This window comes from Quercus lobata, chromosome 5 (assembly GCF_001633185.2).
Source record: "Quercus lobata isolate SW786 chromosome 5, ValleyOak3.0 Primary Assembly, whole genome shotgun sequence".
Classification (NCBI taxonomy): Eukaryota; Viridiplantae; Streptophyta; class Magnoliopsida; order Fagales; family Fagaceae; genus Quercus; species Quercus lobata.
This window is the reverse complement of record NC_044908.1, coordinates 73,440,196-73,512,284: the sequence shown is the minus strand read 5'-3', so window position 1 is coordinate 73,512,284 and position 72,089 is coordinate 73,440,196. Positions and strand designations below refer to the sequence as shown.

Here is a 72,089-nt window from a genome sequence, read left to right as displayed (position 1 = left end):
GCAATAAAACCTACACACTCCAGGAATCTGCGCCTTAAGGGTGGCCTGGGTCTCGGCTACTCCCAGGTTGTAACCATCATCCTCGGTCGTATTCTTGGCAGCCTCTGCATCATTCCTGGCAAACTCAACCTCCTGTTTTACCCTCTGGGCTTCATCACGGGCATATTCTGCCACTCCCTTTTCATGCACAGCCGTGGCCAGCTGCTTGTTTAAATCCTCGATCAGGTCTTTGGCTATTCGTAACTGGTCCTCGGCTTCAAGTGCACGCTTTGTTTGGTCCTTGGCCTGTTTTTGGGCACTAGCAAGGCCCGCCGAGACGTTATCCCTCTCGCGGGTAGTTATTGTTAAGTCATCCTTGACTTTGGCAAGTTCCTTTTCAGAAGCTTCGAGAGTCTTTGACGCCGTTATGCGCTTCTTGCGTTCGTTCTCGGCCGCCTTACTCCTGTCATGCACTTCTTCCTCCATCTTATAGGTTGCTTGGAGAGCCTGTCAAGAAAGATGAGCGTGTAGTGAGTGACAAACCGGTGACAAGAGTTAATAAAGTGTTAGGTTTCAAGAAATTTTACCATGCCCAAGTATCTCTTAGTACTGAGAAAAACCTCCTGCATCCTCATTCTCCTCAGCTCATCCATGTCATTAAGGAGTAACATGGTTCTCCCTAATGCATCCGCCACGTAGCCACCCTCGCCGTCTCCAAGGTCCCTCAGAGAGGCCGTCTCCAGTAATGGACCCCCGTGAAGCATTGGGGCAGGAAGCCAGGCGCTCGGTAGGGACTGGGAATCAATTCCTTTTCCCTTGCCTTGAGAGGTTTGAACTGCGGTTCCTTTGCCCTTGCCTTGGGGTCCGATCTTCAGTTGTTTTGTGCGCGGGGTCTCATCCTTCTCCTTAGGAGGTTGGGATTTTCCCTCGTCCACAATGTCCTTGCCCTTAGGGCTCCTCTTTCTCTTGGAATCAGCACCTTCAGGTCGAGGAGACCGAGCTGGTTGGGAGGAGGTGGGAGGTTCGGGGCGGGTGGATTGTGGCTGGGACTTGGTGGAGGATGACCTGGTTTGGATTGTAAGGGGCCGAGGTGGTGGAGGAGGAGCATTGGGTTGTGGTGCCTCCTGGGTATCCTTCCCTGGTTGGTCCTCGAGGAGTTGGAGAAGGGGGGTTAAAGGTATTCTCTTGACTCCCATCTCGGCTTGAGAAGAGGTGCCTATTAACGACAATTCCGCCTCAGACAAGACTGGGTCACCTAGGTCACCAGGAGGGTCCTCGGATTGGTAGACTAAGTCAAATACCCTGAACCCTTCCTCCGGCTGATCTGGCTCACCTTCGTCCTCTGCTGCCTGATGAGACGAAGAGGGGCCCACCTGGGGGATGTTCTCGGGGACAGCTGGCTCCTGGGAGATTAAAAATCCCTTCTCTACTACGGTAATTTTTGGAAGCCAAGGACGGCGGGCACTGATCACGTGCTTTGCGTCCCCAAATGACTTCTGAACAGGTGGGTACCCTAGTATTTTGTGAGCTGCACGGACTTGGCCATCTCTGTCATTCACGAAAACCGCCGCTTGTAAAACGGTCTCCAAGTCCGCCCGATTGACCAAGTGAAAATGCCGTGTGTAGGCGTGTTCGTCTACAAAAAAAAACAAACACATATGCATGGTTAGTTATCGAACAACATTAGATTGGAATGGCGTAAAGGGTTATCCCCCTTCCATCTCCAGTACCCCACCTGGTTCTCATTCTACTACGGGGCATGGATCGCCATCGTGCCATTCCCCAGAGACAATAAGGAAATCCTTGTTCAGTCCCTTGTTGGAGTCAGGGAGACATTGGATCAATCGAACCATGTCGTCCCTCAACCTCATGTAGTAGGTTTTCCCTTTCAGTTTTTGGAGGTTATAGCACCAGTTCACGTCATGATGGGTCAGTCTTAACCCCATCTTCTCATTTAAAGCGTCCACGCACCCCAGAATCCTAAAAATGTTACCGGCACATTGGGTGGGGGCTAAACGGAAATGCCTGAGATAACCCCTTGTCACTGGCCCCATAGGGATTCTCATGCCTCCCTCAACAAAGGCAAGGACGGGAATTACCACCGCTCCCGTTCCCCTCCTATAGTGCCATTCCCCCATCTTACAGTGCTCCAGACTTACGTTGGGGGGAATCCTATAATCAACGATGAACTTATTCATCGCCTCTTCAGTATCGACCAACTTCCTCAATCTCAATTTAGTCGCCTTTGTCATTTACTAAAACAAACCTAACCCGCGACGGAAAAGAAAGGGAGCCAAAGAGAAATAAACTCAGAAAAAAAAAAAAAAAAAAAAAAAAAAAAAAAAAAAAAAAAGCGAGTTAATGAAGGTAGGAAACTTACATAAAAAGAGAATTACGCTTCGGATGGGCTATATGTGCTTGAGATAGACTTGAATTTGGGCGGAAGTTCAGATGAACCCAGGATACACGCACTAAAACTCTTAAGTGCATAACTGAAGAGACGGATCCATCTCCCAAAAAAATCTTTTATACTTTCTAGGGTAACTGCACGCCCTTTTCCCGCCCAAAGAGGCCAGGAGATCACCACCGTTTGATTTCCATCACACCGTTGAACTTGGGAAGCACAAAGCCGCCCGTATATAATGAGGCCACGTTTCGCCTTCCAACGGCTCTAGGAACGTGCCTTGGACAGGTGAAAAACCTCGGGAATCGATAGATGATAAGGATTGATAGGCATTGACAGATCTCTGATGTCATCAAAACCCTCCTATCCGTCCGAGGAGACGGATAGCAGGATTTTGAGGGGCTATTGTGGGTCCGAGAGGTCTGCAATCCGGCCCAAACTCTATCTGGGCCCAGGGCCCGTGCCGAGGAGGTATCTTGCCGAGGACGAATGATCAGTGGCCGGGGTAGTAAGGGGAACGGCTGAGAACTTACCCTGTCCTCGGCATTCCAAAGTTTCAATGGGAAGACCAACATCTTGGTGGAGACAATCCCCAAACAGCCCCCTCAAGGGGATGTGAACAGAATGGGGTCCATAGGGAATCAGGGTGTGAAATTGGACCAAGGAAAATGCGTCCCCTCTTCAGTAAATGCACCTGCCAATACCCAGAACTGATTAATGAGAAAAGACGTTTGGACGGTGTAAGCTTCGATCCATGCAACTAATAGAAAGTTAGACGGGACGGTTGATGGGATGGATATAGAAATAAGCTCCTGCCTGACCTACAAGTGGAGGGACATGATCAGCCAAGACGGACTATATAATAACAAGGAAGGTGCACCAACCAGGTGGCTGGGAAAAATGGCCAAAAACCAGAGCCTCCCAGCCCACCTCCAGGAGAAAGACTCCAGGGGTGAGGGGTGAAGGAAAACATAACCTTGTATGAACACCACGAAAAACCCATCGCTTGTCGATCAAGGCCTAGCCTTCCAAACCCACGCTCTACAAATGATATTGTTAGGGCCTTTTTACGTGCGAACCCGACACTGTTACGGTCCGCCACGAATCGTGTCCTTACAATATTATATATATATATGTGTGTGTGTGTGTGTGTGTGTGTGTGTGTGTATTTTTTTTTTTATGAATTGAAAATTGCATGATATAATGGTTAATATAGATAGGCATCTTTAATGTTTACTAAATATTGCAAATATCCTTCAATTATATTTTAACATTCTTGATTATGTTTTACTAATTTTTTTTCCCTTTTTTTAGACATTGTTTCAATATTTGTAAAAACAACTAAATTTTTGCAAGAATACCATATTTCAAATCAATTGTTTCTCACATAACAAAAAATTTAATTGTTTCTCATATAAATCTTAGAAAAAATGATATTAAAATTTCATTATGTTTAAAATAATTAATATAAAAAATAAACATATTTAATCTTTCTAATTACATAGAATAAATACTACAATGTTATTTCTAAACACGTGCGCGCGCGCACATACACACACACAAATATATTTATGTATGTATGGGCTAAAATTTGAAGAGCCCAATAAGTATTTGGGTTGGATCAATGTCCACAACAACTAATTTGTAGAAGCTTAAGCAAGAGTTTCTGGACCAACAGTTGAAGTTGAAACAGTAAATTCCCACAAAAGATTGATAATGGATGGTATAATGAAACAAATTCTGATAGTAACTCAAGTATTTTCTTTATTTCTTCATCCTCAAAATTACCGAGGAGCTTTTACACCTGGTCAGATGCAAGATTAAATTCTTACTCAATGTTCGCTCTCTCTCTCTCTCTCTCTCTCTCTATTTTCGATAAGATCCTTGTACATGGGGGATTTCTTCATTTTTATAGTCTTATTGCTTCAATCCTAGTCTTCCACCTAAATGGTAAATGTTATTTTCTTGGATAGTTGTCTCATCCTTCTCCTCCCCTCCTTTTGAGGTTGTGTTGAGCAGGTAATAGTTTGTGTAAGCACTGTTCAGATGTTATTCAGTCATTAATTAATACGGCATGCCTAGTTGGTATAGTGCATTTAATACGGAGGTGATGGTATCTTCGCCAGAAAGTTTCCTTCAAGACCTATCCAAGTTAACTACTGTTACCTTGGATGGATATGTTCAGCTTGGCCTGTGAGCCTTGTAGTTTTCTCAGCTCGGCCATATCCTAGCTCCTTCCATGGGCCTATTACTTCCTCAGATGGCCTTTTTCCTCGGTTCATATGGGCTTGCATAGCTCCTTCATACCTTTTCTTAGGCCGAATTTGAATCCATCTAAGGCCCAATCTACTGTTCATCCCTTTGGTCCTCACAATATGAATTTACAAATATTTAATTTTTTATGACTTTTGTGTCAATTGTTGTCAAAGTAACTAAACATGAGGAAGAATGTTATCTTCTAAATTTATTATTATTATTCCAACTAAAAATTATTTCTTATATAAAGTTTATTAAAATAATCATATAAATTCATTTAATATAAATAATTAGTGCACAATTATAGATAATTAATATAAAGCGTAATTATTATAGAACTTTATTAGTAATGAGTTTATCATAAAAAGTAACAATTATAAATTGCACACACATATATTCATTATAATTATTCAATTGAAGTAATGAGAAAAAAAAAAAAAACTTTGGAAGAATATTATAGAATAAAAGTTGATTCTAAATGTGTCTTTCTCTTTCTCCTTAATTATAAAACAAAATACGCATCTCAAACACCCATAGTCAATTACATTATTTACAAAACCCACAGATTCACAACGTCCGACCTTATCATCAAAATCATTATTTCCGTTGTCACTCAATATAAAATGCAAGCCCTCCTTCCTTGGTTGTAGCCAATTCATATGAGTTAGAATTAGATGAAACAACAACGTTAAAGCTAGGTAGGTGTTGTCGAAAGATTGAAGGTAAATCACATCATTTTTTGTCCATGTGTATTTGACATGGGATATCATGAAAGGCTATGGGTAGGTAAAGGGGTAGGAGTGCAAAAGGTGAAATTGATGAATTAAAATGTAAAGAGTTTTGTGTATATGTGTGAGGGATGAAAAATCTTGAATCATTGAACCAAAAGATACAAAGAATATTTATTTTTTAATTAGAAAATTCTTGAAACATTGAACCAAATGAAACAAAAAATCAATATTTAATTTGTTCTTATCTTTGATGTGGAACTTGAGAATATTTCAATTCTCTTTGCATAGAATGCATTATTTGGCAAAACCTTATACTTTTCTACATGAGCTCTCTACTTATATATGTAATGTTTTTTAAATCATATATTTCTAAAATATGTAATGTTTTCTCATTATATATATATATATATATATATGATTTAGAATTTAATTGGTTTTAGATTTTTCGATTTTCACACCCAATAATTCACTTGCCACAAAAATTAAAAACTTAAATAGACATATGGCGAATAATTGGCCTTCAATTGAAATCCAATTTAGAATCTAATTGGAATTAGACTCTTCGATTTTTATCCTCAACTAACTTTTAACCTCATGTATATGTATGGATATACTTAAAGATATATAATAAGATGCATAATATAATTTCTATATATGTAATTTAAATACTATTGATAGTCATTTTTATATTTTGTTAACTCTTTAAAAATTTTTGTAAGGATATTATTAGGTATAAAATGTAAATTGTCCATATTTTATTTATTTATTTATTATTATTGTGAAGCACTTTTTTTATTTTTTTATTTTTTACGATTCATTTATTCTAAACTCTTTGGTTTTTATACTTAATAACTTACTTGAATGAATATTTATGATGTGATCCCACATTTAATTATAAAATTAAGAAATAAAATTCTTTAAGTATAAATAATTTAGGATACATGACGCAAGATTGAAACTCTAATTTGAAATTCTAATTTGAGTTTCTTTCAGTTTCACCTATTATTATATATATAGATAATTCACTTGGCACAAAATAAAAATTAAATAAGACATATGGCACAAAATTGAAAATCTAATTAGATTTTCTCTGAGTTTTATATATATATATATATATATATATATAGATTGATTGATTGATTGATTACAAATCATCCAGAAATACTAATATAAGAATGATGTAGTCCAAACGAGTTTAACATTATAAACTTCTTTCTTTTCAATAAAAGTTCAAATTTCATTATAAACTTCTTTAACATTATAACAACTACAATCCATTTTGACATAATCAATTAATGCCAAAAGCAAGAAACTAAACACTATCAAAAAGTGTTATTGAATCTCTTCTTTGGAGTTAAGAGTATATTACTTATGTAGACCTCATTAGAAACCATGATTGCACAAGGTCCCACAAGAATTTAAATATACAAGTGCATTATTGTTGGTGATTTATTTATAAAGTTAGATAAAATAACACTAATATGTAGTAAGGATATAGAAAAAACCTACACCAATAACACTGGAAATATCATTGTTACTATCAAAAATCACCCTTATGAACTTAGCTAGGATTGCTTTGTTCATTAGCATGTTTTCAATTATATTTCCTTGAATATCCAAAAAGGGAATATATTCATCACTAAACTACAATAAGGGAGCTAAACCTCTTGTATGTTTTCATGAAAGAAGAATTTTCAAACTCAATCAGTGCTTATACATATTTATAAAATCACTAACCAGATGCTGTGAGTTGAAGCCAAATATATACACACAAACAATTTACATCCATTGATTATTATTTTTGTTTTTTGGATGGGAGTAGATCAAAACCAAATCAAGAATGTAAGCTATAAGCACCTCTAGAAAATTAAAATATTTTGTGTCAAAAAGGGAAATACCAATGGAAGGCATGATAGACAACACCTTAAGGGACCAATATTACAATCTTGTGGTCCTTGAAGGGCTTGTGATCTTGCAACACCTCCTCGACATGCAAAGGTTTCTGCACCATTCAAGGTGAAGATTGGTCCTTCCAACCACAAAATTAGGCAACATTGTGATTCGGAGCTCAACTTCAGACAAATGCTTTTTTGACCAATATATGTATATCTATCTATATATATATATATATATTTAAAAAGGTCCAAAATGCAATGTTCAACTAGAATTCTTGAACATAGTGATTTGGAAACCTGAAAACTCAGGAAAGTCTAAAAGTACAGAAACATGGAAAGCAATTAGACATTGATTGCCTGCGGTGGATTAATGGTATGAGATCTTATAGTTTATGTGGTATGCTTAGTCTGTTACAAAGTATTGTTATATATATAGCTTGGCTAGCTATTAGCCTATTTGGAACAGGCTCCTTAGTATAGAGAGAAAAATATACTAATAATGATGGAGAGTCACTTTGCACAAACCTTGAGGTCAATGAAGGGTGCACAGAGAAATTTAAAGCAGTCATATCAATTTTTTCACTAGTTCCTCGACTTTGAGGTAGGCTTAGGAGTGCTCGATGAACCACTTTCTTTCTCTAAATTTTAGCCAAATTAAAAAACCAACACTTATTTTATGAAGGTCAAATTGACGTTTGCACAATTTTCATCACAACAAGCAATTTCTATTGCAAAGAGGTCAAAGAACATTGGATAATTTATCCACACTCTTAAGGATTAGGAGATTTCACATTTACAATAATGACAAGGAAGGAACAAACGTCACTAGAAAACCATCCCAAATTCATTAAAAGAAAAAGAAAAAAAAAAACTAGCCCAAATATAGTGGGACCGACTATCTTGGTGGCATTGGACCCGAGAAGATATAAGTATGAAGGTGGGCATCAGAAAACTAATTAATAGTAATAACCAGTGATGTGGTTGATTGCTACATCATCTATCTATCTTTTTTTTTTTTTTTTTTAATTAAAATTTTATTTTATTTTTTAAATATATATGATATAATTTTAATTGATGATATCTACTCTATGATGAATTTCTTTATTATCAAACCAAATCATATATACTCTATGATGAATCTTATTTATTATCAAACCAATTTCATCTATGATGATTGCTCTTGCTCTATGATAATTGTTTTTTTATCATTAGATCAGGATATCAATTAATTTCTGATATAAGCGAAACTTGAATCCAAAATCTCTTTATTTGACAATAGGAAACTTTTTCAGTTAAGCTTGAAGAATTCTGTGATTTCTAGTATATATCAATGAATGGAGAAAAGCAAGGAAGGAAATTTATGAAGAACAAAATATGTGAGAAAAGATAGAAAGGAAGAGATATTTTTATATGAAAACTGAATAAAGCTTCTTGATTAAATACTTTCTGTGTACAACTCTGTTTATATAATACAACCCACTCATACCAAATTACAAACACATGGATTACACTTCCCGCATCTGTTAAACTCAGTTGTAACTAACTGTCTAAGACTCCAACTACTATTATAGAGACGACACCGTTTGAGTAATTAACACGCGTGTGAAATTTTCGTTTTTAAGTAGTGTCGCGTGTGACTTTTTTTTTTTTTTTGATAAGAATGCTGGTAAGCTTTCATTAAACTGGGCTGAAACCCAAATCAGTCACATCATTAAGGACTTGAGACATAATTATAGGGGGAGTATCTTCCACCCAAATAGTACATTCAGAAATCAGTTTGGCATGTTTAGCCATGAGGTGAGCTGCCTTGTTCCCTTCTTTGCGCGTGAAGGATGTCTTCCAAGCTCTAAACTTTGGCACCCAAGATTTTATACCAGTAACAAGTTGCTGGATCTGAATAGGGCCCGGATCATGTCTGGCAATGGCATTCATAACAATTTGGGAATCCCCTTCAAGAATAATCTCCTTAAGGCCCAACTCCCAAGAGAAAATTATGCCAATCTCAGCAGCTTTGGCTTTAGCGTCTAGAGCTCCTAATGGGTATGGGAGGGTTTTGCTAAGAGCTCCCATTATTTGGCCTTTATCATTCCGAACCACCACTCCAATCCCATACTGACCCCGTTCCTTGAAAACAGCCCCATCAACATTTGTCTTGTACCAACCTGGTAGAGGGGGTTTCCAAAGAGTGAGGACGTGGGACTGAGGGGCATTTGAAGAAAAGCAGTGGGTTTGGAACTCCGCCAAGTAGATTCTTGATGTCGAGGAAGTCTAGAGAAAGCACACACGATGCTCTTTTGATGGAACAGAAACTAAACTCTTAGTTCCTGGTAGTAAACCTCGAATCCACGAGGGGTTCCTTGAATCCACAAGGTGATAGGTCTGGAATCCACCAGAGAACACAATAGACACAAGTCTGAATTTTTATTGATAATAAACTATGAAAAACGTTTACAGACTTAGGGACCTATTTAAGGGCTCCTTAAAACTTGACAGACAAGAAAATATAATCTAAAATAACTCCTAATTGATACCTAACCATAATAGGAGCCAAATTTGACCTAAAAAAGCATTAAATACACCTAAAAACAAGGAAATAAATCACCTAAACCTAAAATAATGTTTTTTATATAAAAATACCAAAAATAATAAATTACAATAATTAAATAGTAAATTGTGTCCTACATCAGACCCCTCCACTTGAAACAAACTCGTTCTCGAGTTCATCTTTGAAATCTAAAATCTTCTGCTCCAAATAAACAAATACTTCGAATGCTTTAATAAATTGATTAGGCTCTGAAACTTGAATCCTTCATAAAGTGTAGCATAAAATTTCTTCTCATCTACTTTCAATTTATTTGCAACATCAATCAAAAATGGGTTGATAATAAAATTAAAATTTTCTACTCCAAGAAAATCAGCATATTGTGTAGTCGTCTTCAATAAATCAACCGGAACCTGGGGGTTGTGGGTGATGGACTCATCCTCACCTTTGACCTCAAGTGGATCTTCCATAATATTCTCAATAATTACTATCTCTTGATTTCTGTGATCTTCCACAATCAACTCAATCTTCTTTTCAAGTTTCAATTCAACAACTTGTTGCAAGTCTTGACATTTTTTAACCACTTCAAAAGTTTCTCTAGAAATAGGCTGCTTCTTCTCAACCCTCAAACTCTTTCCTTTACTTGATACATGAACCTGTCTCTGATACCAACTGATTTCGCGGAAGCCTAGAGAAAGCACACACGATGCTCTCTTGATGAAACAGAAACTAAACTGTTAGTTCCTGGTAGTAAACCTCGAATCCACGAGGGGTTCCTTGAATCCACAAGGTGATAGGTCTGGAATCCACTAGAGAACACAATAAACACAAGTCTGAATTTTTATTGATAATAAACTATGAAAAACGTTTATAGACTTAGGGGCCTATTTAAGGGCTCCTTAAAACTTGACAGACAAGAAAATATAATCTAAAATAACTCCTAATTGATACCTAACCATAATAGGAGCCAAATTTGACCTAAAAAGCATTAAATGCACCTAAAAACAAGGAAATAAATCACCTAACCTAAAATAACGTTTTTTACATAAAAATACCAAAAATAATAAATTACAATAATTAAATAGTAAATTGTGTCCTACATCAATTCTTGAAGCCTCAAAAATTTGCAAGGCCGTTCTACTAGTTTCCCCATGTTGCACTGCATTTCGATTATTCCAAAGGAACCAAGCCGTTGTTGCGAAAGCTTCAAGGTCTTGGGCTGGTTTTGCCTCCATTACGCACCAAAATAGGTCCATGAAGTTTGGTGGGCTGGCCATGAGGCCAAGGGCTTTGACATTTGCCATTTGCCAAACTGCTGCTGCAATATCACAACTCCAAAACGTATGACCTACTGTTTCCACGCCTTCACACAAGTCGCACTCCACTTCCACTGGAATCTTACAGTCTCTGAGCTTAGTTTTAGTTGGGAGGATGTGTTTACACGCTCGCCAAATAAAGTTTCTAATTTTGTTTGGGTAGTGGAGCTTCCAAATTGCTTTTCAAAGTGACTTCATCCTGGTGTTATTCAAGCATTCCCCACCATTGATCTTGGACAATTGCTTGTGGCTTACATGGTAGGCACTTTGGACCGAGAACACCCTATTGGCTGTACCAGACCATACTCTACGGTCCTCAGGGAGATTGGAGCTTAGAGGGATGGCCAAAATAGTTGAAACCTCGTGGGGGAGAAAAATGGAATTAACCAACTCAGATTTCCACACGCCTCGCGTGTGACTTGTTGAGCAGCGTCGTTGGTCTTGTCTCTGAAAAGGAGGACTTGTAGAAACGATACTGTTGTCTTCTTTATCTTCTTCTCCTTTGATAACAAAGCTAACTAAAACCTACTACATTTTTGCTTAATTAATTGTTAAGTTCCTTACAGGGTTTTGAACCTTTTCAATAACGTGCTAAGTAATGAGGTATCTAGATAATTATAAATGCTTTATATGACAGTCCTCTTTGCTAACTTTTTCTTCTCCTTTCTTTTCTTCCCGCCCTTTTCTTTTGGTTTTTTGTGAGAATGCAAGTGTTCACAGGTTCTAGTCAGTCCATACAATCAATAGCATCAACAAACATTTATAATAAAAAAAAAAAAAAAATTATACAGGACTTTCAATTAATCATAAATAATATTAGAAGTACAAAATATTTCACAACTTGTTATGGTTGTAAATTATAATTGGTATAATACCACTTTCATATGAACATACTATTAATGTTATTCTTATTATATATTAATCACAAACTACTAACTTGACAATTATGAAAAAATTTGTGATATTTTTTATAAGGGACTTTTTGATTTATCATGGGTAATACATACGGGAGTCCAACATACATAGGCTGGTAGAAATTTTAGACTCTGTGGAACATATAGCACATATATAACCTCACTAGATTCTCAAAAACAACGGGACTAACAACACCAAAGAGGTCCCTTTTTTTTTTTTTCTCAAAAAAGAAAAGAAAAAATAGAGGTCCCTTTTCGTCTTCCCAAATATCCAAAGAGTTTCTTTCCTTTTACAACCTGAAAAATATTGGAGGAAATTTCAATGAAGAAGATTGCCAAGTCTGCTAATCATGTTACAGATAGAACCAATAGCTCCATCTTTTGTTCATAATTTTGAGTTAAAATTTAGGGCAAGTTTGCTATGTTGTAATAAATCTTGTAATGGAATGTGTGGGGCCTAATAATTTGTGACCCTGGCCCATTTTTACATTGGGGCCCAAGGCCCGAGCCGAGGAGGGATATAGCCAAAGACGTATAATAAAAGTCCAAGTAATCTTGAGACATAGCCGAGGATGATTCTGTCCTCGACCTCCCCGAGACCCTCCTGAAAGAAAGGACAAGAATGGCATAGGAACAGTTTTGGGAAACACCTAAAATATCTATGTTGATAGAGAAAGGACCGCTGGACAGTATGGCGACCAAGGGCAAAGGGAAAGCTGCCATTACTGCCATTGAATACTCTGCACCTGACAGAACCATGCTTTTCAGCTTTTACAACCACCCCCAACCACTTTGGGTATGGACTGATGGGACAAGTATCAGTCCTGGAAAGTTGAACCTACACATGGACGTTGGATAAGGGATACAAGTTAATATAAAAGGGGAAGCAAGCAATTCGGGAGGGGGCGGGGGGAAAAAAGGCCAAGAACAAGAGCCTCCCAGACCGTCTCGAGGAGAAAGACTTCCCGAACGAGCATAGTTTAATTCTGTATGAACACCACGACTAACCACCGTTCGGTGACCAAGGCCTAGCCTCTCAAACCCACGCTCTACAAATTATATTGTTTGGGCCTTTTTACGTGCGAACCCAATATCATTTTGGGTCGTTACAAATCGAGTCCTTACAGAATGGTTTGATTATTCAAGTGTAATAATTATTTTGATAAAAAAAAGTGTAATATTTGCATTTTTATTACAGGAAATAGTTAATTATTTCCTAATAATAGGCATTTCTTAATATATAATATATAACAACGTTTAAAATTGATATATTTCCAAAAAAATAAAATTTTCATATACAATTATTTTAACAAACTTTCCATACCTAACAACCAAACTTATAAATAGAAATAATTAGTCAATGAGTAAAGCTAGGGACACAACATTTTCACAACAAATTTTAAGTTACAAATTATTAGTGGTAGATAAAAAAGTGATATTAATGGTGAGCCTAGATGAGAACCAGTAATAGATTATTACTATTTAAGATTTGATGTGGATGTAGCACTACTTTTATTCCATTAAAACATTTTTATTTTCAGTAATAAAGATTACTATTCCTAACGTATCTCCATTTAGTGTGCCAAACATGTCCTCTATATACCTACACAAAACTTTGAAGATAGCATCTGTTTGTGAGTGCACCTACTTGCATTTTATAAACTATTGTGGAGTTCCCCTCGTACCATTAGATATAGGGCTTACAGTGGACATTAATATAGGGCTTACAGTGGAGTTCCCCTCCTATTTATGCTTCCCAAGGTTCAAACACTTGCTAAGAGCAATGGGAAATATTATATCCAAAATATTTTACAATAAATCTTAGGTGACAAATTATGATTAGTTGTTATTGATAGTCAAAAAAGTAATTTTAATGGTGAACCCAGATTAAAATTAATAACAACTTGTCACATAGGATTTTTTGTGAAATTATTATAAAAGTGTTGTGAATGTAACATTTCTTGAAAGCAAATGATGCAAAAAAAGTAATATGGAATATATATCCTTCTTTGTATTCTTAAACATGCAGAGTGTTTTTTGCACACGGTGTGTGCAAATATACACACCGCCTAAATACACTAAGGCTACGTTTGGTTGGAATAAAAATATGAGAGATTTTTGGTGGGAGAAGTGTTTGGTTGGAGAGATTTTGAGGGAGACCCAACTCCCCCTCCCCCTCCCCCTCCTTTTTTTTTCTCCTTCATTTTGACCATTTGGGTTGTAAATATTTATAAAAAAAAGTTATATAACAAGGGTATGAGTTATATAAAAAGTTATACAATCTCTAATTTTTATCGCTCTACTTTTCTACTCCAACCAAATATAAATAAAGGAAACTAAAATATTTTCTATTCTCTCACTTTTTTTTAATCTCCACAACCAAACGACCCTAAAGATGTATCGTCAGTGTATTATTATAAGAGCATCCACATTAGTGGATGTATAAATGTGTATAAGTGTGTAAAATGGAAAAAAAAGTAACTAATTTTACACATTTTGAGCAAAAAAACACCCACATCAGTGGGTGTAAACTCGTGTATATTTGCAAGTTGCTACAGTACCCGTGCATATTTGCACGGGCACTGTAGCATGTGTATATAATTTTCTAATAATTTTTTTTCTCTCCTCTCAGTACTGACTCTTAGCTCCCTCTTTCTCTCTCTCAGGTAGACAGCTCTCTCTTTCTCTCATCCCATCAATCTTTCTTTCCCTAGCTTCCACAGATCGCCACCGCCGCCGATGAGAACGAGGTTGAGGAAGCCCAGTTGCCGGAAGAGTCCGTCGCTTATAACACGAACGGAGTTCTCCGACAGGTCCGTCGCCTAGAATCTCGTGGGTTTTGATCCATTTTTGGTTGATATCTTTCTTCCTCTAGCTTCTGCCGATCGCCACTGCCGCCGATAAGAACAAGGTCGAGCAAGCCGAGTCACCGGACGAGTCCGTCGCCTAGAATCTCGTGGGTTTTGATCCAATTTTTTTACTGGGCTTGTTTTCTCTCTCTTTTTTTTACTGGTTTTCTTTGGGATTCCGGTGTGATTGGCTTGTGTGGATTCCAGTGCTGATCTTGTTGCATAGTGGGAGGTCGGAGGCGTCGATCTTGAGAGAGATGGTGGCTGTGCAGGTTGGGTTAAGGAAATGAATATTTTATTTGAATAAACGTGTATAATAGACAAATTGATGTGAGTGTTTTGTAAAAATAAGTGTGTAAAATAAAAAGTAGGTTTTAGACGTGTAAAATGGAAAAATTTATGCACGAGCTGATGGGGATGCTTTAAGAGAAGTGCAACATTCACAACATTTTACAACACTTTCACAAAAAAATATTAGAGAAGTGCTACATCCACAACATTTTTACAATATCTTCATAACAAATCATAGGTGATTAGTTGTTATTGGTTTAAATTTGAATTTAGCATTGAGATTACTTTTTTAATCTAACAATAACAACCAGTAACAATTTGACACTTAGAATTTGTTGTAAAAATGTTATAAATATATAATTTCTCAAAATATTAGGTGATAAGTTATTTTTTTAGAAGATTAGGTGATAAGCTGAATTCACCATTGAAATTATTTTTCTATCCACTAGTAATGATTAGTAACGATTTACTACTTAGAATTTGTTGAAAAAATATTGTGAAAATATCATAGATAATATCTCTATTTTTTATAAGTGTAAAACACACTTTGTGCACTGGCCCCAAAACACACTGTCGTCTACTTGAGAACCGTCTAAAAGACTCTTAACAATAGGCCCAAATCTAGGACCGGGTGGTCTTTTTCACTCGCTAAATTTACTTGATTTACAATAATATCCCATCAACCGTCAGATTTCATTCCATCTTGTCAAATCCAACGGCCCATAATCCCTACAACTCTGTCCCCACCCCAACTTCAACTCTGACGTGGAAACCGAACTCGGAAACGAGAACACAACACGCACTGTTGAGTCTGTGAGATTAGTGTGTGTGTTTGTTAAGACTCTGTTTGTTTCACCTCACCTTATCAAAAGCCGCAAACAAGTCTTTCCCACTTTTTTTGTTTTTTTTTGCCTCACCAATTGGGAAAACCCATTTTTTCTGTTCTTTGTTTGGTTTCGTTTATTTTTTTGCAGAGATCTTCGATCGTGATCTTGCTGTTGAATTCGATTTTTTGATTTACAATCCAAACATACACGCTTTACATTCTCGGAGTCTTTTAGGTACATATTCGATTTTTCATTTTTCTCAAAACTCTGTTTGGTTGCCGAGAAAGCGTCGGAAGATAATAATAAATAAATAAATAAAGCTAATTGAACTTTTGAACTCTAAATTATGATTTCTTGTGGTTTTTCCTAGGATTTCTCAGCAACCAAACGGAAATGTTGCTTGCTGTTTGAAATTTATTGCTTGTTGTTTGAATATTGAGCTGCTTTTGAGTGTGATTTTTTTAGGCTTATATGAAATTCTCCGTAGCTGATTATTAGTTTATAATTGATAAATTTTACTGTTAGTTTTAGTTGATTGAGTTTAGTTTAATTATTCATGAATTTGAGCTTGGTGAATTTGATGATTTTGTGGTAGGTTTGACTGAATTTTGTTGAATTCAATTTGGATATGATGGATACAATGTGGTGCTGTTGAGGCCAATTCCTCAATTATAGTGATCAAAAGAAAGGTTTTGTGAGGTTTAGGGTTTTGTATTAGTTGAAAAAAATGAGTGTGGTGGGATTTGATATTGGAAATGAGAACTGTGTAATTGGGGTTGCGAAGCAACGCGGGATTGATGTTTTGCTGAATGATGAGTCGAAGAGGGAAACACCGGCTGTGGTGTCGTTTGGCGAGAAGCAGCGGTTCATGGGCTCCGTTGGGGCTGCTAGTGCGACAATGAATCCTAGGTCCACGATATCTCAAGTGAAGAGGTTGATTGGTAGGACATTTAGGGAGCTGGATATTGAGAATGACCTTAGGTTGTTCCCTTTTGAATGTTTGGAAGGTCAGGATGGCGGTGTTTTAATTCGTTTAGAATATTTGGGTGAGATGCGTACATTCTCTCCGGTTCAGATTCTGGGGATGCTGTTTTCTCATTTGAAGCAAATAGCTGAGAAGGATCTTGAATTGAATGTTTCGGATTGTGTGATTGGGATTCCTTCTTACTTCACGGATTTGCAGAGGCGTGCTTATTTGGATGCGGCAACAATTGCTGGACTGAGGCCGCTGAGATTGATGCATGACTGTACTGCTACAGCACTTGGCTATGGTATTTACAAGAATGATTTCTCTGTTGCAGGCCCAACTTATGTTGTGTTTGTCGACATTGGTCATTGCGACACACAAGTTTGTGTAGCATCGTTTGAGAGTGGACAAATGAAAATAATTTCCCATGCTTTTGACAGGAACCTGGGAGGGAGAGACTTTGATGAGGTTCTGTTCAGATATTTTGCGGCACAGTTCAAGGAGCAGTATGATATTGATGTCTATGCAAATCCCAAAGCGTCTATTAGGTTGAGGGCGTCTTGTGAGAAACTAAAGAAGGTTCTGAGTGCGAATGCAGAGGCGCCACTAAATATAGAGTGCTTGATGGATGAGAAGGATGTTAAAGGTTTTATTAAAAGGGACGAATTTGAGAAATTGTCATTAAACTTGTTGGAGAGAATCAGTGTTCCTTGTCATACGGCTTTGCTTGACTCTGGTTTGACTGTAGAGAAGATCCACTCAGTGGAGCTTGTAGGCTCAGGGTCTCGGATACCAGCTATTACTAGGATTTTAACTTCTCTATTTAACAGAGAACCAGGCCGGACAATCAATGCAAGTGAGTGTGTGGCTCGTGGTTGTGCTCTTCAGTGTGCAATGCTTAGCCCAATATACCGGGTCAGAGAATATGAGGTTTGTCTTTATCTATCCACAAATGCAAAGTTTCCAGTGTTTCTATGAAGATAAAATGATTTCTACTATTATTCATTACTTGATTTTTATATCAATTATGTTATCAGATGTTTGTCCCCTTGTATTCTTTGTTTATTTTCCAAGGGTGTCATTCCTAGTTAATATTGAAAAGATAGTACTTCAAAATTAGAACTGCTATGCAGTAGTTGTTGGCTATAATGTACTTGTAATGTCTATGAAGCACGGACATGTGACACGCCTGGGACACACCTCCATGCATGTCCCAGCCATGTCCTTTTTAAAAATAAAAATAAAAATAAAAATAAAAATAAAAATAAAAATGCGGGACATGAGAACAAGAGGAATCGAATACAATTTCACAAAACAAAGAGAGCATTCATGCTCTAGTAGTAACAGTGCATTTGAAAAGTAATAAATATTCTTATATTTGGTTTTTATTCTAATTTCTAAACATCCTTTATTAGTCATGAATCACTTTATTATCCATTTTGCTTTTAAATTGATATATGTTTAATATTATATGAAAAATAAATGCTTGAAAATATATAGAAAAAAAAAAATTTAACAATGATTTAATAGATGTGTCCCACCGTACCCATGACCTATTTTTTCAAAAAATGTTGTGTCGTTGTGTCGTACACGTACCCGTGTCCATATTGCTTAATAGTGTAATGTTTACCCTTTATTAATATGTTTTTCTTGGAAGATTGTCCTATAGCCCCTTAGGGACAATCTTTTTGTATTTTATATTTCTATTTTATTTATTTATTTATAACTTTAATGAGAGAGGGCATGAGCTTTTTTAAAGATCATTACCAAGTGTTGGCCTACCAAAGTGGGGTCCTGGGAGTGGAGATATGGATACAGAACTATGCAGTGGCATCCTCTGTATCTTCTTTTTTTGCTATTTGATTTCATTAATAACCATGGTAAAAATGAGTTATATTTGAAACAAACATGGATCATCATAAGTTTTAAGTTGTCTTCAATTTGCTTTTCTTTAGGCACAGATATGTGCACACGACCAGAATATATGTAGAGATACTTGCACTTTTACACCAGAATATAAGTAGAGATGCCTGCAATTTTTTTACACCAGAATATAAGTAGAGATGCCTGCACTTTTATGTTTATGTAAGTTTTGTTCCTATTTAAGATTATGATGTTAAAAATATTTACTATTTGCAGGTTCAAGATGCATTTCCTTTCTCCATAGGATTCTCAACAAAAGAAGGTCCAATATGCACTTTGTCGAATAGTGCTCTTTTGCAGAAACACCGGCCATTTCCAAGTGTTAAGATTTTTTGTTTGCATAGAACTGATACGTTCCCTATGGAAGCTTATTATGCTGATCTAAATGAATTGCCTTCTGGTGTATCACCTAAAATCAGCAGTTTTATGGTACAACTTCCTCTTGAACATGATTTTTTCATTGTGTATGTAAATTTTGAGACATGTCAAAATTATATTAAATCTAAATCATGCATGCAAGTGGTTTAGGCAATATATAAATTCACATAATTTCAACTTCTTTAGTGAGTGTGAATTTCAATGTTTGTGGTTGAAATTTAAAAATAGGACCACTAGACATAAGCACCTTTTGGGTGCTTGGCAATTGTAACACTATGTTTGGAAGTTGGGAGGGGGAGGAGGATAGGATAAGACGGGGGAGGTAGAAGAGAGGAGAGGAGTAGAAAGGGGAGTAGATGCCCCTCCCTTTGTATGGCTGTAGGGCTGGAAGGAGAGTAAATGATAATGTATAAAGAAATTGGCAATTATATCCTTGATTTATTAAGCTCTATACATAAAAAATATTATGGGAAAAATAGGAAGTACACAAAAATTCAATGAATTTGAATGCCTTCCCCTCCAAATTCCCCCAAATTGGAAGAAATTAAAGAAAAAAAAAAAAAATCCCTCCAAACCCTCTCAAATCCTTTCTCCTCCCCTTTTAAAAAACACCCAAGCAAGGGAGAATTAAATCCCCACTTCCATTCCTCTCTATACTCCTCTCCTCTTCCCTAATCCAAACATTGTGTAATGTAGAAGTAAAACACTTCTCAGGGTGATCTTTATCTATTTTTCCTTCTGTCTGTTTTCACCCTTTCCCTATAGTAAGCCTTGGTAAGAATGTTTCAACATTATAAACTTTGCATTAATCAGTGACAAAAACTTATTAGATATTTTGTTACTCGCATTTTACATAGTATTCCTAAGAATGGAAGAGCAGGATGCATTGGGTAGGTTATTAGCATGAATCCTGAAACTTACAATCTTATTTAATTTAATCCCTGTTAGAACTTAGCAATGGCCTATTTGGGGGTAGGAGTGGGTCTTAATGTAATCTATATTGCATGATTTTTTCCAAAATTGAGGATGGTGTGACAGATGGGTCAAATTTGTTTTTGTTTCTAAATATGTAATTATTCTTTCTTCCTTTCTTGCTTAAATTTTATTTTTTATTTTTTAAGCGAGGTACTTATATTTCAGTCTCTTTTGTCTATAACCAATGTCTTTTGGGCCCCTTTCTTCAGCATAGGGGATATTGAACCCTAGATTTCCCAATCTCCAAGCTGTTTGACTATTTAGTTTTGTTCATTGGTTTCTTTAGGCTTGATTTATGATTTTCCATTTCTCTAGATTGGCCCATTCGAAGTTTCTAACATGGAAGCAACAAAAGTTAAAGTTAGAGTGCAGCTAAACATTCATGGAATTGTTACTGTAGTATCAGCCTCAGTAAGTGTACAATTCTATCAATTGGTATGCTGAACATATTGAGCCTGAGACTTTTGTGTAAGATTTTTCTAATTTCTTTTAAGTGTTTTCTACTGAATCAGCTATTAGAAGATAATGTAGATGATGATTCCCTTGCAAAGAGTGATGATCATTTGACTTCAACAAAGATGGAGGCTGAAGCCGATCATGGGTCTTCTGCTGTCCCAAATAGTGCTGAAGATAGTAATCTTAAACGGATGAAACCTTCATCCGTATCTTCTGTAAGTAGTTCAGTTGGATAACCATTTATGTATGCATTTCTTAGTTCTAGATGCATTCGCATTATTAATTTACTGCATTCCAACATTCTCTGGAAAATTAAAAAGTATGCTTGCTTTCATTAGCAGTTCTCCTCACCTTCAAAAACCTTTATCTTATATAGCAGGCCAGATAGTCATGTATATGCTATATAGTATTGAACCAATGACATTCTTCTGTATTTATGTGTGATAAGTTGGAAGTTTAGAAATTGAATTTCCTTGTGAAGGGCGATGGACTAAGAAAAAGCAAGTTTGTCAAAAGGCTGGATATTCCTGTTAGTGAGAGTGTCTTTGGTGGAATAGCAAAAGCAGATCTCTCAGAAGCTGAAAAGATAGAACATCAGCTGGTGCAACAAGACTTAAAGATGGAGCATGCAAAAGAAATGAAAAATGCATTGGAGTCTTATGTCTACGAGATGCGTGATAAGGTATAACATCAAAATTCAGAATGAATGGTTGAGTTATAATCCCTAATCTAAAGCCCCCTTCTCAGGCTAGGGGAGCCTGCTGCTGGAAAAATTGAATCATACCTATTTCACCTTAGCACAGCCTTTGTAGAATATGCTATAAACTTGTTGTAGTTGTGTATAGGAACAGAACTGATGTTCTCATATGGCATACTTTATTCAATTCCTTGATGTAATGAGTTTATAAAAAAGTACTTGTATAAAAAAAAGAGCATATCAAAAGGTCAATGTGGTGTGCACCTTTAGACTTTCCTTGTAGGCAGTGTGTGTGTTTTTATTTTTTTTTAATTTTTTATTTTATATAATTTTATAATTTTTATAATTTTTTTTATAATTTTTTAATTTTTCTCTCTGGGCCTGTTCCTTTGAGCCTTACTTATGTCAAGTCTTAATCACATTTGAAGTATGAAACTTACAACTTTCCCCCTTGTAAAAATATGCCTTTTCTTTTTTCCCTTCTTCACCTGAAACATTTGTTAATGCTCTTTAATGGCTGCATTTGAAATTTCTTTTCCCCTATGATTTTGATGGAAACTAAGACCAAAAACTTGCAATCTTTGTTCATGAAAATTCTAGCTCAATGTTTATTTATGAATTTTTCAAAAATATGTATTTGACAGGATTTGAAATGAAAATTTACGTATGAATTTTCCTCGTATATTTGACTGATGATTGAATCTCTGAATTTGAATCATTGGTGACGTTAAGAAGTTTCAACTAAGTGGATGTGACTTGAACAGGGTCCCCATATCTGTATCCTGTCATTCTGTCATGATGTCCTGGTAAATTTTTTTCATGTCAAGTCCAGCATTGTCTTGGCCCATATCTAAATTTTCATATGTGAATCTTAAATTATAACTGAATTGAATTTAGGTATTTGGACTGTTTTATTAGACTTGATTGTTCCAGATGTTAGAATAACACAATTATGTGAATAGATATTACATACATACTGTGGCTTTTCCACCGAGTCGGAGAGGGAAGGGATATCCTATAATCTTCAACAGACAGAAGAGTGGCTTTATGAGGATGGATTTGATGAATCTGTAGATGCTTATACTGAAAAGCTGGAGTATCTTAAAAAGGTGATAAATAATTTATAATTTTTCTACAATTTTTTATGAATATTTTTCCCCTTAAATGATACTTATGGGTTGTAACAGCTGGTTGATCCCATTGAAAACCGATATAAAGAGGAAGGGGCACGAGCCCGAGCTAGTAAGGATTTATTAGATTGCATCACAAATTATCGGATGGTTGTAGTATCACATCCTGTCAGTGAGAGAGATGTGGTATGATCCTTGTCCATTACTTCGTTGGTGGTGAAACAGTCTTTGTGACTAGCTTCACAGTTCACTATTTGATTATTTTATTTTGCAGGTCATTGATGAATGCAATAAAGCAGAGCAATGGTTGCAAGAGAAACTCCAACATCAGAATTCTTTGCCTAAAACTGCTGATCCAATATTATGGTCAAATGAAATCAAGAGAAAGTCAGAGGCCTTTGACATGTACTGTTCTCATTCTTTAGTATCTTCACTTCACAAAGTACTGATTTAAAAAATCTGAGAGATGGGAGTCTACATATAGAGTTTAAATTGCTGACTGCTGTTCATACTGAATTTCAGTTATAATCCCACACCAAATCCTTGAAAGAAGTTTATTACTTAATATATTTTTAATTAGCTGCTAGTAGATTTGGTCACGTGAAGATCCTATCCTACAAACATCTGCCTTTATATAACGTTAATTTCAATGGAAATTTTTATGGAACTTGTTTATTCTTTTAATCTTTTCTCTTTTCATTGACATTTTGTGCTTGTTTGTTATCTTTCATCTTGTTGCTCTTTCCATTACATCTTTTTCTTTTGGCTTTCTCCACCTTTAAAATTAAACCTGATGCCTCCACGGATTTGTTGTTCAGGACATGCAAACACATAATGAGATCCAATGCTTCTCCCCCCAGTTTTGAGGATGAAGATGACTCAGACCAAAGAGACAAACCAGATGGCATTCGCATGCAAGTAGATTGATGCGGAATCTCTATGCATGTTTACAGATGTGAAATCTTGCACTTCTAGTAGCAGCTGAAACATTCTCAGAAGGTGAGCACTGGTTTTGTTTGTTCTCTTGGATATAACTTTTTGCTTCTTGTTTTTAGATTATTCGTTACGATTTACTAATTCAATGTGTAGGATAAAAAAGGAAATTGTGGAGTGCTTTAATTTGTAAATGTAAACAATATAGATTTTGTTGGCCAAGGCCCCTGTTTTGTAATAAAAGAATTCATGATTTACTGAATTTAGATCCAGATACTCGTCCCCACCTCATTCGACCTCTTTACTAATCCATTCTAAAAATCCATTGGCTAATAAACTGCATAATTGATTAATATTTGAATTCATGCATGTATGGTCCTACAACACTTTGTGCTGGGTACAATCTTTATTTATTTATTTTATTTTATTTTTTATGTGCATATATGGTCCAACAACAATGATCTCATCTCATATTAGTCTTTTTGGTTCACTTAGCTTCAATTCTGCCATCTTGGCTTGTTTCATGTTTTTTCATTGTGAGAAACTGTTATTATTGAATTTAAGAATCTACTAAGAAGAATCCATGGTACTCAGTAGCATTGTTTGGTATCTTCCACAAGGACAACCAATGTTCAAATTCCCTCTCCTCTACTTGTAACTTGAATAAAAAGAAAAGAAAAAAAAGAAAAAAGCATCAATGGTACAATTCAGAGGACAAATGCACTAGATATTTTTGTAATACGAGGTCCCGTCCTGTTTTATCGCCCACTAGAGAGTTTGCAATCGTTGGATGTTCATGTGCAAATTAACACTGTCAGGTATAATTATCGGATCAAATCAGCATGATAGAATTTGCTCATTTGCATTACAAGCGTGCATGTCAGTATGTCACCTAACAAATCTATAAAATCATCAATTTTATAGATTTGACTCATGGATTAATTATTAGGATATTTCGACTAGTCCAGCAGTAAAGGCTGGGAGAATATGTAGATCAATAAAGTTTAAAGCACACTGAGCAAATTAATGCCAAAAGAACGAAAGATGGGCCACATTATTGGCTGATTCCCGGTAAAGCACACCACAACTCAATTCCTTCTATGGTCCAAGTATGATGGGCAGGCTTGTTAACTAGCCAGAGATTTTTTGGTAGTTGGTGGGTCAAATCATGTCTATGATTGATTGTTGTAAGTCCATCTCCTACAACCCAGGCCCAAAATTTTGATACTTGTGAATCAATGTCAGCAAGCTCATTAGTTCTTCAGCAGAGGCTCCTTTGTGTCGTTCCATTTTTCCAATCGTTTCTTAGCAATCTCCACCTGAAAATTTCTACTTCTCAATGCCTGTTTTTACTAGTTACCACTAGTTATTTTAGATAGATGGTGGGAGAGGAGGTGTGCTTTTGAATTATAGACATAAAACATCACTAAAAGGACGCTAATATTAATGAGCTATCACCTGAACCTCAGATACTACTAGCTTGAAGTCACACGTGTCATGTGATACACATTATTAACAGTTTGTCTTTTTTTTTTTGGTTCCTTCCCGGATGAAGTAAATATATCAATATATATGTCATATTTTTGGGGAGTCTGAAGGGTCAATTTATGATATCATCTAATCAATTCAGTGAAGGTCAGATGGGTTCCAGCCCAAAAGAATTGGTTGTATCTTACTGCTGGTTCAAAAAGTACCAACTACCAAGTACCAAACCCTTGTTATTGGGCCAGCCATTGTGAGACAGGTCTTTGTTATACCATTATTGTCTTTGATCTTTGGGTTGAAGGCTTTACAGTGATGGGTTGATGGAACATCTAAAAATTTAAGACGGTCAATTTTTATTTTGAAAATAAGAGTTTGTGGTTGTAAGCCTCAGGACAACGTCTGGGGTAATAAAATCATCAATTCTATAGATTTAACTCATGATGAATTATTAGGATCAATTTCAACTACACCAGCAGTAAAGGTTGGGAGAGTATGTAGTTCAATAAATTTTAAAGCACATTGAGCATATTAATACCTAAGGATAAAAGGGCATAAAATATAAATATTTGCCTGCTCACTGAGAAAGAACGAAAGATGGGCCAAATATACACTCATTTCCGGTAGAGCACACCACAACCCAAGAATGGTAACTAGCAGAGATCTTTGGTAGATGATGGGTCAAATCCAGTTTATGATTGATTGTTGCGAGTCCATGATTATAAAATGAGAATCTAAATCTTTATTATTCCTCCACCACACTTTCACGGATTCAGATCTTCTAGATTTTTTAGAATACTTTATTAATAATTTGTTCAATAAAAATTATAGATTTGTTGCTTTTTCTTATAAGTTTGTCAATTGCTGTTTTGTTTATTTAATTGTTGGGCCTGAATCTTTTAATGAAATCTTCAAATTTTTTTAACCTTTTAAAAGTTTTAATATTTTGAATCTTAACATTTAAAGGTAACTCATATTTCTCTAATATTTCTATGTTGTGTAGACATTTTTTTTGTTTATTATATTTCTCCACTGTGTAGTCACATAATTTTTGTTTTGTTTATTATATTTCTCCATTGTGTAGTCACATAATTTTTGTTTTGTTTTAATAAATTCTTGGCTCAAAATCTTCTAATTGTTTGGTTTACATATGAATTTTTAAGTTCATTTTTTGCAATACATTTAATTGTCTGGCCAATTTCAATAGTAGAAAAGCTATAATCATGGATTCCCTTCTTTCTATTGTATTTCTTTATTGCGTAATTTTATTTATATATATATATATATATTGTTTTATTTCAATACTTTTGAAGCTTTGAATCTTCTAATTTTTTTTTTAAATTTATTTTTTTGGCCTTTTGGAAGTTTTAACATCATAACTTTTGGGTTTTATTTTTTCTATTATCAGAAATTATCTAGAAGATTTCAATGAATATCCATGGATTATTCTTTTTGAGGGTAACCCATCTTTATCTTATATTTCTATTCCTAACTTTTTTTTCCTATATTTTTTCTTTAATTGTCCGTGTTTACGTCTCTTTTGTTTTTCTTATTTTTACTTTCATAGCGTATGTACATGTTGGACATTTTCTTGAAGCATGTTGGTATCATATATTAAAATACTGTTAAGTTGATAATAATAATAATAATAATAATAATAATAATATAGTTTAATAAATGTTTGAAACGTATAGCTGTTAACAAATGTTTTAGCTATATGATTTTATTTTACAAATTCAATTTTGGTGTTGTAGTAAAATAAACAAATATTAAATTATATATTGTACTCAATACATTTCCCGTGCATCGCACGGGTTAGCGACTAGTTTTCCTTAAATTCTAACCATACTTTAATGATTTAATGCTCTAAATTCTGCCATGTCAGCATTTTACTAACAATATTCTTAAAATAATAAAATAATATTGCAAACAAAACAATTAAGATTATTGTTAGTAGAATGCTGGCATGACAAAATTAAGACCATTCAATCATTAGAAATGGTTAAGATTTAAGGAAATCTATTTGGTAAAATACCCTAAGAAATCTAGAAGATCTGAATCCCATCTCCACCCCTCCCTTCACCCCTCTCCATTTCATCAACTAAAATAACCCATTAAGCTTCAAATCACAAGATATACCAATCTGGTTAAAGATAAAAGGGAAAACATTCTCATAATTTGGTTAAGAATCTATAGTTTTTAACATGCCAAATATAGCGTGGGTCTTATATTCTTATAAATGGTTTATATATATTTATTAGTATATACCAAAAAAGAAGAAGTTATAGTTCGCTTTCGCTACGTCTACTAATAAAAACAAATGTATGGAATTCTTTTGGTCTTAAATAAAGGTGGGCTTGACCATCGAGTTCCTAGTACATTTTTGTTCTTAAATTTTATTTTATTTTTTAAAAAAAGAAAGAGTTCATATTTTATGCTTTGGCCCCTCTAAAGCTAAAATCCTGTCTCCGACGTTGTTTTTAGCCGTTTCTTATACACTTCTTACTTTTGAAAATGCAGATCATAAATGTCTATAACCAAGACTATGAGAGTGCTGCAGCATTTTGGCCTGATGTCCATGGGCGTGTTATTACTTCGCTGGTAATTTCACAAGTGCTTCTAATGGGACTCTTGAGCACAAAACAAGCTGCCCAGTCAACCCCAATTCTCATTGCAGTTCCAGCTCTAACCATATGGTTCCATTGGTACTTCTGCAAAGGCCGACTTGAATCAGCATTTGTTAAGTATCCACTACAGGTTTGTTGAACCTACAAGTTGCAAAGTTGATGCTGTCTTATTATTTTAAATAATTGCATGCATTCTGACAGAAACTCTTGGGCTTGTCTGCCTTCATTATGGTGATTTACATATGTCTTTCCACAAAATATCATAGTTACGTCTATGTAATCCTTGTAACTATATAATAAGACTCTGGATTACGTTTTGTAATTTACTTGGATAGATAAGGACAGGTGAGTGTCATGTTTTGGTTTTTGTAAAAAGTATGATTGGACTTAAATGATTGAAATGTACTTTGCAACTTAAATGGTTGAAAGCTGAATATGTTTTCAGCAATGGAGCTAGCAATAATTTAATTCCCAAATAGATGTGTCAGAGTATCAACTCTGTGGACCCTCATAGAGGGAGACTTATTTACTTTTAGGATCCGTTTAGATTGAGCTTATTTTTACTGAAATTGAAAACTGAAACTGAAAACACTGTAGCAAAATAATTTTTAAATATGTGAATAGTATCGTGGGACCCATTTTTAATGAAAAAGTTGATAAAAAGTGGAATTTGTGGGTCCGTGAACAGTGCACGAATGCACTGTTCACAGTTGATTTAGTCAAAATGTGCGGCTAAAGTAAAAAAATAAAAAAATAAATAAAAATTTCAGAAAACGCAGCTTGGATTCAGCGGAAAACGCTGAATCCAAACGGCCTCTTAATCTGGAAAAATTCTAGTACTACAAACTAGTGCATAATTTTGTCTACAACTCGCTCATGTGGCGAGTTAAGGTTGGTGGAAAGGTGACCCACCATCACCCCTCCACCAACCATAACTTGCCACATGGATGAGTTGTGAAAAAAGTTGTGCATTAGTATGTGCTACCAGAACTTCTCTTTAATCTGATTCCACAATGTGATGTCTTGATTTTTTCTAAGGAGGTTTTATACATCTTCCCATCAATGACGTAATGTTCAAATTAAGTGTAGATTAGATATATTATGACCTAGATTTGTAGATCTCTGATTTTTTGTGTAGCATTGACCAGGAGTGTGCTTAATCATGAAGAAAATTATTATAAACATGGCTCTCATCTTGATCTAGTGCGAAGCTTTAAATGCATAAAACTGTTTTGTGGGAGCATTGAGGCATAAACATACTTTCTTGAAGCTTTGAGTCTGATATTCAATCTGTATTAGTATTGATTAATTCATGTTTCATGTTAGGAGTTTATTGTTTATAACCATGTTCTCTAGGCTTATAACATCACAACCTCAAAAGAATATTATCATACCCTGGTTCTAGCTTTAGATGACTCTGAGATTTAGTAGCTGTTTCTATATTAGCTAGGGGAAGTATGCGTCAAAGCTGAAATTGAACTTTGTATCAGTCCACACTCCACATTATCTAGAATACTAACGTGGCAATGGGCTTGAGTCTGTTTGGGTGATATCTTATATTATCTACTCTATGAAATTACATTGTTCCAACCCGGGCTTCTTCTCTTCTTCTTCTTCTTTTTTTCTTTTTTCTTATATATACACACACACATACATATATAATCATCTATTTGTAATATTGGCCATTATTGTTCCTTGATTCTCTATACTCGTTTCAGGTTTTCTTTAATCCTATCATTTACTCTCAACAAAAAAGAAAAAGTGATATTGGTCATTATTGTCAAGAAAATTTTCAGCACTTTCAGTTCTATTTATTGCTTCTAACACTTGATTTCAGCCTCATTAATCTCTCTCTCACATTTAGGGATTTCACTTCATTGTAATTATTATTTAATGTTGTGTGTTTAGGAAGCAATGATGAAAAAGATACTTTAGAACGGGCAAAGGAACCAAACCTGAACTTGAAAGGCTATCTTCAAAATGCATATGTACATCCAGTTTTTAAAGCTAGTGAAGACGATGAAATTATTGATGACAGATGGGAGAATGAGAGTGTGATTGTGCCCAAAAAACGCCAGTCTCGAAGGAATACACCAGTTCCCAGCAAAATTAGTGGTGCATCTTCCCCCCCATCTCTGCCTGAGGCTGTTCAAGAGCTTCCACAGCCCAAACTTAGGCAGGAAAACTTGGCTTCTTACTGCTCGTTCCTTTCTTCTAATGGAGCAGGTTGGCACTGTATGGTAAAGAATAAGAATAGTGTATACAGACACAGAGAGACAGAAGAGGTCACGACAACCTTTAAGAACTCCAGCTAGAAAGCAAGGTTGTGCATGAAATGACTAGAGTGTAGGCTGGTAAAAAGTAGAAATTTAGAGCATATTATTTCTGTACCGGTCTGTTAATTGTCAGTTCCTCTTGACATCACTATCCAAGAAGACTTATTTGATAATTCTAGTGTGAATCCATGTATTGTTGTCTGCGGATGTTCATAGGCCTAAGTTATACTTCACGTGGGAACTTTGTGTAAATCAGTGTGAATTATCCAAATGTGAGATATTCAAGGTGCATTAATTGTCAATGCTTCTTATCCAACAAATCTTGCATTCATCTTGCTCGCCTCTCTTTCCTTTTTTAAGGGCCGGGGTAGATGTGATACCGTAGCCTAGGTATTGCTCTTTCCCACTTAAATCCAACCACTTGTCTATTTTAATCATTCTAACAAATGACATTAAACATTGAGTGGTTCTAATATCACACATTAAGGGTGTATTTGGATACTGCTTATTTTGTTAAAACTGAAAAATTATTGCTAAAAGTATTGTAAATAAAGGTAAAAGTTAGTTGAAATAATATAGCGAGACCCATGAATAGTACCAAAAAGTGTAGTGGAATCCATAAATAGTAGCAAAAATAAGCTGAATAATGAAATAATATTAATTTTTCATTCTTACCCAAACGCACACTAATTCATAACTTTGTTACAATTCTAACGTGACAGACCATGAGAAGTTGTTTATTATTTACACATAGACCTATTATTTTTTTCAGTCACTCACATTCTGCAATATAACACTAATGTTGTGGCAAAAAAATTGTGAGATAAGTTGTGATTTTCCCTTAAACATAAAATACCATCTTCCTTTTCTCTCTTTTTTCTATCCCTATCCCCTGAGAGAGAACCCATTGCATCAAATCTCTCCTATTTATCACCCTTAAACTGAATCAATCTGGTTTCAAGTAAAGTCCACAAAGGGTAAGAAAGGCTAGTAGGTGGAATGTAAGAAGAAGAAGGTAATGGATAAGAAGGAGAATATGCAGATGAAGAAGTGAGAGTTGGGAAAGATAGAGAAAGGAATTTAAATGATTGGGCGTGGGTTTGAAGAGAATTTGCAAATTGTGGTCTTTGATTTTGGAGAATTGGACTTTCAGGGAAGCCAAGAGAGAGAGAAGATGAGACTTTTTTGTTGCTTTTTTTTTTTTTTTTTTTCCTCAGGCTTTTTTGTTAGCTTTTGATCATGATACATAACAAATAGATTTGCTCATTAAGAATCTAAGATCTCTATAGTTCTTCAATCGAAGTAAAAGATCACGTCCTGAAGTCAAGGAGATCTCTTGTCAAAAAAAGAAGTCAAGGAGATCTAAAGCCTCGCGGTTCTCTTGCGGTACCAAAAAAAAAAAAAAAAAAAAAATAAGAAGAAGAAAAGAGAGAGGGTATTTTAATTTTAATGCCATTTGTTAGAGTTGTTAAACTAGACAAATAAAATTTAAGAAAGTGACTTAAGGAACAGTAAATTTTATTTATTTTAATTTTTAAATTTTTTTATATTGATTTACGATCATTTGCACTACAAGCTTGCATGTTAGTAATCAGTATATCACCTATCAAGTAAACTGTAAACCTGATTATCAAAAAAAAAAAAGTAAACTGTAAACCTCAGGACAACATCTGTGTAAATGTGCAATGTGACCATCGAATCTATAGATTTGATTCATGATGAATTTTTAGGATGAACTTCAACTCGTCCATCAGTAGTTTGGGGTGAACACAAAGTTGAATAAAAAGTTTAAAGCACAGTGAGCATATTAATTGAAAGTTCAATTAGTGTGACAAATACTAATGAATGTTTAGATCCCCAATTTCAAACATAACCAATACAAGATTATACCCAAATAATAGATGTGCGGAATAATAGGTACAAGTAAAAACCCAAATAGATAAACAACTCTACACCATTAATCACAACACATCAGCAATTAAAAGGCAAAAGTAAGGGTTAGAGAGATGCAAACACAAAGATAACACCGACACTTGTTATTGAAGAGAAAACTGAAGAACTCGGCGAAAAACCTTTCCGCCGCCCTCCAAACGGTAAAATGATCCACTAAAAATAAAGTTGGGATACACAAATAGTAATAAACCCTCCAAGCCTAATCTACCCAAAGCACCTAAACCCTCCAAACTTCTTGCTCTAACATAATTAAGCCTAACTGTGTCTTCTTTAGCTTCTTGGATCTCGTAACAAACCCATTGCATCAACCAAGTGAATTGGTCATCTCCGAATTGCTTCCTAAGCACCAAAATACCTCCTCACTAATATGGGTGTGGTGAAATAAGGATTTGGCAAACATACCTCTCAAGGATATGTCAATGGAGAGGCTGAGAGTAAAGGAAATTGGAGAATCAAATGTCTAAGATTGTGGATGAGTCAATCTTGGTTTTCTCTCTCAAAATTCTTTCTAGAAGCTTTCTATATTTCGTGGGTATAAGGGCATTTATAGTAGTGAGGAATGTGAAATATCATTTTTCTGCATAACAGGGCATTCTGGTGACTTAGTCTCGCAAGTGGGATGAGTCGAGAGTTTAAGTTGCAAGAGAACTGCCAGACTGTACTTTTTGACCTGTAGTGCTCTAGCTGTCGTGATCCTTCAACTTCCTGCATGCTTCACACGTGTGGTATTTTGACGAGTTGTCAGTTGCGAGTCACTTGCAAGATCTAGTTGCGAGAAACCTCCAAATGCACACATTTTTGAATTTCTTCACATTCTCTCACACACAACCCTTACATAATTCCCACTTAAATACAAGGTATCTAATTGCTAAATTATAAGCAAATTTGACACGGAATAAAACTAATACATGATTAAATAAATTCAACCTTACCTTCAAATTCTCAGCTCGAATAAATGACTAATAATGAGTCAAATTGAAATTCAAGAACAAAAAAATTAGAAATTGAAATTCAATGCAGTGTTAATAATCTGACTAAGCCAGTGGCACCAAATTTGGTGAGGATCCTCATGAAGCATCATGTTAGGCTTATTGAAAATTGAAAATTGAACACTTGATGGTTATTGGTTGGAAAAGATCCCATTTTCCATGCACACAAAGGCTTGTAACTTGATGCGAAAAGAGTGTGTTAATCCGTCAAAAGAGGTTCCTTCTTGTCTTCCCACTTATCCAAACGCTTCTTTGCTTTTTCAACCTAAAATTTTTTAGTGTTCAATATACAAATGATCACCAATTTGGAAAATTGAATCACCTACTTGTCAAAAATACATCTAATTAATTCGCATCGCAATAAATGTTTTCTTGCTAATTTAAATAATTCAATAACTTCAACAGTAGAGAGGGAATTTGCAAATATTTATATTAGAATATTAAAAAGTGTCAACTGAATTACAAAGTCTTGAATTTTCGACCGAGATTTGAGCAACTAACAAACTAGTCAAAATAAGAATGTTAGTTGAGTCTTTATCTTTCATTATATATTTATTTGAAGTCATCATAATAATTATTCCACTAAGCAAATAATTTTTTCCCCCTTTGATTGATAAGTAAATCATTGTTAGTCCTTGTCATTATGAGTCCGCCGAAATTTGGACTGGTATTAGAATTACTTGTCATTATCACTTGTAGACTTGTGGTAAAACCCAAGTTGTTTTAATTATTATAAAAAAAAGAGAGTTAAAAGTTAATATTGTATATGTTAATGTGATTATTACTAAATTTGGTTGTTGAATTTACCTCTTTAGTCCAATCTGTCCGAAATGTGAACCAAATTAAAATGAGAGTCTGTATAAAAGTGCCTGCTATCATCCCAGACCAAATGCCCTACACCAAAAACATAATTGAGAAAATAAAGGAACTGTTAACTCAAAAATAAAGGTAACAGTAAGAGTAAATAATTGGTCATACCTTAGCTCCAAGGTCGAATTTAAAGCCAAGTACTGCACCCAATGGGATACCAATAATGTAGTAACACCCCACGTTAACGTACGCAACAAATGCTTGCCATCCACAGCCGACAGCCACTCCTTGAAAAATATGAAAAATGCTATTTACGTTTCTATTTTCTACATTTTTTTTTAGTTTATCAAATAATTGCTAACATACCCAATTTGTATGGATATATAACAATATAAATTAATTATATAACATTTTAAGGGTAAGTGGTAAGATTATTTAAATATTAGGGATATTACAAATTCTACTATATAAGTCTTACAAGTTAATGTGTCACTAATCACAAAAAAAAAAAAAAAAAAAAAAAAATTCATATAGTTATTTAATATGTTAGAATGGCACTAATGACCTCCATTATATCATATACATCTTTAAAAAATTCTTGACATCTATATGTTATGCACATTTGACGTGCAAAATATGTAGCAAAATACATTTTAAATGCATGCTATTATCTCAATTTCTTAATGAGTCTTATAACTCAACTAATATTTCTTAATGTTTCTATTGGAAATATTCACAATTCAAAACTTTAAGTCCCTCCTCCCCAATTATCAAATTATAAAATTTCAACCAAAAAAAAAAAAAAATCTTTTATCTTACACAAAACATTCCATGTGGCATGCACTCCATAGTCCTATGTTCTGCATATCCATCCAGCTCAGGTGCAGCTCGATTACCTTCCCTCTTTATATGAATTAATTATTTCACAACATTTGGAGCCACTTATTTCTTTTAGCCTCATCAATGATGCCTCCTTGCTTATCAATAAAGTTTTGTTTAATGATTGTTTAGCATTACTCTTAGGAATAATATTAGTAATAATAACCATCTTTAATTAGAAGATAACTTCCAGCAATGTGAGAGAGATGTTCAACAACTAGTCCATCACTACCATTAAAAGACTTGACTGTTAGATTTCTTCATTATCTGTGCTAAGTTAAATGAGTATTTTTGTCTGTTTACCTGTAAAGTGTAGATCACTCAGTAGAGAAAAGGACAGACAATAGAGTACAAGAACATGTTCATCGACTAACAAAGATAGCATACTTCTTTTCAAGAATTTGTACAGCTTGTTGGTCAGTGCAAGTTTCGGTTCAGCAAAAAGCCAAATTTTTTCATGGCTAATATTATTATGAAGATATAGACTGGATGCATTGCATCCTAGAATCATTTCTAAAGCTAAATGATTCTTAGGGTCCGTTTGGATACAGCTGAAAACTGAAAACTGAAACTGAAAACTGAAAAATACTGTAGCGAAATAATTTTTAAATGTGTGAATAGTATCGTGGGACCCATTTTTAATGAAAAAGTTGCTGAAAAGTGAAATTTGTGGGTCCGTGAACAGTACACGATGTGCTGTGATTGGTCAAAAAAAATTTGAAAAGTCAAAGTTTGCGGTTACTGTTCATTGAACAGTGCATGAACAGTAGCCGCAAACCCAAAACGCGTGAAAAAAAAAAAAAAAAAAAAAAAAAAATGAAAAACGCAGAAGCAGGATTGGGCGAAAACGCCCAATCCAAACGCACTCTTAATAACCTGAGAAAGCTGTCATGCATGCAGTCTTTACATTATCAATCTCATCGGAATTTGTTTTGGATGAGTTTATATATTTTTATAAACTTGTTTCATTTATGTTCAACTTTTTTTTTAAAAAAACATAATAAACTGATAAAAATATGCTCATGCATGCAAGCAAACACCTAATCTCTTATTTTAGTCACTTAGTCAAATTTTTTTAGATAAAAGTAAGATAAAACAAACATACTTGCTGCCTAGCTACTAGCTACGTACTGCTTCCAATTGAACTTACAGATCGATTTGTCTGCTTGTGGTGATCCAATTAAATGAATTGAAAACATCACTGTCGTCTTTTTTTTTTTTTTTTTTTTTTTTTTTTTTTTGGGGTTAAAAAACATCACCGTCTTACCTAGCAAAAACGAACTCGAACTCTGATTTTTTTTCCCAATGGGAGAATATTTTATTGCTTTGAAAACTTCACTTAATTAATTTTGTCTTGGAGTACTCAAAAGCTAGCTCTAACTTGGTTATTTAATTCCTAATAGCAGTGACAACGTGACTATATCAGATTGGAAAAGTCAAGATCGTACATACATAACCTTGGTTGGTCTATTGGGTTTTGGATTTTTTTTTTTTTTTTTTTTTGAAATAGGATTTTAGGTCTTATTCAATGAAAGTATTTTTGTGTGTATGTGAAATAGGGTTTTAAGTCACTATATAGATTATAAAATTGTTTCAATTATTAGGGTTTTCAATTAAGCATGACCTAATTCACAAAAGTTAAGTGTTCTGCATGTGTTACGTACACATTTGATTAAAGGGTGCTCAGCTTAATTTTGTGCTTACCCTATATATCTTGATGTACCACATGTAGTAACATCAAAAATGGTCAGGCATGTGCATTTTTCAACTGCAATGATTTAGGAAAGTGGTAGCTAGAAAAATATTCTGTTTTCTTTATGGTATATCGTACTATTGGCACTGCTAGCTAGGTTGTCACACTTTAATGTGCTCTCTAGCTAGATAATAACAAGTACAAGAAAATAATTACCTAAAAAAAAAAAGAGAATCACATCATTAACAAACACAAGAAAGTCAAGAATTAATGGTAAAGTACTAGTTACAAGCAATTTATTATTGGAGAGACCAAAATTCTTACCAGACAAAACGGGTTGGATTCCATTGAGTATGATAGATATGGCAAGGAAGGGAGAGAGTTCTGAGACAGCATCAGCCACAGTTGAACCACTCGTAAATGCATAGCTAATGACATGCCTCAAGGCAAGAACAAGGATGGCGCAGATCACCGCGATGACGGCAGAACTTAGTGTTACTATCACCACAGAAAATGCCGCAGATTTTGGATGTCCAGCTCCTAGCTCATTGCTCACCCTTACACTTGTATATTGTTTATATATTTTCCAGTAAACGTACAGTTAGATATCAAATTTTCAATAATTTTGTTAGTTGTTACTATATAGGCAATAATATTTGTCAAAAAAACACACATCTAAATTAATAAGAACCACATAAATACTAACCTTGCGGCGGCATTGAAACCCACTGATATCAAGAAGAACCATCCTGCTACGATCATACTGCAACCACAAAATCATGCTACTCATTAGTACCTATCATATTCTTCTTCTTTCTTCTTTTCTTATTTATTTATTTTCTTTTTATTGACCTCAAAGTAAAACTTCTTTTGTGGAAAGTGCTGTATTTGTTACTAGGGTTGTCCACGGGTCGGGTTAGGTCAGTTTTCAACCTAACCTGGACTCGACCTGCCGGCATCGGGTGGAGGGCAGAGTAACCCAAAATCGATCGCCAGAAAAATTGGTTAGTTTGGTTTCGGGTGATGGTTAGTGTCGGTCGGGCTGGGTTAGTTGCCGGAATTAAAAAAGGCATCGAAACTGGAATTTGGAATCTTTGCCGGAATCTGGAATTTTCACCAAAAATTGGAAAATATCGCTGGAAACTGGAAAGTCTTGCCGAAAACTGGATTTTTTTTTTTTGGGAAATCTGCATTTTTTTTGGCTAGAAGTTTCTAGAATTTGGCTGGATCTAGCTAAATCCCACCAGATCTAGCTGAATCTGGTCGAGATCTTGCCAAATCTGGCTTGTTTTTGCAGGATTTGGTCGGATTTTTTTGTAACTTCGGTCGGGTTTGGGTTGCTCGGGTTTTGGAGATGCAAACCCGCCACTAACCCGTTGATGTCGGTTTTTGAGAACGGAAACCCGCTGCCAACTAACTGGACCTTCGGTTTGGGCCGAAATCGGGTTGGCGTTAAGCGATTTGGCCGGGTTGTCGGGCTCCGATCGGGTCTGGACAACCCTATTTGTTACAGACAAAACTCAAAAGCCTGCATGTTTTAGGTTTCCACTATCCCATTCAATTTTCACGTTAGCCTTTACACCATCTTTTTGACCTTTCTTGTAAAGTATATACTTTTTTGATAATCTAAACCATAAGTATATACATTATAATATATATGTCAAATTTGATAGAGTAAGGTGATAAGTAGTCATTAGTGTATAATTAAAGTGGGAAAATACTAAAAAACTATATGTTTTACCATATAAAACTTATAAACTGATGTGGTAATGAATATAATTGGTGAATTTCAATTACGTCATAATTGAATTATGAATTGTTTTCTCTCATTGATGACACATTATTTTGTAAAACCAATGTAGAAAAACTTGTAGTACCTATAATACTACTCATAAAAGTGAGGTCAATTATGATCCCATTTAAAATTGATACTATATAATCACAATCTACCACCTCAAATATTGTGAAAAGTGTTGGTGAAATTTGTTGTGTTCATAGTATTGTTGGGTGATAAATAGTGAATATTGAAGAAATATTACTTTCATATGTATGAATCACTAAAGCTACTTTGATTATGTATTAATCATCATAGACCACTTAATAGATGTGAAAAAAAAAATTCATTAATTATACATAGAAATAAAAACCTAACAGACCAGCCAGTCACTACTTTCTTTTTGTGTTCCTAATTATGTTCACATTAATTATATATATATATATATGTGTGTGTGTGTGTGTGTGTGTGTGTATAAAAGATATAAAATCATTTTTCTTAATCATAGTGATTCCTTTTAGAACAAAGTTTCTCTCCAAACTAACTTGGAGAAAAACTTTTCAAACTTCTCATATATTTCTTTTTTAGATGTAAATTTTGAAAATCTAATTGTTGAATTTTATGTTCCTTATATTTTTAACATGCATATCAAATTTTGTTCAAATCGGATATTATTTACTATTTGATCAATTAATTTATTTTTTATATACAACTTTAGATTACAAAAACTTAAAATTATAACATTTATTTGATGACATAGTAATTGATCTTTGATTTTCTTGAAATTTTGTAAGCATTAAGGATATAATAAGAACATGCAATTTAACTGTTAAATTTTCAAAATTTATACTCAGTATAAATATATATGATGAATTTGTAGAATTTCTCTTTAAACTAATTTGGAGAGAAACTTTGTTCTTCCTTTTATAATTCATCAGTTAAATTTGGTTGTTTATTAAGGAAAAGACAAAAATGACTGTGATAGGGTACAAAACAAAAGTGAAACACTAGCTGCTTTCTATATTCACGTAAATAAGTCAGCCAAAAAAAAAAAAGAATGAAAGAAGGAATGGTAGCCGAATAAATAGAAATTAAAGTTCTTAGTTTACTGTTTGTTGTAAGGGTCATCAAATAGCCCATGACCCATGGGCTGGCCCAGTAGCCCGCTAGCCCACCAGGCTAATGGGCAGCCCAGCCCGGTAATATTGAAGCCCGTGGGCAGCCCAGTAGCCCAATGGGACAGGCTATGGGTTGGTTTCTTTACCCATGGGTGCCCGGTGGGCCGGCCCGTTAGCCCAGCCCAGTAGCCCGACCCGTTAGCCTGACTCATTGCCCAAAATTTATAACAAAATAATTTGGAGGTTAGGTGGGTGAGGGATTGAACTTTAGACATTATAAAAACTTTAAGACCACACACCTAACCACTAAATACTTGGAATGATTGTAATATAATATGCATAATAAATATATATTTTGGTATTAGTCTAGTAGCTTTGATTTTTAAAACAAAGTTACTAAAATGACTGTTGCCCTACCTCTGTGCCTCTGGAAAGAAAGTCATTCTTTCCTTTGATAAATTCCAATTCTTTCCTTACAAGTTACAATTATAGAAGAAATTCCTTAAAAAAAAAAAAAAAAAAAAAAAAAAAAAAAAAAAGCTTACCGTTGGTTGGAAGAAATTCTTTCCTTAATGAGTTGATATTTGATTCTTTATATATTTCCTTTAAGAATTGATATTTTATTCTTCAAATATTTCCTTTAAGAGTTGATATTTAATTCAATGTACTTATTTATTCTTATCAATAAAAGTTAATTAATCTTATTTTATTACCTTTTTAAGAGGTATGTCTTAGTATTTTTTTTAATAGAATCTTTTTAGTAGATTTAATTGTTCAATTTGATAGTTTGTAATAATATATAATTATAATTTTTTTGGTTAAATTTTTATAACCCCATTGAAGACCTGTTAAAAATGCTCATGGGTAGTCCATTAAACCCACCTCACTAGCCCAGCCTGCTAAAGCCCAAATGGGCATTGCCCATGGGTAGGGCCATGGGCTAAGGTTTTTCCATCTAACCCGGCCCGACCCAGCCCATTGACTAGTCAACAGCCCGTTAAGCCCAGCCCATTAGACCCATGGGCCAAGTAAAAACAGATCGGGCCGGCCCGGCCCGGCCCATTGACGAGGCCTAGTTTGTTGTATGGGTAGCTAGCGGATCTTCCACCCTTTCTTTTGTTCTCTATATCCGAAAAATCCAAAGAGACCAAAATTGGTAGTCCGAACCAAATTATGAAAAAAATCCATGATAAAACCTTTTATTGTTTCACAGCTTTATCATGTGACGGCTATGAGTGGTTTATGTAAAAAGAGTAGATAGTTATCCATAATCTATCATATAAGATAATAATAAAAATGAGTGTGGTTATTGGGATAGAATTACTGCCAAAATCCAAGACACACTCAATTGAATATTTTTGCTAAACTCTAAACTATGGGCAACACTCCCACCAAACACACAAGTGGGGTCAAGAAGAAAAGAGTAGGGCTTTTCTTACCAAACGGAGAGAGCGTCCAAAGCAATCTCGGCATTTTGGAGCAACCCAGCAATCAACACAAGTATCTGATAATACCAAGTCTCCAGACATAGCATGATAGCTGATGCAGTAGATAATTTCAAAAAGTCCCAGAGCCCAGAAAAAGCTTGCCAGCTAAGTCCAGTCCATGTGTATTTGCACCTGTCACTCACCAATATGTACACAAACTGCGCAATCACTATGATCCACCATGAAAAGCTCAACATCAATGCCGCACCCAACAATCCCCAGCCCAGTTTGTAAATCACAATCCAGCTCAATAGTAAATGCACAACTAGTGTAGCTGCAGCGATGTACGAGCTAGGTGCCACTATGCTTTGTGCTTGCAGAAACTTTTGTATGGGAAAATTAGCAGCATAGGCAAAGATTTGTGGGATAAGACCATAGACAAAAATTGCAGCCGCGGATGCAATGGAACTTGATTCACCTAAAGCAAGCAAGAGGGGCTTGGAGAAGATGTAGATGAACATCACTAAGACCCCAGTACACATGAGTAGGATCATTGATCGCTGAAGATATATGCCTAGCATTTCAAACTTGTGAGCACCATAAGCCTGCCCACATAGTGTTTCCACTGCGCTTCCCATTCCAAGCTAGCCAATCAACAGACTAGTCAGTGTTGATCACATATGACTTGTTTTTCACTTTTATCAAAATTGTATTATCTTATAAGTGTAACAAAAATTTGTACATAATGAGATGAGATTATAGTGCTTTAGAGTTGAGGTACGTACCATGAGGCCATAGGCGAATATTTGGATACCATTGTTACCAAGAGAGGCAGCAGCGAGCTCAAGATTACCTAGATGACCACAAAAGATTTGTGTGGACATGGAAGTGACACCATTGAGTAAGTAAACCACTACCGCAGGTGCTGCTAGGCGAAAGAGAGCTTTCAGTTCAATCCATGTACCGGATTTTAGGCGGCTAAAGTTTGAAACCTCGGTGTTGGATAGGGTATCTTCTAGTTCAGAACTCACTGTCTCTGGTGTTGGTGGTTTTGATTGTAATATGGGTTCATGGAGCTCACTGTCAATGGTGTCCATGCTCTCTCTCACACACACAAAGAAGCCTGAGTTTGTGATAGCTAGTAAAGTTACCCTTTGTTTATACTGCTTGATATATAAGATACAAAGGGGTTTCTAAACGAACACTGTGTTTGTGTCAGAGTGTGTCCGTTTGGACTGGGCTTATTTCCTGAGCGTATGCGTTTTCAGCATTTTCCTCTTTTATTTTATTTTATTTTTTATTTTTTTTTTGACGTGCTACTTTCACGTGGAGTGTCTGTCAGTGGGTCCCGTGCACACCTCTTTGACCAGCAAGCATTTTATATGGGAATTAATCTATCAGTGGGTTCCGTGCACTATTTACGGAACTCACAAACTTTACTTTTCAGAAATTTTTTCATTAAAAATGGGTCACACGGCACTATTCACACATTAAAAATTATTTTGCTACAGTATTTTTAGTGTTCAATTTTCAATAAAATATGATTATAATTATTTTTTGAAGATATTTCGGAATCAAGGACCCATGAATCAAGCACACGTGAATCAAGTCTCCTTGAATCAAGCAATCACACCAAAGTTGGCAGCCAAAGTCAAACACGTTCCAAATAAAGGAAATCCCTCCATGGGATATTTGCATTTCACATTACTTTTTCCTCCCAATTTTCCTTCCAATTTGGGAGGATAAAAAAAGGGTTGGGAGGATAAAAAAAATGAGCCCGGAAGGGAAAACTTTCTCCTTTATTTTCTATCTTTCCTATTTTCTTTCCTCAACCAAACCGTGAAAAATAACATTTTTCACCATATTTTCCTCTCTCTATTTTCCATCTTCCTTGTTTTCACCCCAACCAAACACATCCTAGAGGTGTGTGAAATACATTTTACACAAATACCCTCTCACCTATCCCTCACTTTATTCATGACCTGATGACTTTTGCCTCTTCTCGTGTTGAATGGTCAACAAAAATGAGTGTAAATTTCTTCACATTGTAAGTTTTTGACCACGTTGAAAGTTTGCCCAGTGCAAAAACATAGTCAACGTGGTCAACAAAATCTAAATTTTATATTATTTAATGTATGATGTGGTAAATTTTATGATAATATAAATTTATATGTATGATGTAGTAAATTTTATATTATTTAATGAGTACAAATAAATCAATTCCTTACATATTATGTAATAAGGGTATAATAGTCAATTTATATAAATTACATTTTCCATCCTCCAATTTTTCTCTCCAACCAAACAAAAGAGTTTTCCACTCTTCCACTTTTTCACCCCTCCAACCAAACACGCAAGAGGGAAAACCAAATATTTTCTATCCTCCCACAATTTTTCATCTTCCCACTTTTTCACTCCTCTAACCAAACGGACCCTTACAGTTAAGCATGCTGGGATGATCTAATTAGTGACGCTGAAACATTTTTGACTTAGAAATTGGAATAAGAATAATGAACATTTACTTTGATACCTAACAATTTGATTTGAATCTTAGGTGAAACATCCCACATAACTTAATACATCAATCACAATTTGTCACATTAACAACTTTGAAAAAGTTGTGAAATTTATGAAATTTATTGTGTCCTAAGAGACATTGTTCTCCCTAACCCATTCCTTAACGGTGCAGCTCTTCGAAGACCATAATTTTTATGCCACAACTTTTGTCACATCTCTTATGTGATTAAATATGAATGATTGCCTATCACTTTCATATAATCCCACTGCTTGTTTTTCATCACTTAAAACCGCATCAGAGTTGTGACACAAGAGTTGCATTCAGGCTTTCTGTGATGGTTGTACAGAAGCCCAATCTTGGCCCATTCAATACAATCTCTACAGAAACTTTTTCCCCCTTTTGAAGATTAATTTCATCATAAAGAAGATACAGCTTAAGCGTTTAAGCATTTCAGGTTCAAGTAACTCTAGAAGATAACAAAACATTTTAAAATGAGAAAGAGATATATAGAATAGCATTATTAAAAGCACTGGCAAGAAAGGCATCGGTCATATAAGGTGGACACTAGATTAGAAAAAAGTACTTACAAGTTCCAAAAGAGCTTTTTCCTACTAAAACCTAAATTTATATGGCAATCTCAATATTGGTAATTACAATATCACTTTCCTCATTTTCCTAATTTCCTTTACAAAAATTTTATTACATCAGCAAACAAGAATCAAGAATCAATAGGATCAGAAAAACAATCCTAAATTACCTAAAATCAAGATTCTCTGCCCAATAAACAATTGTCTTCAATTGACAGGGCTCAGATCAGATCAAGAGAAACCTTCTTGGAAATAACTTCATCTAGTTATCCTTTTCGCTTTGAAGACTCTGACAAGGTGCAATGTGCAAGAAAAAGCTTCTTAAGATTACAATAGCATTAGAGGGACCATTAAGGAAGCAATGAGCAGAAAAAGCATGACATCGTCATTATAAAGTCCTGCAAAGCAAGTTAGCATGAAGTTAAGGAGGGTTAATGACCAAAAAGAGAATTAATTGTGTTAAAAAGTCTGGTTTTCAACTATGAAGAGTTTCCTCCAAGTTTTTAGCTAAATAAGTTCTTTGTGTTTGTAAGGACAGAGGAAGTGGGTGACAGGAATTCTCTGTCTGTATCTTGGTTAAGCTCCCCTTTAAGGGAAAATGGTGCCCATCAAACTTTGGAATAAAACGATTTCACAACACTGTCCATTCCATTCTTTACTTGTTCTTTTCATGAAGTAGACGGGAATCGATACTTCATAACCCACTTGATAGGACCAAATTGGCATACATGCCTAAATTTTTTGTATGACAACTACCTCAATTAAGACAGCTCCCATTCTTGAAGATATACAATGAATGGCGTCTGGCCTCCACTCACATGATGGTGGACCCCATCCATGGTTCCCAGGCAGGGATGCGATCACTAGGAGAAAGTAGTATATCCTATTTCTGTAATACCAACTCAGCTCTTAATTGGTGTTTCTAAGCCCAATAAAAAGCCGATACCTGTCTTAAAAAAGCAAATCAGCAAAGCTCTTGAAAAGACAAGATTGCAACTGAAATTTCAAAGCCCCGCCATTTACAACCTAAAACCTCTTTTGCAAAATCAAAATCTTTCTCCTCTCTCTCACCACACCATATCTCTCTCTCAACTCCAAACCTCCATAGCCACTGACTTGCATCGCCGTTGGAGCTGCGATGACGAACTCCAAACCTCCGGCTCTATCAGCCTTTGTCTCATTGAAAATTCTCTAAAATCCTCTATCCTTCTCATTATTTCTTAGCCCCAACGACAGAATCCTTCTCGCTACTTTCAAGCCCCAATGTTGCAAGAAGGTTTTCTTCTCATTTTTACTATTTATTTTCTATATTTTTCACAACTTATTTGTATGCTTTTTTTTTTCCTACCTGAAATTACAAGGGTCTATCTTTCCATGATGATGGATTTGGCACCATAATCTCACCTTACAAGGGTCTATTTTTTATAACCAAATCTCAGAACACGTGATGTTGCAAGATCTGTATGATGATGGAGTTGGATTTGCAGATCTATTATGGGTGAGATTTGGGTGTTTCTGTTTAGGGAAGAGAGAGGGGTTTGATGGGGTTTGGTATTGTTAGCATAATGTAGCCCAACATAACATATATGATGTCTCTATTATTAAAAAAATATATATATTCAGTTTCTTGTGAAATTATGCAATATTTTAATGATGTAAGATATTGATATATTGAAATAGGTCTACTTGATTTAGTAGGCTAAGATTATGAATGCATTCATTGTAGTCCTTGACTTGACCATATTCATCATGATGTAGCCTATTCTGATAGGTACATTGTTGGACCATGATGGAAGGGAGGTGCAAGTTAATATTGCTCAGACTATGGAAGACAATAAGGGCTAGTCTTTTGATGGTTAGTGCATAATAATCTTAGAAGTCCTTCCATAATGAGATTCATGCATGTTGAGTGTTGGCTTTAATAAATCTATCGTGTCAATTCCAGTAACTTGAACTCCTATTAAAGGATTGTCATTATAGTAGTTCTGGATATGAACGATAGATAAATCCATGTATTAGCATGGAGTTACAAAAGTAATAACACATTAATGAACTTCTTTATTAATGAATCTAATTAATAAAGTTGTTTATTAACAAATGTAACATTTCTGTTACATGAAGTGTTATTACGATAGGAAGGATTTTATGATTGGTCATGTCATTTTTGAATATTATAAATATTGTCAAGGCCACACTTGCAAGGGGGAGTGAAAGAGAAAATAAAGCTCTTGTTAATCCTGACCAGCTGGGGAGAGCATCCTGATTGCTTGTGAAGTCCTTGAATAACATAATCTAGTATGTAAATTTCTCACATCTTATTGTTGATTTTTATTACATATGCAGAAGATATAATTGTTAATTGATAGATGTATTATATTTGTTTCTCTTGAATTATTACTTTTCAAGTATAATTCCAATAGTTATTGTGAGTTTCGAGTTTATTAGCTATCATTGTTTATCATTGTGTTTATTTTGTCCATTTTATCACTGTATAACACCATTCTTTGTTTTAGTTTGTATCCTTTTTTTTATTATCAATGTATATAAACTTACATGGTATTGGGTTGCCTATGTTAATATTAATGCCACTGGAGTCATACTTCTTTTTGGTTTCCAAGCTGAAGTATGATTATATATTGTTAGCAGTGTACTTTGTTACTTGCATATAGTCTATATTGCCTTAACTATAAATATTGTGGAATTTGGTACATTTTGTTAGATACCTTTGGATTATGTCAATATTAGTCTTGTTTATTATTAGCTTTATATACCCTGTTTCTTTCAATTTGCATCATGGCACTATGTGGCGCTAGTTTCTGTTATGGAACTTTGCTAATTTTATTTAGTGTGTGAGTTTGAGGTTTGTCTTTGTGGATGGGATGGGATGGAATCCTGGAATGATTCAGGTCAATTTTTGTATTCTAGATTTTGAAGTTGATATTGCCGGTGGTGGTATGAGTTTGGATGAAATTAGAGTTTGAATTTGATTTCACTAAAAACTAAATGAAAAACGAATCTTAGGAGTAAAGTAAAAGAATAGATTAAAACAAGGTTGGTTTCTTTCTACTAATTTGGCTAGATTATTATCTTTATGATTTTTTTCATATTCATTTGATATTTTCATATTCGAAAGTATTGTCTTCCAGTTGGATTGTTTGGTTTGCTGAAACTTCAACTTATTACTATAATTGATTAATGATTGAAGAAGCATTTGAAGATGCTAAATGTGTGTCTCTCAACTTAGTTTTATTTATTGATAAGTAGCACTCAAGTTAGTTTAGATGGAAATGGTATATTATATTGAGTGAATTTGAAGGATAGATTTATAGTAGTCCCTAAATTTAGGGTTTCTAAAACTTTTCTTTTCTCTTCTTTTGTGGTTACTCTCTTTTTTTTTTTTTTTTTTTGCTATGCAGTCTTGAACTTTAATTTAGTTACATTGTTTGAAAGTAAAAAATCTGTATTTTTCAAAGCAAAAATTTGCCAACTAGTAACTAGATTCAATATTGTCTATTGTTTGTGTATTTTCCATTAAATATTAATTTAATGGGCTTTAAGTTGTTAAAAGCAAAGAAAAATGTGTTTTAAAATTGTTAACAAAAAGAGAACTTGATCTGAATGTTTAGTTTATGGTTTCTAGTATTTGTGTAAAATTACCATCTAACCAACCTTAAATTAGATTTGCGGTTTGTTGATTTGCAATTTTATGACATTGTTAAAAAGGAATCCAAGTTGTTGAATTAGAAATGAGAGTTGATAAATTAAGTTGCGTAGCCATGGTGGTTAGGGACTGGGAAGCTAGTATTATTGTTGTTGGTACAAAAATGGACACAAAAGCCTCAAGGAGTGTAGCAGAAGCAAAAAGCATGCGATGGGCACTAATGATGGCAAAATTGTTAAAGCTAGTCATGGAAGGAGACTCAAGGATCTGTTTCAATGCACTAAACAAAGTAATGCTAAGGGAGCATGGCCATACAAATCCATAGGAACTAAGGACTATGCTTGAAGACATATTGGACTTAGTAAATGAGATGAACCAAGTTTCATTTGGATTAGGAGAGATGTAAATCAAGTGGCTCATGAGTTTGCTAAGTGGGTCTTAGTTAACAATTAGAATGGATTTGTAAATTGTGGCCTTACCTGATCATTTGCTATATGTGATTAGGAAGGATGCTTTGAGTTGTACAGTTTTAGTTAAGTTCTTTTTAATAAAGCTTGGTTTATTGTTAAAAAATATTTCTAATGGGTGATTTGGTTTGGTCACATGGTCCAAGATTTTTTTGGGACTGTAAGAAACAAAAAAAAAGAAAAAAGAAAAAAAAGAATATGCATACTTTATTGATAAATACAAATAGAGAGTTATTAATAGTGGTATTCATATTAATACTTTAGAATTAGAAGAACAAACGTGGAGCTTTTCCCCAGAAAATAACAAATCCCTTACCTCCACTTGTAATAAAACTAATTAATTTGCTACTTGTTTTTTCTGTTTCTTTTCTCCTTTTCCTTTTCTTGTAATTCTTGGTTTGCTTTGTGCTTTTCTTGCATAGAGCAACCTTTTCTTACATATATATCATTCTTATAAATAACATTAAAAAAAAAAAATTGTTAAGATTTTGGCGAGAATTGTTAATTTGGGACAATCAAATTAAAAATTTTAAGCAAATTGTTTTTACCAATAACAAGGAAATAATTATATATAACATTAAGCCACTCGTATGAATAATAGTATGAATACATCAAATTAAGAACTTGAAAGTTGCTTTTTTTTTTTTTTTTTGAGAGAAGAGACCCTGAAAAGTTAGAATAAGTAGATTCACTGTAGTATCAACTCTAAAACTTCTCTTCCCAAATCCAAATCTCTATGCAGAAAAGCTTGTGACCATATTAAAAGCTTGCCAGCTTGGTAATTGTTAACTATTATGGCCAAAATATTGCCATTCACTATATCATTCCCTTAACTGGAACTTTCCATGAGTGCTACCATTCATCCCAATATAGCACCTGAAACAACCTACAAAAATGCCAACGGAACAATGTTCTTTTAGAATCATATCATTAGTATAACAAGTGCTTAGTCATTTAGGTCAAGGAAAAAAATCTTTTAGAGTTGTATCATTGAGAAAATTAGAAAAAGGAACAGAACATGGTTTTTTTTTTTTTTTTTTTTTTTTTTCATTATTTTCTCCTAAGGAATCAATACATTACCATCAATAGTAAGTTTTGTCATTTATGTCAAAGAAACTAAATAGGTAAGATCTCCATGCCTTGAGAAGTATAGATCATTATAAAAAGATCTTTCTTTATGGTTTTTTTCTTTATATAAAGTTTAATGAGTCTTACCTTTTGGACCACCAAAGGTGGACTCTCCTCGTTAAGAATAATCATGCCAAAGGCACATGGTCATGGTAACAAAAAGAAAAATTTCAAATTTGTTTTTTCTTTTTCTGTTCTGTAGCTTCTTGTTTTTCATTATATAGATTTCAAACCATAAACTAATCACTTAATCAAGCCTATGTATTTGACATGAGGACAACATAAACAATTATATCTGTATAAATGTTGTTAGGTTCTAAAGACTTAGGTTTTTATGTATTTAGAACTCTAATGTGTATTGTTGGCAAACCATGATCAAAATAATATGTTTAGTTGTGTTTAGACTTGCTCAAAGTTGTATCTTTCATGTAAAGTTGGAATCGAGCTGATGCAGAAGTTACTGTGCATTTCGGCCTGGCTTGATCGATTGAAGTTTAGGCTCGATCGATTGAATCTCGAGCGGAATGTGTTTTTCTGCAGATTTCCAACTCAGTCCTACTTTGTTTAAAACATTTAGGGTTTTCTAATTTGTCCTAAGTATAAAAGGAAAATCCTAGCCACGTTTTAGTGTTGCTCATATTGTTGTTTATGTAAATCTCTTGTGAGATTTAGAGGAGTTTTCTTTTACACAAACTTAGGCTTTTCAAGGAGGTGATATTATCTACACCTTGATGATCAACTCAGTTGCTGCCATTGAAGTTTAAAGAAACACAAGCGGGTGTGCTTGTATCTGGTGGTGAATCCAAGAAAGAAGGAGTCCGTGGATTCAGAGCTTGCACGTGGTCGTGTCAGTAAGTTCTACTGGTGGGTAGCAATAAGAAGTCGAGTGTGGGGGCTTGTAAGTCTTGTTGTATGAATTTCGATTCTTTCAAGATAGTGGATTCAAGTTTACCTTGAGGATAGTTAGGTTAAATCCTCCCTAGGTTTTTACCGGTTTGGTTTCTTGGGTGATCATACCTTTGTGTTATTTATCTTTCCGCTGCTATGCATGATATGGTTGTTGCGATTGTGATAACCTAGTTTTGTTAAATTGGACTAAGTCACAACTTGGCTCATTACCTAGGTTAATCCAATTGTGTTTTTAAGGGGTCTAAAAACTATCAAATGTAAACCAAAGAAATGCAACAGATCTAAAGTGGAGTATGACCGAGTGAATCACGTAGAGGTCTAATATTAGAGACAGGGTGCTCGGGAGGTAGCTCACAGCCTCACACACAATTTAACTTAGTAACTAGAATAAGCAGCATACTATTTTAAATTAACAAAGTTCCATAACAGAAGCTAGCGCCACATGGTGCCATGATACAAACAAGAAGAAATAGGGTATATAAAGCCAATGATAAATATAACTGATATTGAAATAATCCAAAGGTTTCTAAAAAAGTGTACCAAATTCCTCAATATTTATAGCTAAGGCAATGTAGACTATATGCAAGTAACAAAGTACACTGAAGTATGACTCCAATAGCATCATACATCACTTGCAAGGAACCATTAATATTAATATTGGCAGCCCAATCCCATGTAAATTTATATTCATTGATAATAAAATAAGGATACAAACTAAAACAAAGAATGGTGTTATACAGTGATAAAATCAACAAAATAAACACAATGATAAACAATGATAGCTAATAAACCCGAAACTCACAATAGCAAACCCCATCAAACCCCTCTCTCTTTCCTAAACAAAAACACCCAAATCTCACCCCATAAAAAATATGCAAATTCAACTCCATCATCATACAGATCTTTCAACATCACGTGTTTTGAGATTTGGTTATAAAAAATAGACCCTTGTAAGGTGAGATTATGGAGCCAAATCCATCATCATAAAAAAGATAGACCCTTTTAATTTCGGGTAGGAAAAAAAAAGCATACAAATAAGTTGTGAAAAATACATAAAATAAACAGTAAAAGAGAGAAGAAAACCTTCTTGCAACATTGGGGGTTCAAAGTGGTGAGAAAGATTCTATCGTTGGGGCTAAGAAGCAATGACACTACAAAAAACGGGGTCTATAGTTGCCTTTCAAAAACGTGGCTATAGACCACAAAAACGCAGCTATATAGGATATAGCCGCGTTTCCTATAGCCGTATTTATAAACCAGACCTATACTATGCAGCAATAGCCCCTGTAGGTCTATAGCCACGTTTTTTTAACCGTAGCAAAAGGTTAAACCTATGGCTGCGTTTTTTAATCGTGGCTATAGGGTTCGGGCCTATAGCTGCGTTTTTAAAAAACATGGCTACAGACCGACTTTGAGCCAGACCTATAGTTGCGTTTAAAAACGCGGCTATAGCCAGTTTTTTTCCCTTTTTTATTTCCTTTGCTAAATCACAAATTCTTGCCCAAATTGCATGAAGAAATAAAAAACAAGTTCCCAACAGAATATGCATACTAAATGTCATTACCAATGTTATTAAGCAAAAGCCTTCACCCATCTATCTCCAATAAGTTTTGAGGTAGCCTTAATTCAGTATTTTCCAAAAACCAACATACGATAGAAACACTTTTCATCTATGTACCTCAATTTTCTAAGAAACCAAACAAGGAGTGAATAAACAATTACCCTAATTTGCTACTCAAAACTCTCTAAAAAAATAATTACCCTAATTTGCCAAACAATTCTATAACTAGAGTAGTTAGAGTTATCACTCCTATCACTGATCCATTCCAAGTACAAAATATGGTCAAACTCAATATGATAGTTTTACATAGAAACTGATATTCCATACTGAATTAAGTTATACAAAATAAGAAATCTACGCAGTAAGACTGCTAGAAATTCATAGGAGCTGTAAAATGAAAAAAATTCCAATAGCAAATTTAGTGAACTTAATGTGCTTAAATAGTAAGGTGATGAATTCCTTTCACATTCAAAGACATGAACTCTAATCAGTCTTTTGAACAAATAGACCATCACATGTAGTCTCAATACAGTACCCAGCTTTGAAAGTTACAACTCACATAATGTGTATCACATAACACCATATTTACACATTATCCATTCATAAGAACTTATCCCCATTAGATAGGAATAGAGGTGCACAAGTTAGCTACAAGTCACAAAATTTATGTGTATGCATGCATCTTTTTATTTTTTATTTTTTTCCCCATTTAGGAAAGGGAACATATAAATATAAAAGTGTGGGAACTGATTGCAAGTTATGTTAAATAGAAATAGAACTTTCTAATGATACACCACCAGAACCCAGCTCACACATGGTGTTGACATTTACTTTAGCAACGAGCAGCCCTGTCACAACCTGGAGTGACTTAAATTTCTCACAAACTTCCCTATTTCATGAGTACTAACTTACACACACACACACATAAAGCCTAAGAGAATTACCATAAAAGCCCAACAAAAGATGCATGTAACTGCAGAGGCTAGAAATCCAGATTCTTGTGTCACGACAGGAATTGCAAGGATTCCCGCACCCACCTAATATTTGTTAATTAATAACATTGAAGATAATGTATGGTCAAATTAAACCAATGTGTTGTTTGAATTAGTATCCAAAACAACGAGTAAAAAGTATAAGTGTTAAGAAAAAAATCATGAAAAGAATAATTAAATTTAAGAGAGAGTTTGATTTAAATTCTGTAGGCTTCATTTGAAAGCTTTTTTCAAAGTACCAATCTACAGGCTATAATCTTTGAGAGCAAAAAGTATGTTTAGTCCTTAAAAGTTTATCTAGTTTTCTAATTTCATCCCTACAGTTCAGAAGTAGCAAATGTTGATCCAGTTTGATTCTTACAAGTTACACCACACCAAATCTTGATGTATCATACTTACATATGATATATCCTTAGGCACGTTATACACTGCCTATGAAATTCTCACATAGTTTAAGTGCAATATACATATGAAACTCTCTTTTTTTATTTTATTTTGATAAACTAAACTATTTTATTACTCTTTGTTGTTTTCTTTATGATTCTTTGGCTAAAAATCCGGTGGATTTTGTTGTTTCTTTGTGCTGGGGCCAACCAAGAATGAAATATTAAAAATTGTGTCCCAATTAAATTGTATGACATTTCAATTTTGAGTGCCTAGCAAACTCACTATAAAATTATCCAAAGGGCTTTCATTCGACCATTTTATAATTTGGATCCATCCAATCCATCACTAAAAAAAGGCCTTTCATATATGGCCATTGTATAATATTCGACCTAACCATCATATATCAAAACTGTTAACCATCTCTCTATAAAGTATTTGATCATAGCGTATAAAGGGCTATAAATCACTTATTCATCACAAGCCAATCCCAATTCTAGAAATTTATTGGAAAAGAGCAAATACAACAATGATTTGCAAAAGATGATAAATGGCTATTTATTTTGGAGAATGGCCTCCACAATTACATGTGGTACCTTTATCACCAACAAGGAACATGAGTATAGGCTATGACATGGATACACATATACTTGATATAAAGCCTGCCTCAGGGATCAACCTCTCCATAATCAATTTTGGAGACAAAATTTCCATGTAGGGTATAGAGTAGATAACAGAGTATCTTAACAATAATAATTGTGAGTGCAGACAATGCAATGAGGTGACCACATCACCACACTACTTGGTACTGAAATTTAGGTTGCATATGAAATGGTAATGTGCACGCATAAATTATTATTATTATTATTATTTTGATGTGTCATAAATCATCATTAATTCGTTTAGACATGCAGAAGCACAAGTCAACCTAACAAAGAAAGATATCTATGATGTGCACCATCCATCAATGTGGACAAAATTGATGCCAAATCATTCAAATAAATCGTTGAACATAATAGTGATGCCAAATGACTTCTTCTTTTACAAGAATTTGAATATTGGATAACATTATATATATACCAATCAAATTAGGACACTTACTTTTGTGTACAAAATATCTTCTAAAATATTTTGGTATCTCTTTTGAAAAAATTCTTAACCCATGATTCTAAATTGTTATAAAATTTCACGAATATAAGTGAAAATGGGTAAGGCCCACTATCCTGGATTTTGTGCTCATAGTGTTTTGAACCACTAAGTTTGGGTAAGGCCCACTATCCTGGGTTTGCATATCACTCCCTTGTATCACCCAAGCATCACAAAAGAACTAAGAACATGGTCATGAAAATTTAACCAAAGATGCAAATAAGGATTACGACAACTACCTGAAAAATTCCAACAAAAGCTGACAGAAATGTTGTGGAGTGAATAGCTAGCCCCCTTAAAAGCAAACCAGCAGGTACGAGCTGGGGCATCCATGAACTAAAAAGGCATTATGTAACTAAAATTAATAACAACAATAATATCAATAACAGTAATTTTAGAGATGAAAAAAGTCAACCAGGGCCAGTCTAAATGAAGTAAAATCCTTCCAATTTAAACATAAGGCAAAAATTGCTATCCATTGCTTCAAAATGAAATTTAATTTTTCCTGGTTTCTAATCATCAAAATAGAGCATATCTAAGTCAACTACCACATAATCATACCATGTAATATATTTACAAAATGAATTCGACATAAGAAGCATGGAACTTTATATTAGCAAGAATTTCACAATTATTATCCTCTTCTACTTATAGAGATGATATCCCCAAAAGTATAGGCCAGTCTAGTTGGTTCTTTGCATGTGATTTTGGTGTCAATGTATGCATACCATGGAAAAAAAAATACAATGTCACACACAAAGCAAGAAACATGGAATGACAGTATCATGGGTCTATAGTACATTCAGTACATATGTAAAATAAGCACTGGAATCACACCTAAATGCCAAATGTCACATAAATAAACCTCATATTGTCAAAATGGGAATAGGGAAGTTTTAAGGTCTTAGAAATAAGCCAATTGAAATTGAGAATCAGAATATAGGACACCACCATTTTGACCAAAACCCCAACCACTATGAATAATCATCCTACAGTTTTATCATACTACTAGAGTTCAACTAATGCAAAATTTGAGATATTTGATTCAAGTAGACATTTTTTACAATTATATTTCCAATAATATCACTGATTGCAATGTTCTTTTTGCGGCTGCAGCACACAAAGAAAGATTCTAAAATTAAGGATAAAATTCAAAATTTAAATACATGGAGCTGAGTTGCTGTAGTTTACTGGAGGTTCAGAAAGAACAAATCATAAATATAGAAGCAATCTTTATCCATGTAGGTAACACTATCTTTCCCCATCTTTGCCCCTAGTAGTAATATAAGCTAAAAGAACAAAGATGATTGGGGTGGTGATGTTCGTTTCTGACAAATAATGTCCATGAAGAGAGTTGCATGCCAAAAGATGTGATGGTAGTGTTGATGAAGCTGGAGAAGACAGTGATGTTGTAAATTGATATATTATAGAAATATGGTAAAATCCATATAGCTGGAGACTACAACAACACTGTTGTGAGGTCATGGTACAATTAGATAAAAGTTAGCAGTAATTTATGTAGGACTGGTGAGGTGTTGATGATGCAACAACTATCAAAAGTGACACATGTTAAGGAAAAGAGCAAGGTCATGCACCAACACAAAGAATGCAAGAGAAAGTTTAAGTGCCTTTCTCTAAAATCTTAAATACCAATCTACCACCCCATGTGAGGAGTACCTTGACTTGAAATTGCAATGTGGGTGTCCTGTAAGTCTAAATCATTTGAATTCGGAAGAGATTTGGTTGAGGTATCTGAATAAACAATTCTAATTAGTTCTTTAATGGTAGTTATCGATTCCTATATAGCAAAAACCAAATAATTTGAAGAGTAAAGATCTGAAATTTACAACTCCAACTTAACTAATATGGATGCATCATCAAAGAGAACCCAAAAAAGGAACAAGTATTACCTGGGGCAGCACATTTAGACACTCGTTATGGCCATTCAAAGTCTGTGCAGAGATTTAGATTTGCTTAATGAAAAATCAAAATACAAAATATACCCAAAAGAGAAAAGTCCTTGTTTTCAAATAAAAGAAAATTATTTACTACTTAGAACAGTTGTAACATCTTCAACAAATTCATCTCTAGCTGTAGAAATTGTAAACTAAAGCAAAGAATGTTCAAATCACCAAAAGAGAAAAAAACCTAGAAAGAGAAAACTTGAAACAAATCTAAAAACAAAAAACTTACAAGAAGAAGAGGTCTAGGACCCACTTGGTAAAATTGTCTAAAATTGTGTACATAGATCATAGACATAAATTGGTTAACTTGAAATCCTGAAACCATCTTGAAGCACGAACTCTAGATTCTTCGACAGCTAGCAATTCACTAATAAAGCTCTTCACCTAATCATCGTCCACAATGGAAGGAATGCACAGTATCTCCTGTTTATGTAAGAAGCATAAAGTTGTGATTTACAACTATGTTTTATGTTGGCTTTATTCTATGACAAAAAGTGTTGTAATTGCTTTAATTTATTTCCTTATACTTTGTGGGATTTTATTGTATTGGGTTTAGTATTAAGTTGGTGAAGACTCAAGCTTAAATGAAGAATCTATTAGGTTTTAAAGACTTAGGACTTTATGTATTTAGAACTCTAATTTGTATTGTTGGCAAATCATGATCAAAACAATGTGTTTAGAAGTGTTTTAGTCTTACTCAAAATTGTGCATTTATGTAAAGTTGGAATCGAGCTAATGCAGGAAAGTATTATGCATTTCGGCCTGGCTCGATCGATCGAAACTCAAGCAGAATGTTTTTTCTGCAGAGTTTCCAACTCAGCCCTAGTTGTTTTAAAGCGTTTTTAGAGTTTCTAATTTGTCCTAAGTATAAAAGGCAAACCCTAACCACGTTTTAGTGTTGCTCATATTGCGGTTTGTGTAAATCTCTTGTGAGATCTAGAGGAGTTTTCTTTTACACAAACTTAGGGTTTTCAAGGAAAAGATTTATCTACATCTTGATAACCAACTCGGTTGCTGCCATTGAAGTTTAAAGAAAACACAAGCGGGTGTGCTTGTATCTGGTGGTGAATCCAAGAAAGAAGGAGTCCGTGGATTCGAAGTTTGCATGTGGTCGTGTCAGTAAGTTCTACTGGTTGGTAGTAATAAGAAGTCGAGCGTGAGGGCTTGTAAGTCTTATTGTATGAACTTCGATTTTTTCAAGATAGTGGATTTAAGTTTACCTTAAAGATAACTAGGTTAAATCCTCCCCAGGTTTTTACCGGTTTGGTTTCCTGGGTGATTATATTTTTTGTTATTTATTTTTCCGCTATTTTGCATGATATGATCTTTGTTATTGTGATAACCTAGACTTGTTAAATTGGACTAAGTAACAACTTGGCTAATTACCTAGGTTAAATCAATTGTTTTTAAGGGGTCTAAAAACTATCAGAATCAATGGATTTCGCGAGAAGCTCGCGAGAAGTTAAGCCGCAAAAGAGCCACGTGAGGAGCACATGACTGGAAGCTGAAGAGTCATGCCAGACTGTTGTTTTCGTGAGTGTCTCGCAGGTAAGGCCATCCCACGAGACAGTCACGAAACATTCTGTCTAGAGGATTTTTAAGTGTGACTTCCCTATCCTTCACCCATACTATATATACCCTTATTACCCACAAATGTAAAGAAGACCATTCAGACAAAAAAACCCTATATAGGTTTTCTGTAATACACACCCATCTTTTTGAGAGAGAGCTACTCATCCTTAGTGAGAAATCATTGTAGCATCTTCTCCTTCCCTCTCCTATTATCATAGCTTGAGAGGAGATTTGTACCCAAACACAATCCACACATTTTCAGTGTAGTGAGTGTTTTTGGTGTTGCTGGGAAGTATTGGAAGAAGCCAAGGATGGCAAATGCAACATGGAGCTTGTTGCGGGATTCGGAGAGCTAGACAAGACACGGTTCCGAGAAGCCTTGTTAGAGTAAGAGCTTGGAGGGTTTAGGTATAGTGGGTAGATTAGGCTTGGAGGGTCTCTTGCTAACCCATGTATCCCAACTGATTGTGTAGTGGATCGATTACTGCTTGGAGGGCGGCGGAGAGATTTTTCACCGAGTTCTTCAGTTTCCTCTTCGATAACACATTAGCGTGTTATCTGTGTTTGCATTTTTCTTCCCTACTCTTTTACATTTCATTTTACTGCTATGATTATATGAATATGTGTTAGAGTAGCTTGTTTGTTAATTCGCTCACATTTACACTATTCTGTACTTAGAATTAAGTTAGTATAAAATCTATCGAACCGTAACTTTTATTTGGGTTGTATTTTTTTAACACATTTTCGAGCTTTCAATTGATATTAGAACGTGTACACTTGTTGTGGTTTAAATACCTAAGTGTGATCCTTGACCCCTTGTGTTTATTTGCCATGGATTGTGCTTTGTATGCCTCTATGCATGTTTTAGATGTTGATGAATGTAACATGCCACATATTTGTGAAAATGCCTCTATGAGTGATAATCCTCATGATTGTTATGCTATGTTACATGAATCCTTGAGTGTTGTTGATATTCCTAACATCAAACTCTTGACGAAAAATGCTAAGAAGTTTAATAAGGATTTGAGCAAGTTTTTTTTGTGAAAATGATGAATTGATTGCTAAGCTCAATGAATCCAACAAATTGGTTGAAAAATATAAAAAAACTTGTTGAAAATTCTCATGAAAAGCTGAAAGAGTTTGAATGTTTGAATATGAACTTGGATGCTAAACTTGTTTTGTTTAACAAACTTGTTGATGAGCTAAAATGTGAAAATGAATCTCTTAAAATGTATGCCAAATGTTTGATTGTTGAACCTAATTCTAAAAATGATGAAAATATTTGCTACAATCATGTTGTGGTACCCAATTTTGTGTTATTGTGTGTTCTACCTCAAAGAATAAATCACTGTACATTCCTCCACATAAAAGAAATTAAAAGGTGGAGAGAAAGGCTGTTAAGTCAAAGCCTTCATTTAGGTCTCAACCTAAGGCTTTGGATGGATCTAAGTTTGTTCCAACTTGCCACTATTGTGGTGCCATGTTGCTAGATCCCTTCCCAAAAAGCCTAGTGAACCTAAATATATTGTTTGTCACCATTGTGGTGCCTTTGGTCATCTAAGACCTCAATGCTCTAAATTTCATGCTCTTCAAAGGATCAAAAGAAAAAAAAAACTTGAGCTTTTTGGAAGTTGTGCTAAAAAAAGTAAACCAATTTTGAGTGAAAATAACATGTTGTTAAAGAAAATGTTTAATGCTCTTAACTCCTTGACTATATGCATCTCTGGTTCTTATTCTTCCAACCCTCGTCTCACTTCTCTCGAGACACTCATTCCAAACAATCGTTCCTTATGCTCTTTTGATCCTTGATCTAATTTTTTCAATCTTTGTTGGACCTTTCATGCATTGATTGTCATATCTTCATGCATTTTTATACATCTTGCATTTATTTGTATGCATTGTTTTTGTTTTTTATCTTACTTTATTGCTTTCGTTTTGTATGTGTAAAAATCCAAAAACCCATAAAAATTGAAAAATCTTCAAAAAATTTGATCGCTTGTGTTATGTATATCACATGTGAGTTTGGCCTAGTATCTTCATATTAATGGCGTAGTGCATTTACGAGCCTAACTTGTTATGTATGCACATTTATCTGTGTGGAAGAAATCTTGAAAACTATGTGTGATTATTGTAAATTGATCTTCAAACTTGTCATGAATGATTAGTCAATAGTCTTGTTGGTCTTGATACTTGCATAGATTTGTGCCTATATATCTTCCCACCTTTATTTTTATGTTTTTGCTATAAGAGCTCAATAATGTAAATCTCACAATGAAAAAGAGATTATGAGTTGCAAAAGCCTGTCACACATACTAGTATTTGACTAAGAAAAAGGGAAAGCGACTGTTGTATTGAAATGTATGGTGCTCAAAAAGCCAAAGGCTAACTCTCAATGTTGAAATATCAAAAATTTCAAACACCGATCTCAAAAAGAAATGTATTATCCAAAAATGATCAAAAGTTATGACTTATGCAGAAGCCAAATGAAAAGCTTCTAAGTTGTGTAATCATTCTCTTGTGGGAGGTCATATATGCTCATTTCTATAATTGAGATTGTCCACTTGACGTAGTACTAGTTGTGTATGACTTGATTGAATTGATCATTGAAACTTCACTCTGGTCTACAGACTATTCCACATTTGATACACACATACAACACACAAGTCTAATGTTCAATGAATATTTATTTCATTTGTGTGATTGTATATGTTCAAATGTGATGTGTGTGTGCTCAACCATTTGTGGTTCAAACCAAAAAGATTTTTGTTCTTTTTGTTTGCTTTTGGAAGTGATTTGTATCACTCATGTTTTTCAAAGTTTTTCAAATTGTTTTTGTGTGAAAATCATGTTTTCTGGGTGTTTTTGTGACCTATTTCATGTGTAAGTTCAACTAGGAGTTTAATGGCCTAATTCTCAAGTTTTTCAGTTTTGGACAGAGAGTTTCGCGGCTGTTTCGCGAGTAAAGCTTTCCAGCGAAATACCAGTGAGATGCCAGTGAAATTTTCGCGGGAAGCTAACTAGTAAGATACCAGCGAAAATTTCTAGATCAACTTTTTAAAGGGCATTTCGTGGGACATTTGTTTTAAACGCCTCACATCTTCTCCTAAACCCCTGTTTTAATGTTTATGCGTCAAAACCCAACTAAATTCAAGTGTTTTTCATTCCATTAACATCTCCAAGGTAATATTTACCTCTTTTCATTGATTTTGATCCTTAGATTATGTTTTTGGGGGTTTTATGTTCATAGTTGGGATTTTCTCAAATGGGAGTTGGAAAACTTATTTTTTGTCAATCTTTTTTATTGAGCTTTGTTTTAAATGATGATTTACTTTGGATGTTGGCCCCTTGTGGCAAAAATAACATGTATTTAGGCAAGATTTTCATATGTTCATACATTGTTTAACATATATATGTAGTGTATGCACTCTATGTGTTTGATAAAATGCCCAAATGGCATTTTGTTGTTGTTTTGGACTCCAATGAGTACCAAACTTTGGGGATAACCATAATTTTTCATGTTTATCATGTTTTAATAATTGGTTGTGTATTTTATACACTTTTCCCCATAAGTGCTTATTCATGCATTGGTCATGCATCTCATATGCACACTAGATGCACACTAGATGCACATTTGCTACACACACTCTAACACTTAACATGTTTTGCACTTCACTCATGCTAGTTAAGTCTTTTTAGACCTTTTAGCTCTTATAATATGTTCTTGTGTCTATGTCATGCCTAGGTTTACATCATGTTCCATCATCCTTAGCATGTCATGTATACTTTATACTTTGTAGCATGTTTTAAGTTGTCTTTGTTTTTCGTTTGAGCTTCATTTTCTCATTCATTTTGCACCCTTCATGCATCATACCCTTTCTCATATCTTCTTTTCTTTCCCTCCTTCCTCTTGATTGTTTTGTCTATTCGTGACAAAAAGGGGGAGAGTATACCGGAGAATATACAGGTTTGTATCTTCATTTCTATATGACTCATATGCACACTCTTAGAGGGAGTAATTCTACCTTGTGCACATTCATAGGGGGAGAAAGTCATATGAAAGATGTATATACCAAGAGGGAGAAGACATTCTTTTATGAGAAAACCTTGTTTTACTTTATGCTTGTTTTCTCATTGCTTTATGGTGCTTTGAGTTATGTTTAGTATCATCTATGCTTTGCTGCTCTCATCACATCATGCACTTGTGCCCTAATAGGATCTTGTTCCTAGATGCATAAACTTCATGTATTTTGCATTGGTCGTGTGTTAGACATGCATTTATCCTTATGCTATTGTGCTTTATTGGTTGCATGTTTGGATGATCAGTTGCTTTGCGATGTGATTATTATAGTCATTTCCATATGACTGTTTGGTGTATGATCAAGTTGCTCACATGTTTCACATAATGTTCACTTGATCACATTTTACTTGTTACATTATATTTGTCATTTTATCACTTAATTTACCTTGAGAGTCTAATGCGTTTTGTTCAAGTGTTTCAGGTTACAGGTACAGATGTTCCAAGTTCATCACAACTTCTAGATTTAGGTGTGAGTGAGTTTTGCCATTGTTCCCAAACTCACGTTTAAGTCTAGAGTTTGTTATAGGGTGTTTTGTCATGGAATAGCCAAAGGGGGAGATTGTAAAGTTGTGATTTACAAGTATGTTTTCTGTTGGCTTTATTCCATGATAAAAAGTGTTGTAATTGTTTTAATTTATATCCTTCTACTTTGTGGGATTTTATTGTATTCGATTTAGTATTAAGTTGGTGAAGACTCAAGCTTAAATGAAGAATCAGTGGATTTCGCGAGAAGCTCGCGAGAAGCTAAGCCGCGAAAGAGCCACGTGAGGAGCACATGACTGGAAGCTGAAGAGTTGTGTCAGGCTGTCGTTTTTACGAGTGTCTCGCGGGTAAGGCCTTCCCGCGAGACAATCACAAAACATTCTGCCTGGAGGATTTTTTAAGTGTGTCTTCCCTATCCTTCACCCATACTATATATACCCCCATTACCCACAAAAGTAAAGGAGACCATTCAGAGAGAAAAACCCTAGATAGGCTTTCTACAACACACATCCATCTTTTTGAGAGAGAGCTACTCATCCTTAATGAGAAATCATTGTAACTCTTCTCCTTCCCTCTCCCATTATCATACCTTAAGAGGAGATTTGTAGCCAAACACGATCCACACTTTTTTAGTGTAGTGAGCGTTTTTAGTGTTGTTGGGAAGTATTGGAAGAAGCCAAGGATGGCAAATGCAACATGGAGCTTGTTGCGGGATCCGGAGAGCTAGACAAGACACAGTTCCGAGAAGCCTTGTTGGAGTAGGAGCTTGGAGGGCTTAGGTACAACGGGTAGATTAGGCTTGAAGGGTCTCTTGCTAACCCATGTATCCCAATTGATTGTCTAGTGGATCGATTACCGCTTGGAGGGCGTCGGAGAGGTTTTTCACCGAGTTCTTCGGTTTCCTCTTCGATAACACATTGGTGTGTTATCTGTGTTTGCATTCTTCTTCCCTACTCTTTTACATTTCATTTTACTACTGTGATTATATGAATATGTGTTAGAGTAGCTTGTTTGTTTATTCACTCGTATTTACACTATTTCGCACTTAGAATTAAGTTAGTGTAAAATCTATCGAGCCGTAACTTTTATTTGGACGTCTAAATAGCTCTTGTGTTTTTTTAACACATTTTCGAGCTTTCAAGAAGGATCAATTAGTTGGGGTCAAAATCAAGCTTTGAAAGCAATATATGAGTAATTGCCAGTTAGAAAGAAACAATAATATTGCAAATCAAAATTGTAGAAACCCCATTAGAGATCATCTAAAAGACAACAAAAGAATGTGTAGCACACATGTAAAATATGAAAAGAAGCTTCCTTTATGCTCTGCTTGTTTACTAAGAAAAAGTTGTTCGAAAAGAAAAATGACATTTAATTTTTAATATCTAATTTCTCATTTGGTAATTCCGCCCTACGCAACTAATTTTTCCACACCCAAACAAGAAGTCTAAAAATAATCAAGAAAAATCAAGGACATAAAGCTAAGTTAAACGCAAAATTTCACTACTGAAAACAAGAAAAAACATTTCATCTTCACCCAACAACACTTTATTCTTATTCTTATGTTACTCTCTCTCACTAACTCTTACTGTCTATCAATGGCAAAACGGATTTTTCTTCAAAATAATATCCATCACCCCTAAATCTCTTTTATTATTCTCCACTCTCACCCTTTTCAACATCCTCATACCCATTTTTCCCAAACCTCCAACCCGAACTCGAAGTCGACTTAATCCGTATCTATGGCCATCACTGAGCTCACCAACTATGGCTTCCCAATTGGACTCTTACCCTTCTCAGTCCATGGCTACTCCATAAACAAGACCTCCAAACAAAAAATAAATTGTACAAAAATCAGCAAAACCCAACATACCCATTTCGCAACAACAATAAAGAAGAAAATTGGTTGATATACCTGTCCTTTGGATCAGAGCTGGAGACCCGAGTTGACCTAAAACCCAAATAACAAAAGCAAAAATAAATAATTGGTAGATCCAAACCCTAATTAAAGAAGCCAAACAAAAAGTAAAACAATTCGAGAAAGAGAGAGACAAACGTACCAAAGAGCGCGCGCACGAGAGAGAGAGAGAGAGAGAGAGAGAGAGAGAGAGAGGGCGAAATCATTGCGGATTCCAGAGATCACGTCCTCTTCGTCTTCCTCTTCGGGTGATTTGTGAGAGTGTCTTGAGTGAGATTGAGAGTTGGAGAAAGAGGGAGAGAGACCTAAGGCAGCGCCGGTGATGGAGGACTAGGCTTTGTCGACGCTGGTGAGTAGGATCGGTGGTAGAGATCGAGGGCGTGAACAGCTTAGGGTCTAACCATGGCTTAGGGTGTTCGAAGGGCTTAGATAGAGAGTGGTTGCTTAGGGTGTTCGAAGAACTAATGAGGGGTAATACTTCCTTTTTCCTTTATACTGGGTCCTAAAGCTGCGTTTACATAAACGTAGCATAGACATGCTTGAAGCCGCATTTATGTAAACGCAGCTTTAGGGGTGCCTATGGCTGCGTTTAACTCTTAAACGCAGCTTTAGGATAGCCCTATGGCCGTGTTGTGTAAACGTGGCTTTAGGACATATTAAAAAATAATAATAAAATAAAATAAAATTCAGATAGGCCTGTAGCTGCATTTTTAAAATGTGGCTTAAGCAAAACCCAGCAAAATGCTGCTGTACCACAAGAAACGCGGCTATAGAGTAGATCTTGGGTTGTGTTCTGTGCTTGCAGCTATACTTCTAGTGTTGGAGCTATGTTTGCGTGAAACGCGGTTCAAACATCACTCTATAGCTGCGTTTTTAAAAAACGCGGCTTAAAAACACGTTTTTTGTATTGTAAGAAGGATAGAGGATTTTAGGGAATTTCCGATGAGACAAAGGCTGATAGCGTCGAAGGTTTGGAGTTCGGCAGCGCAGCTCCGGCGGTGATGCAAGGTAATGGCTATGGAGGTTTGGAGTTGCCTTGAAATTTCAGGGGCAATCTTGTCTTTTCAAGAGCTTTGCTGATTTGCTTTTTGAGACAAGTGTCGACTTTTTGTTGGGCTTAGAAACACCAACTAAGAGCTGAGTTGGTATTATGGAAACAGGATATACTTTCTCACGAGGCAAGTGACAGGCAGACTCCACCAGCTGTACTTATTAAATTTCTACCATCCTTGTAAGTTAAAAAACCATAAACCTAGGCATCTATTCCAGGTTAGTCACATCTTAGGATTGCACAAATCTAACTCACATTGAGAACTACACCACACACACACAAAAAAAAAAAAAAAAAATTAAAAGGGGTACTTACCACTTTGGGCAGATGTGGCTACTGGAAGTGTAGGAATTTTAATAGCTAAAATTCCAATAAGTCAGGTTGATAAATATAACAGAAACAAAATAAGCCTTTAGCAAAAATCAATTTAATTTTCAGAAGGAACAAGTAACAAATTTAAAAGACTCAGTACTCCATAAAAATGAATAATATAAAATAGCCAGGACATACTTTTATTGCATGAAGGAGCTTGCACTTGAGATGTAGTGGGCCATGGAGCTGCAATGTTGTCATTTAAATCACAAAGGAAGCTTAATCCTGAAGTCGGGCCTAATGTTGCATCAGAAGGCAAGCTAGGCAAAAGACATCCAGCCTCTGCTTCAGCAAAAAGGAGAAAGAAATGCAAGCTAATTACAAGATTGAAATCAGAAAGTAATAACATTTAATCCATTCACTCACACAAATCTAGATTAGAAACTAAAGGTTCTATTTGCAAACCTTTTGCAGAAAAAGGTCATAATAAAGAATGAAAGGAAATAAGCTAGAAGGAAATGAATAATTTCTGCACAATACTAAAATGATTCTTTGTCTTTAGTTTATTATTCCACAGTGCATATGAATTATGCACATTACCTTGAGTTCCAACTGAGACATTGAATTGTTGTTCCATAGCATTTCGAGATGGAAAAATGAAAAAAGAATCATGTATCAGAATCAGCTTAAAGTCAATGTGACAGAACATATTTAGTTTAATTATGAAAAGGGGACCCAGAAAAAACATGAACCTTGAAGGGAGAAATCCTTGAGGCTTATATGACAGAGGCTATATACATCTTTTGTAATATTTGACTTCCTTAACTTTGTTCCCAATGATGCAGCACAATCCAAAGCTTGCAAGTTGGTTATAAAACTCTGCTTTTGCAAGTGGGAGACATAGCTTCCCATGGCACTGCAGCATGCCGTCTGGTTATTTATCCCATGCCCATAGCCCTTTGCGACATGCTTCATGTCAGGGAAATTCAGGGGGCAAACTGAAGCACAATCACAAAAGAAGAAGTATGAGATTGATGAGGCCACCTAAAGGGATTGGCATACGAATAAAAAATCAAACATGTATAAGAAACAGAGCAAACAAGAATTACCACACACAAAAATGTGGAATTAATAAATTTCCATGATAAAAGGATTGAGGAAGTCACAAGGACAGATAGAAGAGACAATCTAGGAGCTATCAATGTTGTCTATAAGTTTAGAGTCCAGTACATGAATAAGGAAATGAACCCAAAGTTGGATTTTGCACTAACAAAAGAATCTTCTAAAGAAATGGACGCATAGTGACTTTCAAAAGGATGTTATACTCCACACACTCCGACATGTAATCATAAGCTTCTAACACAAGTACTCAATTCTTTTGTGGATACTTTTTTAAGTGTCAGAAGGTGTCTTAGACAAAAACCTAGACATAATCTGGAGAGGTTATTCTACATCCATGTTTTACCCCAAACTCACCTTTATTAACATTGCAATTTGATAGTACTCTGAGAACATGCTTCGCAAGAGGAGGATCAAGTTTACTTGCCAGCCATCTATGGACGATACTTCTACAATCATTTATAGTAGTAAAGTGCTCAGGTAAAAAATGGGGCCATCAATGCTCAATAGCTCAGAAGCTTTCAATGCAATCCTCGTAGCAGCCTTTAGTATTGCACCCTGACAAATTTGGTTATAGCATTCTTTCACAGAATCAATCTCAGCACAAGTTGCCAGAAGCTTAGAAGTATCTACAGTGTTCTCAAACTCATTAACATCAATAACCGGGCAAGAGTTTTGAGTGAGATTTGAGGCATGAGTTGAACTATCTGTGTTACATTAATATTAGCACCTTGACCAACCAAAATCTACTCAATGTCTGAGAGGCAAAATTTGACAAGGGTCCCATTTAAAGCAAGGAAATTGGTGTCTTTACTCGATTGACCAATGATAATTGCAAGAGTGGCTTCCAACTACGAACAACAAATGACATAAGCCAAAAATGGTGCAAAAGTGGACCAGCGATCTATTGATGTTATACTCAGCAAGCTTTCAGCAGCAATGAAGTTTAACATACAGAGTCCTGCATTAGAAGAGAGAGAGAGATCACAAAGCACAACATGTGATCAAACTTCTTAATCCATATAACTTTAAGAATGCAATGTAAATAAAGATTTTACTATAATTTTTAAGAAGTATATTTAAATAGACCTGATAATTTTGGAGTGGTAGTATTTGTGAAGGGTATCAATAGTGAAGGTACAGGCATAGGAATAAACAGCTGAGGAGACCCACTAGGAGAGATCTCAGGCAAAAAAGCATCCCTCTTTTATCCATCAAAACAGGACCCGTAAGATGATCTAACTGGCTACAGCAAGATTCCTTCCTTTTTTTGCTATTTGATTTCATTAATAACCATGGTAAAAATGAATTGTATTTGAAACAAACATGGATCATCATAAGTTTTAAGTTGTCTTCAATTTGCTTTTGTTTGGGCACAGATATATGCACACGAGCAGAATATATGTAGAGATGCTTGCACTTACACACCTCCACAATATAGTTTAAGATGCCTGCAATTTTTTTACATGAGAATATAAGTATTGATGCCTGCACTTTTATGTTTATGTAAGTTTTGTTCCTATTTAAGATTATGATGTCAAAAAAATTTATTATTTGCAGGTTCAAGATAAATTTCCTTTCTCCATAGGATTCACAACAAAAGAAGGTCCAATTTGCACTTTGTCGAATAGTGCTCTTTTGCAGAAACATTGACCATTTCCAAGTGTTAAGATTCTTCATTTGCATAGAATTGATACGTTCCATATGGAAGCTTATTATGCTGATCAAAATGAATTACCTTCTGGTGTATCACCTAAAATCAGTAGTTTTATGGTACGACTTCCTTTTGAACATGGTTTTTTCATTGTGTATGTAAATTTTGAGACATGTCAAAATTATATTAAATCTAAATGATGCATGCAAGTGGTTTAGACAATGTACAAATTTACATAATTTCAACTTCTTTAGTGAGTGTGAATTTCAATGTTTGTGGTTGAAATTTAAAAATTGGACCACTAGACATAATCACCTTTTGGGTGCTTGGCAATTGTAACACTATGTTTGGAAGTTGGGAGGGAGAGGAGTATAGGATAAGACTGGGGAGGTAGAAGAGAGGAGAGGAATAGAAAGGGGAGTAGATGCCCCTCCCTTTGTTTGTCTGTAGGGTTGGAAGGAGAGTAAATGATAATGTATAAAGAAATTGGTAATTATATCCTTGATTTATTAAGCTCTATACATAAAAAATGTTAAGGGCAAAATAGGAAGTACACAAAAATTCAATGAATTTAAATCCCTTTCCCTCCAAATTTATCCAAATTGGTAGAAGGTACTGAGATTCCTTTACTTATAACTGCTTGTCTTGATAATAATGGATTCTTGGGAATGGTGACCTTAAAATCACTCGGTGGGGTTTTTGTCATGTAGGTTTTCCTCATTCGTAAACAAATCATTGTGTCAATTTATTTTCCGTTGCATACTCTAGTTAATTGGTGATTTGTTTGTGTTATCACGTGCTTTGCATGTTAATTTGATTAATTAATAAACTTGACTAATCAATCAATTAATTCATCATGAGAGGTCAATACATTATCGGCCTATCAAGTGTTATCAAAGCAGGCACACTCTGATTAGGGTTAATCTTTGCTGTGTGATCCATTGACCCCTATTTGTCATGGATAGAGGACAGTCTCTTATTATACCTCATTTGTTTGATGACACTAATTATGCATACTAGAAAGTATGCGTGAGAGTTTTATTGCAGTCTTTAGATGAGAAAGTGTGGCAAATTGTGGAGATAGGTTGGACCAAGCCTACGGAAGCGTCGACCAATTGGGATGATGCTAAGATCAAGGTAGCAAACTTCAACAGCAGGGCATTGAATGCTCTATTCAATGCAATCACGAATGAGAAGTTCAAGAAGATATCTTCCATTGAAACTGCTAAGGAAGCATGGACCATCCTCCAGACAACCTATGAAGGAACCAAGGTTGTCAAGGATTCAAAGTTTTAGAGGCTCACTACTAGCTTTGAAGAGATCAAGAAGGAGGATGAGTCATTTGATGAGATTTATGCCAAGCTCAAGGACATAGTGAACTCAGCTTTTAATCTTGGGGAAACCATTCCCAAACCCAAGATTGTGAGAAAAGTGCTCAGATCTCTACCCGAAAGATTCCATGCCAAGATCATTGCCATTGAGGAATCAAAGGACATTGACAAAATTCCTTTAACAGAGTTGGTTGGCAATTTGCAGACCTATGAGTTGGGTTTGACAAGGATAAGGAAATCAAGCAAGAGCAATAGCATGGCTTTAAAAGTCAAGAGCAGCGACATTGATGAGTCTTCAGACGATGAAGATTCTAAGATGAAGTCCTACATCACTAGGCAATTCAAGAAGTTCATGAAGAATGCCAATGCAAAGGGCTCCGATAAAGACCGTAAACAATCGAGTTCTTCTCAGTCTAGGAGCCAAGACAAAGGGAAGAAGGATGCTAGGGATGGCGGTCAATACACTGTTCCCTCAAGACCAAAGTGCTTTGGGTGTCAAGGTTTCGGTCATATGAAACAAGAGTGCCCTACTTATCTCAAGACCATTGGGAAGAGTAAGGCACTTGCTGCTACCTTGAGTAACACCGAGCTTGAGGATGACGGAATCCTAAATGCCTTCACTGTCACTGTAAATCCTACTGAGGGGATTGTTGAAGATGTGGATAAAAAAGAGAAATTGGTGGAGTCTAAGTTTAAGAAGATGGATGAACAAGATGACATCCACACAACCTATGCAAAGTTATACAAAGTCTCAAAAAAGTATGAGAAGTTGTATAGGTTGGCCACCAAGAAGCTTAGTGATGTGGAGTTTGAGCAAGAAGAAATCTCTACAAAGTTTGATGAAGCTAATTAGACTATTGGAGCATTGAGATTTAAGAATAATTTCTTGGCTGAGAAGACCAAGAAGCTTGAGGCAGAACTGTTCCAAGTCAAAGCTCAGCTAGAAAGGACTTCAAGCGCTAAGCTCGATGAGATGCTCAGTCTTCAGAAATTAGCTTCCGATCGAACCAGTTTAGGGTATAATTTCTCTTCTCCTAGTATTGCTTCTACTAGTGCTACTATTTTTGTTCCTCTTGCTAATAATATTGAAATTGAGAACAATGATGTTAAAAATGAATTAGCTAGTGAGAACATAGATAAGGGTAAATCTATCTTAGGAGCACCCCCTAAGCTTAATAAGAAAGAGATTAAAAATCCTAGGACTAAGAAGGGAAACTCTCAAAAGCCTAAGCAGAAAAAGCAGCATTTCTGTCATCATTGTGGCGCAGCTGGACATACTCGAGCTAATTGCAACAAGTGGTTAACCACTCAAAAGAGCAACAACATGATCGCATCGGGAGACTAGAATCAGTTTCCACCCTCTTTTGCTCCTCTTGGAGATTTTCTCAAAACCCTCATGTTCTTTTTGAACTTGAATGGTTTTAACTCTTCTCCTTCACTGTCGGATCAAGGGTTTGCTAAATGAAAAGGTTTTTCCAAGGAGTGGAAGGAAAAAGGCTCCAAGTGATTTTGTCACTTCTTCTCTCTCTCCCCTTCTTGTTTTTGTGTGTGCATTACTTGTGTGTTTTGCTTTATTGTTTTAAGTCAGTTTAGTTTTATGCATTGTTTTGTTTAACTTGTTTTTGTTGTTTTTCTTTTCAGTATTGGTTTTTTTTTTTTTTCATATATAAAAATAAATAAATAAATTGAAAAATTAGAAAAATACAAAAACAGTATGTGTTTGTGTACATTGGTACTTGTGTACCTTGAATGACCATTAAAATAAAGTTTTCTAAATTTTGTATCTTTTGCACCTTAGATGAGCATCTCTTTGCACAACTAGGCAAGTGAGCTTTGTGGCTCATGTTTGTGATGAGTAAGATTAAGTAATCTTTTGTACTTAACACTCGTATCACTCTTTTTGACGGGAATGACTAGAAAATCCTAAGAGAAAGGCATAAATAACCATCTCACCACTGTTGCCCGCCAATAATGAAATGACATTTGTATACTTCAGCATAGTAAAAGTGGAATGTCAAATGCTTAACATAATTGAGTATTTCTTTTCTATCTCATATATGCCCATGCATGGTTTGTTGAAAAGAAAAATATGCAAAGAAAAGTAAAAGCAAAAAGATCAAAATGCTTTATATATGATTACAAGTGTGTATTCTAGGAGATGTGGGAATTATAGGATGTACCTCAAAAGTGATAGTCCCCATCAAATAGTTATGATTGTGTGTGAGTTAAAGTGACTTTCTCATATCTCAAATCGTCATAACGTGTAGACACTTATGTAATATTGCGATGTTTTTCACATACAACACGCAATATTCTTTACTACTTTTGATACATGTGCAGGTACAATGTGATTTGGCCATCATAAAGAATACTTGTATTAATGTAAACTCATTAAACTATCTTGACTTGTTTTTGAAATATAAAATTGGTTAGACTTGTTTAGTGTGCGTGTGTGTGTGTGTGTGTGTGTGTGTGTGTGTGTGTGTGTGTGTGTTTTGGATCTAATTTCCCATCATTTTTATTGTTGAAAGATGTTTTTGAGGGCTTAAAATGTTGTTTGAATATGTGTTTGATGAGCATGTTTGATTGCATTCATATCTGTGTTTTTCTCTTCTTTGAAAAACTGTTTTTGAGCAATCTTAATAGCTTCTCAATAGCTCTTGACAGATATGCTATCTATCGAGACCCTTCAGCTTATTTTTATCGCATTCTCGATAGCTCTCGATAGCTAGTTCAATCAATCAAGAAACTTTCTGTCTCCTCAAT

General features: G+C 35.0%; 2 protein-coding genes and 1 pseudogene across 4 annotated transcripts; 1 reads left to right on the top strand and 2 right to left on the bottom strand.

The window, feature by feature from the left end:
* Positions 1 to 16,004: 16,004 nt before the first annotated feature.
* Positions 16,005 to 23,741, top strand: LOC115991622 (heat shock 70 kDa protein 16-like). Of its 2 annotated transcripts, none has more exons than XM_031115440.1 (10): positions 16,005 to 16,238; positions 16,600 to 17,901; positions 19,111 to 19,323; positions 20,563 to 20,658; positions 20,742 to 20,918; positions 21,185 to 21,385; positions 22,363 to 22,509; positions 22,588 to 22,716; positions 22,805 to 22,935; positions 23,349 to 23,741. In XM_031115440.1, the coding sequence occupies exons 2-10, from the start codon at positions 16,732 to 16,734 to the stop codon at positions 23,455 to 23,457; spliced, it is 2,373 nt and encodes a 790-aa protein (XP_030971300.1). In that variant the 5' UTR covers positions 16,005 to 16,238; positions 16,600 to 16,731; the 3' UTR covers positions 23,458 to 23,741. The 2 variants fall into 2 exon arrangements, with proteins under 2 accessions (XP_030971300.1, XP_030971301.1); XM_031115441.1 differs by having other exon boundaries at positions 16,006 to 16,238; positions 20,760 to 20,918.
* Positions 23,742 to 24,641: 900 nt separating this feature from the next.
* LOC115993098 (protein DETOXIFICATION 40-like) lies at positions 24,642 to 41,647 on the bottom strand. Of its 2 annotated transcripts, none has more exons than XM_031117379.1 (7): positions 41,277 to 41,647; positions 40,504 to 41,135; positions 36,879 to 36,935; positions 36,497 to 36,735; positions 33,769 to 33,887; positions 33,598 to 33,684; positions 24,642 to 24,782 (listed from the first exon to the last, which is right to left on the bottom strand). In XM_031117379.1, the coding sequence occupies exons 1-7, from the start codon at positions 41,586 to 41,588 to the stop codon at positions 24,717 to 24,719; spliced, it is 1,512 nt and encodes a 503-aa protein (XP_030973239.1). In that variant the 5' UTR covers positions 41,589 to 41,647; the 3' UTR covers positions 24,642 to 24,716. The 2 variants fall into 2 exon arrangements, with proteins under 2 accessions (XP_030973239.1, XP_030973238.1); XM_031117378.1 differs by lacking the exon at positions 24,642 to 24,782 and adding an exon at positions 32,743 to 33,055.
* A 1,995-nt stretch (positions 41,648 to 43,642) lies between these two features.
* On the bottom strand, positions 43,643 to 67,625 carry LOC115991100 (annotated as a pseudogene).
* Between the last annotated feature and the right edge of the window lie 4,464 nt (positions 67,626 to 72,089).

Excerpts from the sequence above, each read along its gene's own strand:
- LOC115991622 (XM_031115440.1), top strand. The coding sequence starts at position 16,732 with ATGAGTGTGGTGGGATTTGATATTGGAAATGAGAACTGTGTAATTGGG. Across the intron at positions 20,919-21,184 it reads AACCTTCATCCGTATCTTCT|GGCGATGGACTAAGAAAAAG; the intron begins GTAAGTAGTTCA and ends TTCCTTGTGAAG. Across the intron at positions 22,510-22,587 it reads AGCTGGAGTATCTTAAAAAG|CTGGTTGATCCCATTGAAAA; the intron begins GTGATAAATAAT and ends GGGTTGTAACAG.
- LOC115993098 (XM_031117379.1), bottom strand. The coding sequence starts at position 41,588 with ATGGACACCATTGACAGTGAGCTCCATGAACCCATATTACAATCAAAA. Across the intron at positions 41,136-41,276 it reads TATTCGCCTATGGCCTCATG|CTTGGAATGGGAAGCGCAGT; the intron begins GTACGTACCTCA and ends TTGATTGGCTAG. Across the intron at positions 24,783-33,597 it reads GGACAGATTGGACTAAAGAG|GTGGAGATTGCTAAGAAACG; the intron begins GTAAATTCAACA and ends AGAAATTTTCAG.